Source organism: Athene noctua, unplaced genomic scaffold (assembly GCF_965140245.1).
Source record: "Athene noctua unplaced genomic scaffold, bAthNoc1.hap1.1 HAP1_HAP1_scaffold_45, whole genome shotgun sequence".
Taxonomy (NCBI): Eukaryota; Metazoa; Chordata; class Aves; order Strigiformes; family Strigidae; genus Athene; species Athene noctua.
The window spans coordinates 347,282-413,921 of record NW_027437541.1 but is presented as its reverse complement, the minus strand read 5'-3'; the positions used below and the strand labels follow the sequence as shown (position 1 = coordinate 413,921).

Sequence of the window (66,640 nt, the reverse complement as noted above, 5' to 3'; positions counted from 1 at the left end):
TTCAGGGCCGCTGGCGTTGCCCTGGCGACGTGCCGGCCCCGGGTGGTGAGATGTTCCGGTTCGCTGGCCGTGCCGTGGCGACGTTCCGGCCCCGGGTGGTGAGATGTTCCGGTCCGCTGGCCGTGCCGTGGCGACGTGCCGGTCCCGGGTGGTCAGATGTTCCGGGCCGCTGGCGTTGCCGTGGCGACGTGCCGGCCCCGGGTGGTGAGATGTTCCGGTCCGCTGGCCATGCCGTGGCGACGTGCCGGTCCCGGGTGGTGAGATGCTCCGGGCCATTGGCCGTGCTGTGGCGACATGACGGGCCAGGGTGTTGAGATGTTCCAGTCCGCTGGCCGTGCCGTGGCGACGTGCCGGTCCCGGGAGGTGAGATGTTCCGGGCCGCTGGCCGTGCCGTGGCGACGTGCCGGTCCCGGGCGGTGAGATGTTCCGGTCCGCTGGCCGTGCCGTGGCGACGTGCCGGTCCCGGGCGGTGAGATGTTCCGGGCCGCTGGCCGTGCCGTGGCCACGTGCCGGCCCCGGATGGTGGATGTTCCGGTCCGCTGGCCGTGCCGTGGCGACGTGCCGGCCCCGGGTGGTGAGATGTTCCGGTCCGCTGGCCGTGCCGTGGCGACGTGCCGGCCCCGGGTGGTGAGATGTTCCGGTCCGCTGGCCGTGCCGTGGCGACGTGCCGGCCCCGGGTGGTGAGATGTTCCGGTCCGCTGGCCGTGCCGTGGCGACGTGCCGGTCCAGGGTGGTGAGATGTTCGGGGCCGCTGGCCGTGCCGTGGCAACGTGCCGGTCCCGGGTGGTGAGATGTTCCGGGCCACTGGCCGTGCTGTGGCAACGTGCCGGTCCCGGGTGGTGAGATGTTCCGGGCCGCTGGCCGTGCCGTGGCGACGTGATGGCCCAGGGTATGAGATGTTCCGGGCCGCTGGCCTTGCCGTGGCGACGTGCCGGTCCCGGGTGTTGAGATATTCCTGTTCGCTGGCCGTGCCGTGGCGACGTTCCGGCCCCGGGTGGTGAGATGTTCCGGTCCGCTGGCCGTGCCGTGGCGACGTGCCGGTCCCGGGTGGTGAGATGTTCCGGGCCGCTGGCGTTGCCGTGGCGACGTGCCGGCCCCGGGTGGTGAGATGTTCCGGTCCGCTGGCCATGCCGTGGCGACGTGCCGGTCCCGGGTGGTGAGATGCTCCGGGCCGCTGGCCGTGCTGTGGCGACATGACGGGCCAGAGTGTTGAGATGTTCCGGTCCGCTGGCCGTGCCGTGGCGACGTGCCGGTCCCGGGCGGTGAGATGTTCCGGGCCGCTGGCCGTGCCGTGGCGACGTGCCGGTCCCGGGCGGTGAGATGTTCCGGGCCGCTGGCCGTGCCGTGGCGACGTGATGGCCCAGGGTATGAGATGTTCCGGGCCGCTGGCCTTGCCGTGGCGACGTGCCGGTCCCGGGTGTTTAGATATTCCGGTTCGCTGGCCGTGCCGTGGCGACGTGCCGGCCCCGGCTGGTGAGATGTTCCGGTCCACTGGCCGTGTCGTGGCGACGTGCTCGCCTCGGGTGGCGAGATGTTCCGGGCCGCTGGCCGTGCCGTGGCGACGTGCCGGTCCCGGGTGGTGAGATGCTCCGGGCCGCTGGCCGTGCTGTGGCGACATGACGGGCCAGGGTGTTGAGATGTTCCGGTCCGCTGGCCGTGTCGTGGCGACGTGCTCGCCTCGGGTGGCGAGATGTTCCGGGCCGCTGGCCGTGCCATGGCGACGTGCCGGCCCCGGGTGGTGGACGTTTCGTTCCGCTGGCCGTGCCGTGGCGACGTGCCGGCCCCGGGTGGTGAGATGTTCCTGTCCGCTGGCTGTGCCGTGGCGACGTGCCGGCCCCGGGTGGTGAGATGTTCCGGGCCGCTGGCCGTGCCGTGGCAACGTGCCGGCCACGGGTGGTGAGATGTTCCGGTCCGCTGGCCGTGCCGTGGCGACGTGCCGGTTCCGGGTAGTGAGATGTTCCGGTCCGCTGGCCTTGCCGTGGCGACGTGCCGGAACCGGGTGGTGAGATGTTCTGGTCCGCTAGCCGTGCCGTGGCGACGTGCCGGTCCCGGGTGGTGAGATGTTCCGGGCCGCTGGCCGTGCCGTGGCGACGTGATGGCCCAGGGTATGAGATGTTCCGGTCCGCTGGCCGTGCCGTGGCGATGTACCGGCCCCGGTGGTGAGATGTTCCGGGCCGCTGGCCGTGCCGTGGCGACGTGCCGGTCCCGGGTAATGAGATGTCCACGGCCGCTGGCCGTGCCGTGGCGACGTGCCGGTCCCGGGCGGTGGTGAGATATTCCGGGCCGCTGGCCGTGCTGCGGCAACGTGCCGGTCCCGGGTGGTGAGATGTTCCGTGCCGCTGGCCTTGCCGTTGCGACGTGACGGTCCCGGGTGGTGAGATATTCCGGTTCGCTGGCCGTGCCGTGGCGACGTGCCGGCCCCGGGTGGTGAGATGTTTCGGTCCGCTGGCCGTGCCGTTGCGACGTGCCGGTCCCGGGTGGTGAGATGTTCCGGGCCGCTGGCGTTGCCGTGGCGACGTGCCGGCCCCGGGTGGTGAGATGTTCCGGGCCGCTGGCCGTGCCGTGGCGACGTGACGGGCCAGGGTGGTGAGATGTTCCGGTTCGCTGGCCGTGCCGTGGCGACGTGCCGGCCCCGGGTGGTGAGATGTTCCGGTCCGCTAGCCGTGCCGTGGCAACGTGCCGGCCCCGGGTGGTGAGATGTTCCGGTCCGCTGGCCGTGCCGTGGCGACGTGCCGGTCCCGGGTGGTGAGATGTTCCGGGCCGCTGGCCGTGCTGTGGCGACATGACGGGCCAGGGTGTTGAGATGTTCCGGTCCGCTGGCCGTGCCGTGGCGATGTACCGGTCCCGGGTGGTGAGATGTTCCGGGCCGCTGGCCGTGCCGTGGCGACGTGATGGCCCAGGGTATGAGATGTTCAGGGCCGCTGGCGTTGCCATGGCGACGTGCCGGCCCCGGGTGGTGAGATGTTCCGGTTCGCTGGCCGTGCCGTGGCGAAGTTGCGGCCCCGGGTGGTGAGATGTTCCGGTCCGCTGGCCGTGCCGTGGCGACGTGCCGGCCCCGGGTTGTGGATGTTCCGGTCCGCTGGCCGTGCCGTGACGACGTGCCGGCCCCGGGTGGCGAGATGTTCCTGTCCGCTGGCTGTGCCGTGGCGACGTGCCGGCCCCGGGTGGTGAGATGTTCCGGTCCGCTGGCCGTGCCGTGGCAATGTGCCGGCCACGGGTGGTGAGATGTTCCGGTCCGCTGGCCGTGCCGTGGCGACGTGCCGATTCCGGGTAGTGAGATGTTCCAATCCGCTGGCCTTGCCGTGGCGACGTGCCGGTCCCGGGTGGTGAGATATTCCGGTTCGCTGGCCGTGCCGTGGCGACGTGCCGGCCCCGGGTGGTGAGATGTTCCGGTCCGCTAGCCGTGCCGTGGCGACGTGCCGGTCCTGGGTGCTGAGATGTTCCGGGCCGCTGGCGTTGCCATGGCGACGTGCCGGCCCCGGGTGGTGAGATGTTCCGGTTCGCTGGCCGTGCCGTGGCGACGTTCCGGCCCCGGGTGGTGAGATATTCCGGTCCGCTGGCCGTGCCGTGGCGACGTGCCGGTCCCGGGTGGTGAGATGTTCCGGGCCGCTGGCGTTGCCGTGGCGACGTGCCGGCCCCGGGTGGTGAGATGTTCCGGTCCGCTAGCCGTGCCGTGGCTACGTGCCGGTCCCGGGCGGTGAGATGTTCCGGGCCGCTGGCCGTGCTGTGGCGACATGACGGGCCAGGGTGTTGAGATGTTCCGGGCCGCTGGCCGTGCCGTGGCGACGTGCCGGTCCCGGGCGGTGAGATGTTCCGGGCCGCTGGCGTTGCCGTGGCAACGTGCCGGCCCCGGGTCTGAGATGTTCTGGTCCGCTGGCCGTGCCGTGGCGACGTGCCGGTCCTGGGTGGTGAGATGTTCCGGGCCGCAGGCCGTGCTGTGGCGACATGACGGGCAAGGGTGTTGAGATTTTCCGGGCCGCTGGCCGTGCCGTGGCGACGTGCCGGTCCCGGGTGGTGAGATGTTCCGGGCCGCTGGCCGTGCCGTGGCGACGTGCCGGTCCCGGGTGGTGAGATGCTCCGGGCCGCTGGCCGTGCTGTGGCGACATGACGGGCCAGGGTGTTGAGATGTTCCGGTCCGCTGGCCGTGCCGTGGCGACGTGCCGGTCTCGGGCGGTGAGATGTTCCGGGCCGCTGGCCGTGCCGTGGCGACGTGCCAGCCCCGGCTGGTGAGATGTTCCAGTCCGCTGGCCGTGTCGTGGCGACGTGCTCGCCTCGGGTGGCGAGATGTTCCGGGCCGCTGGCCGTGCCATGGCGACGTGCCGGCCCCGGGTGGTGGATGTTCCGGTCCGCTGGCCGTGCCGTGGTGACGTGCCGGCCCCGGGTGGTGAGATGTTCCTGTCCGCTGGCTGTGCCGTGGCGACGTGCCGGCCCCGGGTGGTGAGATGTTCCGGGCCGCTGGCCGTGCCGTGGCAACGTGCCGGCCACGGGTGGTGAGATGTTCCGGTCCGCTGGCCTTGCCGTGGCGACGTGCCGGAACCGGGTGGTGAGATGTTCCGGTCCGCTAGCCGTGCCGTGGCGCCGTGCCGGTCCTGGGTGGTGAGATGTTCCGGGCCGCTGGCGTTGCCATGGCGACGTGCCGGCCCCGGGTGGTGAGATGTTCCGGTTCGCTGGCCGTGCCGTGGCGACGTGCCGGTCCCGGGTGGTGAGATGTTCCGGGCCGCTGGCCGTGCCGTGGCGACGTGATGGCCCAGGGTATGAGATGTTCCGGTCCGCTGGCCGTGCCGTGGCGATGTACCGGCCCCGGTGGTGAGATGTTCCGGGCCGCTGGCCGTGACGTGGCGACGTGCCCGTCCCGGGTAGTGAGATGTCCCCGGCCGCTGGCCGTGCCGTGGCGACGTGCCGGTCCCGGGCGGTGGTGAGATATTCCGGGCCGCTGGCCGTGCTGCGGCAACGTGCCGGTCCCGGGTGGTGAGATGTTCCGGGCCGCTGGCCTTGCCGTTGCGACGTGACGGTCCCGGGTGGTGAGATATTCCGGTTCGCTGGCCGTGCCGTGGCGACGTGCCGGCCCCGGGTGGTGAGATGTTCCGGTCCGCTAGCCGTGCCGTGGCGACGTGCCGGTCCTGGGTGGTGAGATATTCCGGGCCGCTGGCGTTGCCATGGCGACGTGCCGGCCCCGGGTGGTGAGATGTTCCGGTTCGCTGGCCGTGCCGTGGCGACGTGCCGGCCCGGGGTGGTGAGATGTTCCGGTCCGCTGGCCGTGCCGTGGCGACGTGCCGGCCCCGGGTGGTGAGATGTTCCGGGCCGCTGGCGTTGCCGTGGCGACGTGCCGGCCCCGGGTGCTGAGATGTTCCGGTCCGCTCGCCGTGCCGTGGCTACGTGCCGGTCCCGGGTGGTGAGATGTTCCGGGCCGCTGGCGTTGCCGTGGCGACGTGCCGGCCCCAGGTAGTGAGATGTTCCGGTCCGCTGGCCGTGCCGTGGCGACGTGCTGGCCCCGGGAGGTGGGATGTTCCGGTCCGCTGGCCGTGCCGTGGCGACGTGCTGGCCCCGGGAGGTGGGATGTTCCGGTCCGCTGGCCGTGACGTGGCGACGTGCTAGCCCAGGGTGTTGAGATGTTCCGGGCCACTGGCTGTGCCGTGGCGACGTGCCGGTCCCGGATGGTGAGATGTTCCGGGCCGCTGGCCGTGCTGTGGTGATATGACGGGCCAGGGTGGTGAGATGTTCCGGGCCGCTGGCCGTGCTGTGGTGATATGACGGGCCAGGGTGGTGAGATGCTCCGGTCCGCTGGCCGTGCCGTGGCGATGTACCGGCCCCGGTGGTGAGATGTTCCGGGCCGCTGGCCGTGCCGTGGCGACGTGCCGGTCCCGCGTAGTGAGATGTTCCGGTCCGCTGGCCGTGCCGTGGCGACGTGCCGGTCCCGGGTGGTGAGATGTTCCGGGCCGCTGGCCGTGCCGTGGCGACGTGCCCGTCCCGGGTAGTGAGATGTCCCCGGCCGCTGGCCGTGCCGTGGCGACGTGCCGGTCCCGGGCGGTGGTGAGATATTCCGGGCCGCTGGCCGTGCTGCGGCAACGTGCCGGTCCCGGGTGGTGAGATGTTCCGGGCCGCTGGCCGTGCCGAGGCGACGTGCCGTTTCCGGGTAGTGAGATGTTCCGGGCCGCTGGCCGTGCCGTGGCGACGTGCCGGTCCCGGGTGTGGTGAGATATTCCGGTCCGCTGGCCGTGCCGTGGCGACGTGCTGGCCCCGGGAGGTGGGATGTTCCGGTCCGCTGGCCGTGCCGTGGCTACGTGCTGGCCCAGGGTGTTGAGATGTTCTGGGCCACTGGCCGTGCCGTGGCGATGTGCTTGTCCCGCGTGGTGAGATGTTCCGGGCCGCTGGCCGTGTCGTGGCGACGTGCTCGCCTCGGGTGGCGAGATGTTCCGGGCCGCTGGCCGTGCCGTGGCGACGTGCCGGCCACGGGTGGTGGATGTTCCGGTCCGCTGGCCGTGCCGTGGCGACGTGCCGGTGCCGGGTGGTGAGATGTTCCGGGCCGCTGGCCGTGCCGTGGCGACGTGCCGGTCCCCGGCGGTGAGATGTTCCGGTCCGCTGGCCGTGCCGTGGCGACGTGCCGGCCCCGGGTGGTGAGATGTTCCGGGCCGCTGGCCGTGCCGAGGCGACGTGCCAGTTCCGGGTAGTGAGATGTCCCGGGCCGCTGGCCGTGCCGTGGCGACGTGCCGGTCCAGGGTGGTGAGATGTTCGGGGCCGCTGGCCGTGCCGTGGCGACGTGATGTCCCAGGGTATGAGATGTTCCGGGCCGCTGGCCGTGCCGTGGCGACGTGCCGGTCCCGGGTGGTGAGATATTCCGGGCCGCTGGCCGTGCCGTGGCGACGTGTCGCCCCAGGGGGCTGAGATATTCCGGGATGCTGGCCGTGCCATGGCGACGTGCCGGCCCAGGATGGTGAGATGCTCCGGTCCGCTGGCTGTGCCGTTGCGACGTGCCGGACCCGGGTGCTGAGATATTCCGGTCCACTGGCCGTGCCGTGGCGACGTGCCGGTCCTGGGTGGTGAGATGTTCCGGGCCGCTGGCGTTGCCATGGCGATGTGCCGGCCCCGGGTGGTGAGATATTCCGGTCCGCTGGCGGTGCCGTGGCGACCTGCCGGCCCCGGGTAGTGAGATGTTCCGGTCTGCTGGCCGTGCCGGGGCGACGTGTCGTCCCAGGGGGCTGAGATATTCCGGGTCGCTGGCCGTGCCGTGGCGACGTGCCGGCCTAGGGTGGTGAGATGCTCCGGTCCTCTGGCTGTGCCATGGCGACGTGCCGGCCCCAAGTGCTGAGATGTTCCGGGCCGCTGGCCGTGCCGTGGCAACGTGCTGGTCCCGGTTGGTGAGATATTGCGGGCCGCTGGCCGTTCCGTGGCGACGCTCCAGCCCGGAATGGTGAGATGTTCCGGGCCTCTGGCCGTGCCGTGGCGACGTACCGGACCCGGGTGGTGAGATGTTCCGGTCCGCTGGCCGTGCCGTGGCGACGTGCCGGTCCCGGGCGGTGAGATATTCCGGTCCGCTGGCCGTGCCGTGGCGACGTGACGGGCCAGGGGGGTGAGATGTTCCGGGCCGCTGGCCGTGCCGTGGCGACGTGCCGGCCCCGGGTGGTGAGATGTTCCGGTCCGCTGGCTGTGCCGTGGCGACATGCCGGCCCCGGGTGGTGAGATGTTCCGGTCCGCTGGCCGTACCGTGGGGACACAATGACCTGTGGCAATGGGGTGGCCTGGGGCTGTGGTCCCATCACTCGAGGACACTGTGACCAGCGCCGAGGATGTCCCCTCACCCTCCCTGTGACACGAGTGCCCTGATGCAACCGGGGCGTGTCTGTGTCCCCCCTGTGTCCTGCCACAGCCACCCCGTCCCCACGCAGAGCCCCTTGCCCACCCCGGGCACCGCAGCGCAGCGCTGGCGGGTGACTCACGCAGCCCGTGACCTCGGCGAGGCGTATTTTTAGGCTCTCGTTAAAAAAGAAAGATAACGAGGAGTCGGGGGGGGACACGCACACGATGGAGAGAAGAACCAGGAAGGAGCCAATGACATGACAGGACAGCTTGGGGGGGGTCACGGGGCTGACAGCACTCCCACCCCAAAATACTCTCCCCCCCCCCAAGCCTCGTTAAGGCCCGGGAATAATTGCCTCCTTAAAGCTGGCTAATTGATTTTTGCACACTGATTAAATTAAAGGCTCTGCGGGAGCTGGGGTGGGATGCAGGGGTGATCGATGGGCTGCCAAGTGTCCCCTTGGTCCCCCCCCTTTTGGGTTGGTGGGCTGGGGTCTGTCCCCCGCTTGTCCCCTGGAGTCTGGAGACACCGCGCGGGTGTGACACAGGAAGGGGACGTGCCCCCAGGGTGGGATTGGGGGGTTGGGCGATGACCTCATGGACCCCATAAGTGCCACCAGGGTTGACACCACCTTGGTGTTGTCACCTGGGGCCACCAAAGCCCCGGCTGCGTGTGTGTGTGTGTGTGTGTGTGTGTGTGTGTGTGTCCCACCCTGTCCCCCCACGTGTCCCCCTCCCGTCCCTGTGTCCTTCGCTCACCCCCGGCGCTGGCGGCAGCTGTCACTTGCCATCGCGTCCTGCTGTCCCCGCCGAGGCTGATGGAGATGGCAGGCGGCGGAGCTGGCGCAGCCATGTGTCCCCGTGTCACGAGCCCGCCGGTGCTCAGCCCCCCGGGGACGGCTCATTTGTGTGGCTGTCACCCCTTAGCGTGGCCCGGCCGTCCCCGCGGTGGCACCCGTGGGTGCCCCATTGTCACCATGGCCTTTGCCACCGGCGGTGACATCCTGTCCTGCAACCCCGCGGTTGACCCCGATGGGTGCTCCTGGGGGGTGGGTGCTTGGCCACGCAAGTGTCACCCGGGCTGTCCCGAGGCGTGGGCGCCCGCAGAGCCCGACCCTCCGGGCGGGGAAACTGAGGCGGGTGGGAGGGAAGGGCCCTGGGTGTGCTCTGGGGACTGTCCCCCGTGGGGACACAGGTGACGGGTCCCAAGGGTGTCCCCAGCCGCCGGCTGCCGGGCTCGGAGGTGACGGAGCTCCGGCCCCCGTGGGTGCGGGGCCGGCGGCTGCTCGGGGCCGGGGGTGGCACCGCTTGGGCCCGTGGGGACAGGGCGTGGCTCGGGGTGACCGCGCGGGGACGGCCCACGCGGGTCGGGGGGGGGGACGGGACGGGGCCACGGAGGGATCCCCAGCGGTGGGGGGGTTCAGGGGGGCAGCCGGGGGCGGGGGGACCGGGGCCCCACGGAGACCCCGGGTCACGGGCGGGTGCGGGCGCGAGTGGCTGCGGGGGGGCGGGGGGCGCGGCAGAGGGGGCGTGTCCCCGCGCGGGGCGTGGGCGTGTCGGAGGGCGCGGTCGGGGCGGGAGGGGGCGTGGCCCGGTGACAGTGGGCGTGGCCTGGGCTGGAGCGGGGCGCACCGGAGCCAGCGGAGCGCAGCGGAGCGGCCACCGCCGCCGCCACCCCTGAGCCCCCCCGCGCCGCCGCCGCCCTGCTCCCCCCCACCGCCACCATTCCCGCCCCCGGCCGACAACGCGCCCCGGCCGGGCGGCGGCTCAGCCTGGGCCGCAAAACTTTACTGGCGGCCGCGGCGGGGGTGGTGATGGTGCTGGTGCTGGTGGTGCTCATCCCGGTGCTGGTGAGCTCCGCCGGTACCGACGGACGCTACGAGATGCTGGGGACATGCCGGATGGTCTGCGAGCCCTACGGCCCCGCCGCCGCACCCGCTCCGCAACCGGCCGAACGCGGACCCCTCCCGCCGCCTTCCACCCTGGTGCAGGGTCCCCAGGGCAAGCCGGGGCGACCGGGGAAACCGGGGCCGCCGGGACCACCGGGAGAACCGGGACCACCGGGACCGGTGGGGGCACGGGGTGAAGTGGGACGACCAGGACCACCGGGATTACCGGGACCAGGGGCTACGGGTGCCGTGAGTGCGGCAACCTACAGCACGGTGCCGCGCGTCGCATTCTACGCCGGCCTCAAGAACCCCCACGAGGGCTACGAGGTCCTCAAGTTCGACGATGTGGTCACCAACCTGGGCAACAGCTACGACGCTGCCTCCGGCAAGTTCACCTGCGCCATCCCCGGCACCTGCTTCTTCACCTAGCACGTCCTCATGCGCGGCGGCGACGGCACCAGCATGTGGGCCGACCTCTGCAAGAACGGCCAGGTAAGGGCTGGCCATCCCAGCTACCAGCCCCCCCGAGGGGACGGGAGATGTCACTGCCCCCCCAGCACCAGAGAAGGGCGCTGGGTGCTTCCTCAGGGTGCCCCGTCCTTTTCCCAGCCCCAGGGATGCACCCCCTGGGTGCTCCATCCTTCTCCTGGCCCCAGAGGTGAACCCTCAGTATGCCACATCCTTCTCCCAGTGCTGATGATGAGCTCTGGGTGCTTCCCCCGGGGAGCCCCGTCCTTTTCCCAGCCCCAGGGATGCACCCCAGGGTGCCACATCCTTCTCCAGTGGCAGTGATGGGCTCCGGGTGCATCTCTGGGGTGCCACGTCCTTCTCCCAGCTGCAGAGATGCACCTGCGGCGTGCCCTGTCCTTCTCCTGGCCCCATAGATGCATCCCTGGGGTGCTCCATCCTTCTCTCAGTGACAAGGATGGGCTCTGGGAGCTTCCACTGGTGTGCCCCATCCTTTTCCCGGCCCCAGAGATGTACCCCAGGATGCTCTGTCCCTCTCCCAGTGGCAATGATGAGCTCTGGGTGCATCCCCAGGGCGCCATATCCTTCTCCTGGCCATGGAGATGCACCCCAGGATGCCACATCCTTCTCCAGTGGCAGTGATGAGCGCTGGGTGCATCCCCAGGGTGCCCTGTCCTGCTCCCAGCTCCAGAGATGCATCCACGGCATGGCCCATCCTTCTGCCAGCCCTGGAGATTTGCCCCCAAGAGGCTCTGTGTTTTTCCCAGTAGCGATGATGGGCCCTGAGTGTGTTCCTGGGGTGCCCCATCCAACTCCCAGCCCCAAAGATGCACCCCAGGGGTGCCCCATCCTTCCTCCAGTAGCAGTTTTGGGCTCCGGGTGCACCCCCGGGGTGCCCCATCCTGCTCCCATGCCCAGAGATGCTCCCCCGGGTACCCTGTCCCTCTCCCAGCACTGGGGGCACACGCTGCCACCACAGCCAGGCTGCCCTGCCATGTCCCCAAGGGTCCCCTTGGTCCTTTCCTTGGCCCCACAGACGTGCCCTGTCATGCCTCTGGGGTGCCTTGGGGTGTCCCCACAGTGTCCCCAGGGTGTCCTGCCCTCCCCGGCGGGGACAAGGCTCCTCCACAGGGGACAGTCCCTGGAGGGGGCAGCTTCTGCCCCAATTGTGGGGTGCAGCCCCCCCGGCCCAGAGCCAGTCCTGCTGCCGCTGGGTGAGGAGACATGTCCTCATCCCGTCCGGGCTGCGAGGGGACACCATGGGGGGACACCCCGAGGCTGGCTCCGTCCCTGTCCCCCGCCCCACTCCGGCATCCCCCCCAGACCCCGTCCATCTGAAAATCCTCCCAATCCCGAGACCCTCCATCCCCGCTGTTTTCGGGTGATGTCCATAGCGCTGCCCCTTTCTCACACTGTGTCCCCCCCAGCCATGACCTGAGGCCCAAGACGTGGTCGTGACCCCCAAAACGTCACCTGAGCTCAGTTCCCTTGGGTGTCACCACAACCGGCATCCTCACCGGGATTCATCCCACCCCGCTCCCACTTCCCGTCTTCTCCCAGCATCCAGCCCTGTGGTGCATCCTTATCCTGAGGATGTACGACACCAAATGAACCCAAACTTGCGTTATCAACCCCCAAAAACAACTGGGGGGGGCGGGAATTGGGAGTCCTGTCACGGCCACAGCACTTCACCCCTCGGCTCTTAAAACCCCTGAGCCGGGAGGGCAGCAGAGGCAGAAGCCGCTCAGCTTTTTTTCTCCATCCAAACAGTTTAATTTTTTTTTTTTTTTGTGTGTGTCCCCCACTCCAGTCCCAAATTTTGGAGGGTCCTGGCGACGCTTGGCACCCCTGGCTCTTTCTCCCAAGCAGCATCTGTGTAACTCCGGACTGAGCATCCCCAAAAAAACACCTCAACCCCTTATTCCTCCACAAAAGTATTTTTGGGGACACCCCCAAACCTTCCTGCCTTCTCCTGCCCTCCACTGAGCTCTGACCCCCCCAGCCTGGTGGGGGATTGATGCACCCGGACGCTCCTGGATGAATTTCCAGAAGCTACGGAGCCCCTCGACAAGAGGAACTGCACTTGGTCGGGCGCGCGATGCAGCTTAATTAACTGGTTGTTAATTACTAACGAGGTATCGCCGCTCCAATATTTATAAAGAAGCGGCTCGGGAGGCAGGGGAGCGTTTCAGCGGGCTGGCTCCAGCGGGAGAGTTTCAAAAAGGTACCCCAAAAATACCCCCAAAAATGAGAAAATTGGGTTAATTAGGGATTTGTTACCAAAAATGCTCCATCCCTGGCAAAGCTGGGGGGTCGGGGGTTGCCGGGGTGTTTCCTGGTAGACAGGGGTCGATGCCAGCCTCCTCCTAGGGAATTATAACTCGGGGGTGTCCGTCTGACCCCCCCACTTTCCTCTGGGCGCTGCTGGTTCTGGGCACAGCCCCTCACCCTGCATCGGGGCTGGAGTTAATGAGAGCCAGGGGAGCCCCGGCGCTGGGAGGGAGCTGCTCCTGGTGGTTAATTAGCATTAATTATTCTTATTTGTATTAGCCCATAGACAGGCGAGTGGGGCAGTGGGGTGGGGGCGGGTGCTGGACGGTTGGACGGACGGACGGACGGGGTCGGAACGGGGCGGTTCTGGGGTCCCCGTGGTGGGGGTGACTGTGGCCCCGGCTGCCTCGTGTAGCCAAAGGCCTGGGGAGGGGCACAGCCCCGGGGGGGTCCCTGTGGTTGGGGGCCTGGGGACAGTCCCCAGGGGGGACCCCCTTGCTGGGGGGGGATTCTGGGGGCACCCAGTGTTGTGCCTGGGAGCCCAGGGGGCCACCTGCTACTGCCCCCAAGGGTGCTGGGGGGCACCCACCGCCATGCCCAGAGGGGTCCGAAGGGGGGCACCCACTGCTGCGCCTGGGGGTGCTGGGAGGGCACCCGGCATATGTCTGGGGGTGCTGGGGGGCGCCCGCCACTACACTTGGGGGTGCTGGGGAGCGCCCACAGCCACACATTGGGGTCCTGGGCCACGGTGGCCGTGGCACGTGGGGCACATGGTGTCCCCGAGGCACCGAGCGTCACCGCGAGCAGCTCAGCCCCGCTGCCCCCTGTCCCCCTGCCAGCCCAGGGCCCTGGGGCGCAGCCGGCCACGTCGGGGACCATCCCAGTGACCCCAGGGCTGGTGACACCCCCCAGCAGTGTCACCGGGGTCAGTGACAGCGGCTGCAGCAGAGCCAGCTGCGGGGGCTGGGGGCCATGTCCCCCCCATGGTTCCCACCCCCCGGGGCTGCGCCAGGCTGTGGCACGGAGAAACTGAGGCACAGAGCAGCACGAGGGGGATGAGACCATCCGAGGGGGGGACTTGGTGGCAGCCCCCACTTCCTCTGCCACCGTGGTGCCGGGAGCGGCTCAGGCCAGCCTGGCGCTGCCATTTGTCTTCCCTGGTTAGCGCGAAGGGCTGGCGGGCACGTGGTGACGAGGCAGCTCCTTAACGAGGGAAGATGGATGGCACTGGGCGGCTCTGGCTGCAGGGGGAGGGACACGATGGCAGCAGAGCCCGGCACCAAAAAGCTTCCCCTCGTTCTCCCTCCCCCCTGCTTCTTCCTCCCTCCTCTTCCTCAGCATGACCCTCTGTGAGGCAACACCCCCCGGAGATTGGGACACTGTGACCCCCTGAGATTCACCGGGTGTCCTCCCCCAGGGATGGGGACCCTCGTGGTGGCGGGTTATACACAGGGTGAATATTAACAGGGTGATAGTGTTGGTGATGGCACGAGGGATACGGCTGCGTGGGTGAGAGCACGGGACCACCTGCTGGGACATCGGTAGGTTCCAGAGTTAACAGTGTCTGAGCACGCCATCGCAGGCTGCCTGTCGGCTCGGGGAGATGAGGAGAGGACCCTCCCCACCCAGCGTGAGCCAATTAAGAGCCCATTGTTGTCGGTTGTAATTAGGAGCATCTTCTCCCCAGCGCGTCGCTTTTGCATTTATTTCATTTGGGATTTTACCTGCCGGCTTGTCGCTGTCACCCAGCGCTGCGCGATCTCCCGGCAAGGCGCCGGCGGAGATTTGATTACCCAAATAATTCTGGAGTGGCAGCAGGCTCCAGCCACGGAACTTCTTTGCCAGGCAGTTACGGCACCTCCGGCTCTGCCGGCACCTCCCGGCCTTGTCCTCTGGCACGGAGGAAATATTTCTCGGGGGGAGCATCCCGCCCCCCAGCAGGCTGGGATCAGGGTGAAGAGCGAGGCTTGTTTTGGGGGGATTTGAGCTCAGCCTCGCTACACGCTCATGGCCCACAGGGAGCTCATGGGAAGATGTGCAGGAGAATCAGGTTGGTTGGGGCCGGGCTGGGCTTGGAGACGCAGTCCTGTGTCCGAGCCGGGGTCCCACATCTGAGCCACGGTCCTGTGTCCGAGTCCAGAGTCGGGGTCCCAGCTCTGAGCCACGGTCCCGCAGCTGCACTAGGTCAGGGTCCCGTGTCCGAGCCGGGGTCCCACATCCAAACCCGGAGATGGGGTCCCGTGTCTCAGCCGTGGTGCTGCATCCGAACCCAGGGTCGGGGTCCCGTGTCAGAGCTGTGGACTCACATCCAAACCCGAGACGGGGTCCCGTGTCTGAGCTGTGGGCCCGTGGCTGAATCTGAAACCGCGGCTCCATGTCTGAGCTGGGTCCCACATCCCCATCGGGAGACGGGATCCCGTGCCTGAGCTGTGGTGCTGCACCCCAGTCCGGAGCCCTGGTTCCGTGTCCGTGCCGGGGTCCCCCCCGTGCAGACCCAGGGCTGGGGCCCCGCCTCCGAGTCGTGGTGCCACACCCGAGCCTGGGCCTGTGGCCCCAAACCCAGCGCCAGGGCCCCAGCTCGGAGCCTGCCCGGTCAGGGAGAGGCTCCGGGCGGTGCTGGGGGCAGCCCCCTCCATCCGTGGTGCGTCACCCGTGGGGGGGGTCAGGGCACCCCACGCTGCCCCGGAGCTGGCGGGCGCTCTCCCTGGCTGCGGCTGAGCCGGGACCCCGGGTGTCCCGTGGGACCCGGGGTAGAGCCGTGCCCTGAGCCGGGTAACGCGGGTGTCCCCTGCGCAGGTGCGGGCCAGCGCCATCGCGCAGGACGCCGACCAGAACTACGACTACGCCAGCAACAGCGTCATCCTGCACCTGGACGCGGGGGACGAGGTCTTCATCAAGCTGGACGGGGGCAAAGCCCACGGCGGCAACAACAACAAGTACAGCACCTTCTCCGGCTTCATCATCTACTCGGACTGAACCCGCACCCACAGCGTCGCCCCACGGCCCCCCGGCCCCACGGCATCGCCCCATAGACCTCCAGCCCCACGGTATCCCCCAAAGACCGCCCAGCCCCACAGCGTCCCCCCACTGCCGCCCAGCCCTAGAGCCTCCCCTTTGCTACTGTCCAGCCCCACGGCATCCCCCCACAGCGATCCAGGCCATGTGCGGTGCCCCAAACCCCCCCTTTCCCATTAGCTCACCCCACAGCTGCTAATTCAAGGCTGGGGGCCCGCAGGGGGCTGGGGACCAGCAAGAGGCTGGGGGACCCCCCTGCGCTGCCCCACTGTGCCCCCATCCCCTGGCTGTGCTCCCCGCTTGGCCCCGTGGTGCCCCACTCCTCGCTGCCTCCCCACGCTCGGGGCAGTGCCGGGGCCGGGGGTCCCTGCTGGCGTGTATATATGTACAGGACGCGCAGATGTCTATACGGGTGCCCCCCCTGTCCAGCCCCGTGCTGGGGGGCTGCGCTGGGGCAGGGGGGAGATGCCTTGCTGCCTGACCCCAGGGCTACCCCATGGTAAAGCAGAGCTGTGACCTCTCCCCGTCTGCTGTCTGTGTCCCCGCGTGGGGCAGAGCCAACATCCCCCAGCCCAGGGACAGGGTCCACCTGCCACCCCCCCAGTCGACCCCGCTTGGCTTCCTGAACTGGCCCGGCCGGGGGTGCCGGGAGAGGCTCCCCTGTCCCCAAGCGCTGGCGTCTTCTCTGCCACCTCCAGTGCAGACAGTGGGGGTGCCACCGCCACCATGTCCCTGACCCAGAGCCCAGGTGGCCCCATGAGGGGTGTCCCCTCAGGTACATGCGTCCTCACTGCAGGGGGGAGGACGTGGTCCAGCCCTGCAGAGCCATGAGGACCCTCTGACACGGTCACCTGTCAACGCTGCTTCGGTGCAGGCAGCGATTCATAGAAACAGACTCTACAACTGGAGTAGAGTTACACAGCAGGTATGTTTGTATGTTTACTCCGGCCGGGGTGCAAGGGGATTTCTCTGCAAAGCTTTCACCCCCACAGCACATTTTACCAAAAACTTACCAAGTGTGGATATCCATATTCATTGGATTACACAATACAAATATCCATGTGCATGAGTGAGGCTGGGTTGGCTCTAGATGCTGGTGTCAGCAGTTGATGTTCTCTGCCCATTGCCTCCTGGTGGGTGTCTCTGGGGTCTGTTGGAGGAAGGCTCACAGTCCTCCTCACCTTGTACTTTTCCTTGGAGCATATGCAGATTCTCTCAGGCAATATCTTGAACAACAAGAGTGGTTTTCAGCTGGTTTACCAACTCTATCTTACCTAAAAGCACCAGTAGATCAGTTTCTACTGCCGATACGTGGCTGTCTACCCACTACAAAGACTCAACTTGTCAGAACCCATCTGCTTTCCAAGGACATGGCTCCTATTTTTGCCAAACATAGTAGTTCTTGGTAAGTTTCCACAGAAAATGCTTTGTTTAGATGCACACAGTAGCCTTTGGTAAGCTTCAACAGAACAGTCAGGGCAAGCAGGATTCTTAAGCAATATTCAGAAATTATTTTAAGTTGCTCTAAGCTGTTATAAGTAAATCAGTTTCAAAGCACGGGATCATTTCCTTGTATCAGCAGGACGCCGCCCAATTCGATGAGCCCCTGCGGTGGGGTCAGAGGACAGGAGACGCTGGGGCCCCCTGGGTGGCCCTGGGGACAGGGTGCACGGGTGGGTGGGTGTCCCCCGGCGGTACCGGGGCTCGTTTCTCAGCACCAATTCCCCGGGAGCAGCAGCGGCCGGGCAGCGGGAGCTGCTCAGGGCCGGGGCTGTCAGCTCGGAGCTGGGAGGAGAAGGCTGCCGCTGCGGCTCGCTGTGGCAGGCAGCAGGCGGCGACCCCGCGCCCCTCAGCCCTGCCGGGCCCTTGGCTGGGCTCTCTCCGCTGGACAGCGCTCGGGCCGCCGGTTCTCCCGGCCGCAGGGGGCCGCCACGGCCGGGACGGCGACGGGGAGGGGGGAAAGATGGCGGCCAGGTCGGGGCCGCGGGACTACCGCTCCCATGGTGCAGCGCGCCGGGCGGACAGCCAATGGGAGGGCGAGGCGGGAAGAGCGGCCAATGAGGAGCGAGGACGTGAAGAGCGGCCAATGAGGAGCGAGGGCGTGAGGAGCGGCCAATGAGGAGCGAGGGCGGGGCCTGCGCGGCCGTTGGCAGCGGAGCGGCGGGAGGGTCCGTTGAGGCGTTGGGTGCACGGGGGGGAGGAGCGGGAGCGCGGGGGGCAGGTCTGGGGCCCTGGGGGCAGGTCTGGGGCCCTGGGGGCAGGTCTGGGGCCCTGGGGGCGGGTCTGGGGCCCTGGGGTGGGCGGGCCGGGGCTCGGAGGGGTGGGGAGGGCTGGGAGTGCCTGCGGGGCCGGGGGAGGCGGTGTGGGGGGCCGGGGGCCTTAGGAAGGGCCTTGGGTGGGCAGAACGAGGGGCCCGAGGGAGGCTGGGGGGGCTCGAAGGTGGCAGCGTGGAGGGGGGGGCGGGCTACAGAGGCCCGAAGGGGAGGGGGTGGGACGGCGTCCCTGGAGGGGGCGGGCAGGGCTGTGGGAGGGGGTTGTGGGGGCCTGAAGGGGGTGTGGGGCCGTGAGAGGGGCTGCAGGGACCAGAGGGGGGTGTAGGCCGGGGGGGACGGGGCTGAAGGGGTCGGGCCGTGGGCGGGTGTTAACGGCAGCTCTGGGGGCACCAGCGGGGGTCAGGACAGGGAGGGGGTGCGAGGCCTTGCCCAGCTGTGGGCTCCCCTCCACCCCCTCAGCCTCAGCTGACCCATTCCCCCCCACCCCCCACAGTGCGTGAGGCCCTTGGGACGTTGGAGCCCGGTGCTGTTGTTCTCCAGGCAGTGCCGCGCCCCCATCGCAGCACCCCCCTGTCACCATGATGCTGGGGCCCCCGCCCCAGGAGGGCTCTGTGGCTGTTGTGGTGCGTGTGCGGCCCCGCGCTTCCTGTGAGCGAGAGCGGGCCGCACGCCCCGTCCTGCATGTCGTTGACCAGCACATCCTCGTCTTCAACCCTGAAGAGCACAGTGGCCCCCCCAGCAGTGTGCTGCCCACTCACGGGCCCAAGCACCACAGCAAGGACCTGAAGTTTGTCTTTGACCGTGTTTTTGGGGAGGGGGCCACGCAGGAGGAGGTGTTCCAGCACACCACCCACGCGTTGTTGGACAGCGTCCTCAATGGCTACAACTGCTCCGGTAAGACCCGGAGGGTCCTCCTTTGATCAGAAACCCAGAATAATCCAGGATAATAAAGATCTTGAAGCTCCTCCTGTCCAACCACAAACTTCACACTGACCGTTCCCGACTCCACCAGATCCCTCAGTGCTGGCTCAGCCCGACTCTTCAACCCCTCTAGGGATAGGGACTCCCCCCCTGCCCTGGGCAGCCCATTCCAACGCCCAACAGCCCCTTCTGCAAAGAAAAACGTCTAAAATCCTTGCAGGAGCTCCTGTCCCATCTGCTCCCAGGCAGGGTGGACTCAGTGGAGCTGTTCATTTATTGTGGAAGCCCTAAGCAGCTGGGGATATGAGGGTACACAACAGCAACACGCAAACATGCAGCCTGAAACTTGGTGCTGGCACCAAGCTGGTGTGACTGTGAGTGTGATCGGGACAGGGACGATCCTGACATGGAAATGTCGAATCTCCCCCTGGGGAGCAATGAGGAGAAGCAAAACCTGAATAAGAGCAACTTCTGGAGTCACAGGATGGTTTGGGTTGGAAGGAACCTTGAAAGATAATCCAGTCCAACCCTCCTGCGATGGGCAGGGACATGTGTCACTAAATCTGGTTGTCCAAAGCCCCGTCCAACCTGGCCTTGAACCCTGCTGGGGGGGGGCAGCCACAGCTTCTCTGGGCAGCCTGTGCCAGGGCCTCACCCCCCTCACAGGGAAGAATTCCTGCCTTACGTCCAGTCTAAACCTGCCCTCTGTCAGTTAAAAGCCGTCGCCCCTTGTCCTGTCACTGCAGGCCCTGGTAAAAAGTCTTTCTCCGACTTTCCTACAAGCCTCTTTCTATACATTGAGAGGCCTCAGTAAGGTCTCCCCGAGCCTCCTCCTCTCCAGGCTGAGCACCCCCAGCTCTCAGCCTCTCCCCGCAGCAGCGCTGTCCCAGCCCTCAGACCGTTCCCGTGGCCTCTGGCCCCGCTCCCACAGGTCCATGTCTGTCCTGTGCTGGGGACCCCAGAGCTGGACGCAGGGCTCCAGGGGGAAAAGGATTTGTGGAGAGGAAATGGTGAGGAGGGACCTGGCTGGGCTGGAAAAGCAGGAACAGTGGGAGGATGAAGACAGAGGAGTGCAAAGTCTCCCAAGTTGGGTCTGGGGCTGCATCTGCAGGGACATTTCTAGCTCAGACAGAGATGTAGGTAGACTGGATGCAGGTAGAGTTGAGGATTTCCAAAGGAGGGCTCCAGAGATGAGCCAAGGGCTGGACAGAGAGGGGAGACTGAAGGAGATGGGTCTCTTCTCCCTGGAGAGGAGAAGAGTCCGGGGCGAACCTCATCAGTTTTTGAGGACTTAAAGGGCAGCTTTGGAGAGGATGGGGGCTCTCTGGTCACAAGTTGAAGACAAGGGGCAGCAGGGACATGTTGAACCAGGAGAGGTTTCATCTCAGTAGAAGACATTTTTTACAGTGAGGACATTCACTGGCACAGCCTCCCCAGGGGCATAGTGGAGTCCCAAGGGCTGGGGGTGTTCAAGATGCCATTGGACAGGGTGCACGATGATCTCATCTGGGCTCCCCTTCCCACAAAAGCTCAGACCAGACGATCTCTCCAGGTTCCTCACAGCCTGGGTGTGCTGTGGTTCTGTGATGCTGGGGGCCACAGCGGTGCTGGAGGGGATGGAGGTGGGCGTTGGGGCAGAAATGAGGCTGGGCAGGTGCTTTCCAGGCATTCTGAGGGACAAGGATGACATGCTCTCCGCTCTGCTAGGGTGGGAAGGATGGCGAGAAATCAGGTGGATCTGTGGCGCAAAGAGCCCCTTGCTTTTGCCATCCCTTCGCAGCCTGAATCGCGGTGAGGGGCAGAGCTTTGGGAGGATGCTGGGTTTGGGAGCGGGATCTGGGGTGAAGCAGACACATCTTGGGGTGCTTTGGGGTTTGCCGTGCCCCTTGTGAGCATGCCGCAGGCTGGCAGCTCTGTAAAGCCAGGTCTGAAAGCTCCTTGCTGGGTCTGAAAGCTCCTCGCCTGCCGCCGCAGCCCCCCGTGCTGTTGGCAGGCTGTCAGCAGACGAGCGGCTTAACGAGCACATCACTTGTGTGAGGCAGCACCGTGCGGGAGAGGCTGCTCTCCTGTCTAATCATGTGCCGGGCCGGGCACTGGGACCGGAGGATGCTATTCCTGGCTCTCCGGCATGCTCTGCGAGCTGCTGAAGGCTGCCTCTGTCACTGTGCCCACCTGGCAGGCACGTCTCGTGTCTCTATCTGCATAAAATAACTCCAGGATCCTCAAACGAGAGTTGCCAAGCCCCGAGTGCTGCTATTGGGGGGATGGGCTGAGGCTCTCTGGGTTAGTGTGTCCTGCTCTGATGGTGATGCTTCAAAGAGTGTTGAAAGGGGGGGTGGGGGGGTGAGATGAATTACCAGGTCTGGAAGAAGAAACGCCTTCTGGGGAGAGGTGGGGGAATGGGGCTGCTCGGCTTGTTAAAAAGAAGGTTCAGGGGTGACTGGAGCATCCAAGCACGTGATGGTTTGGGGACTCGTTCTGTCTCTGCTAAATGAGAGAGGCTGCAGTGAGAAAAAAAACTGCACTGAGGGGTCGAGTGGCAAACGCGGAGGGGAATTGGCTTTGGCTTCTCTCTGCAAAGGCTGTGAGCAGCCCCCGCCGCAGGGGTTGCTGCGGGAAGCTCTCCTCTCCGGCAAGGAGTGCACTTACCGCAGCTCCTGTTAATTAACGATCGTTGCAACCCTCCACCCTTTCTCTTCCCAGTGTTTGCCTACGGTGCGACAGGAGCAGGGAAAACCTACACCATGCTGGGCTCGGAGGAAAGCCCTGGCATCATGTACCTCACCATGGTGGAGCTGTACAAGAGGATCGAGGCCAGGAAAGAGGAGAAGAGCTGTGAGGTGCTCGTCTCCTACCAGGAGGTACGCCGCGTCCGAGCCGGGTCCCCTCCTGCCTCCGGGTCACCGTGACTGGGACCTGGGGTTGATCCAGACCCTGCAGTGCCACACTCAGGGTACCCGCTGCACTGACAGCTGTGCCCGGTGTCCCCAGGGCAGCCTTAGAGCTTGGCTGGAAGCAGGCTCACCCACCCAGTTTGGAGAACTGGTGCTGCTGGTTTCTCCCACCTGGAGCCTGGGGCATTTTCTGCTCCTTGCCGTGGTCCCCGAGCGACGAGGGCTTCCTGGCTTTGGAGGAGTGGTGGCGCGGTGACTTGCCAGTGAAGCCCTCCCAAGCTCTCCTCTGCATTGAGAGCCCCCTCAGCTGCTCTTGGTGTAACGAGGCCCCAGAGGTGGCATCGGGGGGACACCAGGTTGTGCGTGACACTGGGGCACAAAGTTCCTCTCCCTGCTCCCCGTTGGGTAACCAAACCTCAGCCTTCCGTGGCGTTCCCTGCTCCAGGTGTACAACGAACAGATTCATGACCTGCTGGAGCCCAAGGGCCCTCTGGCCATCCGGGAGGATCCTGAGAAAGGAGTCGTGGTTCAGGGTCTCTCCTTCCACCAGGTGGGTAGAGAAATGGGCACAAGGTCTGGGCACCGCTGCGCCTGCACCAGTTCTGACAGCGGATGCGTGTCCCGGGGCCGTGGGGGGTGTGAGGGCGCGGGGGTGCCATCTGCGCGGCTCCTGGCGGACAGCAAACGCCACCCTGAGCTGAGACGAGCCCCGCGGAGCTGCAGGATGCCTCAGCCTACGCCGCCGTGGCTGCTGGGTGCTGGGTTGTCTCGGTGCTTGCGTACGGGCTGCGCTGACGCCCGCCCTCTGCCCGTTCTCTCCCAGCCCGCGTCGGCAGAGCAGCTGCTGGAGATGTTGGCCAACGGCAACAGGAACCGGACGCACCATCCCACCAACGCCAACAGCACCTCCTCCCGCTCGCACGCCATCTTCCAGGTGAGGGCTGCGGGTTGCAGTGTCGCTCGGGATTTGTGCTGAGAAGGGGGCGAGGGAGCCAGCCTGTGCCAGGACCCGGGGTTCCTGCCCCTGCTCCTGCTGTGCCACAGGAAAAATCGGTGGGTCCTGGCCCTGAGAAGAGAGGTGTGGGTCTGGGCAGGCCAGTAGCCAGCACTGCAGCAGGACAGCACACACTGGTCACGCTGGTGGCCACGTCTCCCAGACAGCCCCAGACTCCCAGCTTGGTGTTAGGGGTCCCAAGGGCTGAAATTTCCCTTTGTGCTTTTGTCTCTTGTCAACTCAGCGTGTGGGAGCTGCACCTAAAACCTTCCTCAGAGCAAAGGGGCCGCGTATCGCTGGCTCCTGCTTGTGCCTCCCCCCAGGTGCCGCAGGCAGGCAGTCTGCTCCGTCGTGTCTCCCCCGGCTCTGAGCCGGGAATTCCGCTCCCCCGGGGCTCTGTGAATTTGCTCCCCGGTTTCTCGGTGCTCTCCTACACAAACCTGCCAGTTGATTTCAATTCCAGCCAGGCCCTTCCCCGAATTAGCAGGGCCGTCACGGCTGCGTGGGGAGACAGAGGGCTCTGACTGCAATTTCATTCTGAACCTGGTGCCTTGCCCGTTGCTGCTTGCAGGGGGAAGTCCAGGTGTCTGGATGCTTTCCCAGCCGGGCTTGTCACTGGGTGCTGGATTCCCGCCTGCCGTGAATCCATGAGCTGTGCTGGAACTCTGCCCTGCCCGGCAGGCAAACCACAGTCTGGTGAGGATGCAGGATCGGTTACCAGCCTCCAGCATCTATCTCTGTGGCACCTCCAGGCCATGCAGGAGCCGCTCCTGGGGGGCTGAGGGGGTTCCAGGGCGGTGGGGGAAGTGTTTGCTCCTCCTGGGAGATCTTGAGAGATGCTGAAGGGGAAGTTACGGAGCAGTGCTGTGGGTGACTCTCAGTGGCTGTGTCCCTCCTCGCCTGCACCAGCTGGGAACTGGGCTGGGCACCGCCAGCCCTGCTTGGATGCCTCCCTGGGGCACTGCGAGGCTGTGTCTGGGGGCTTGCAGCCCCCACTGGCATCTGAGATTTCTGGAAAAACCCACAGTCGGAGTCAGGGCTGGGGCTGCCACCGTGCATGAGCACATCCTGGATGATGCCAGGGCTTTGGGTTGGGGTGTTGCCCTTTGGGGACGCGACCAGCTGTACCCCACTCGCTCACCAAGTGCAGGAGACGCTGATTATTTTCCGCAGCTCTGTCCCATCTTGCGAGATCCCTTCCGTGGCTTTGCTGCTCAAGTCATCGCCGAGTTTTTGCTTGTCTTCTCAGCATGCCGGGCCCCTCCTTTCCTGCCGCTCAATCTCACGCCTGCGTGATCCGCTCCGCCATCGTTTCACAAACATTGAAACCGGTGATGCTGGCTCCAACCAGCAGCCCCACGAGCCTGGTGGAGCTGCAGCCTCACCCACCTCTGTCCTCGCAGATCTACGTGAAGCAGCAGGACTGCACTGGCGGCCTCACTGGCGACCTGCGAGTGGCCAAGATGAGCCTGATCGACCTGGCAGGCTCGGAGCGAGCTTCGGTCGCCAACACCAAGGGAGAGCGGCTCCGGGAGGGCGCCAACATCAACCGCTCGCTGCTGGCCCTCATCAACGTCATCAACGCCTTGGCTGAGGCAAAGGTAACGCTGCTCCTCGCGTGGCCCCGCCGGGGTGGGCGGGTGAGCGCGGTGTCCTCCGGGGATGGTTCTGCCCGCGCGGTGAGGGTGGCAGCCTGGGCTGGGCTCCGAGAGGTGCCGTGGGATGAGGGTGGCCGCGCCCTTGCGGCACAGATTTGGAGCTGAGCAGAGCCTTGATCTCTCGGTACAGAGCAGGAAAAGCCACATCCCGTACCGGGACAGCAAGCTCACACGCCTGCTGAAGGACTCCATCGGCGGCCACTGCCGCACCATCATGATCGCCGCCGTGAGTCCCTCCGTCCTGGCCTACGAGGACACCTACAACACCCTCAAGTACGCCGGCCGGGCCAAGGAGATCAAGGTGTCGGTGAGGATCTGGCGTTGCGGCGGTGATCTGCTCTGTGTTTGGGAGCGGCTGGGGATGGCTGGGAAGGAGCCTGGTTTGTGGGGGGGGAGGTTAGTGGGTGCCTCCCTTATCCAGCTTGAGTTTTCCAGCCCTGGGGGTGCCGCTCTGGGCAGACAGCAGCGGATGAAGCTGCAGACAGTGTGTGCCCTGTCTTCGTGTAAAGCTCCTCAGCCCAGCACCCAGAAAGGCTTGTGACTGCGGCAGCAGGTCCCTGAGCGCAGCTCCTGTCCACTGCAGCCACCCTGGGGCTCCCTGGGGAGCCTGGAGGAGGCTGAGCAGCTCCAGCACTGGGAGAGAGGTACGTGCAGCCCCAGTGCTGCTTTAACCTCTGCCTTGGCCCTGTCTCTGCAGCTGAAGAGCAACGTGACCAGCTCTGACGGCCACGTTAGTAAATACGCCGTCACCTGCGAGCGGCTGAGAGCGGAGGTGAGATGCTGGCGGGGAGGGGAGGGCTCTCGCTTTAGCTGTGGTTTGCTGGGGACGTGGAGCTCTGAGCTCCTGGGCTCGTGAAACCATCTGAGCAAGAGCTGATCCTTCCTCGCAGGTGGCAGATCTGCGGGCGAAGCTCCGGGTCTATGAGGACGCTGCCCGGGAGTCACAGAACCAGGCTCTGGCGCCGCTGGCTCCCTCCGGCTTCCCAGAGGGGCTGCCCAGGTGAGGCTGGTGGGGAGCAGGGACAGAGCTTGGTGGGACCTCCTGGTGTGCCCCGAGCCTGTGGGGTTTTAGTGCTGGTCAGAGCCCAGGTGTCCATTAGAAAGCAGAGGAGCTTCTTTACTGGTGTGCACGTCACCTCGACTGGGCTCGGGGGCAGTTATGAGCGTGGCAGAGCACAGTGCACAAAGCTGGGCTGCAAAGGCCTAATCCTCTTCTCCTTGATCCATCCCAAAACTTCTTGGGCAAAGTGACAGCTTCCCCAGAGGATCTTCTCTGGCTCAGTGGCTGCTTCTCTGCCTTCTGCAGGTTGGAGGAAGCTGTCCCACAGACCAGCGTGGCTCAGAGGAGTGATGGAGAGCAGCAGGAGCTGGGAGCTGGACAGTCTGTTGGGATGCCAATGGAGCTGGAGGAGGAGGTGAGAGAAGGGGTGCTGTGATGAGTGGGGCCTGGTGGGGGGCTCACATACCCTCGTGGGGTACCCTGGGCGCGCTGGGAGAGGGCAGGAACTCACCCGGTCCACGGGCTCCTGGCTCAGCGTGTGGGGGGCTGTGGACTGCTGGCAAAACCCCTTAACTTCCCAGCTAACGGGGAATTTGGGGAACAAACTCAGCTCGGAGATGGGCTAATGCTGCGCTTTTGGGTGATTGCTCCAGGCTCCAGAGGAAAGGCCTCCCAGCAGCCCCAGAGCAGCCCACCAGACAGACGTCCAGCTGGAAGGGAAGACACCAAGGTGCCTTCTGCAGGGGTTGTCTGGCAGCCGGGCAGAGACGTGAGTGTCCTCGTGTCGTTCCCACATGTTGCTTCCTCATGTTTTGCCTGCCCACCCTCCTGTTGCATCCTGTAGCCATCCTAAGGGCTGTCCAGAAGGACGTGGGACCAGGTCTTTGTCTGCAGATGACAGCCGGCCCTGTAAAATAAGGGATTTGGCTCCTGGAGATCTAATCCCATGGGATAGTCTCTCCTGGAAATGCAGCAGTGAAGGTTTCCAGGCACAGCCACCGTGTGAGCCTTAAGTGCGCGTTGTTAGTCCTGAAATTACCTCTGCGAAGTCTTTCCTCTTGACGCTGCTCCCCCGGGCCCTGCCCTGGCAGGGCTCCCGTGGCACCATCTGCTGATGTCTCTGCCCCAAGCATCTTGGCAGAATGAACCTCTTTGGAAAGGCCTCTTGAGGGAGGCTGGCCTTGACGTGTGCCTGGATCTGTCTGCCTCTGCCGGAGCTGACAAGTGTCTGAAGCCCGGCAGAGCCTGCAGGTGCCGTTTTGTCCCTGTAACTAACAGGTAAACACACAACTCACAGCTCGGGTTGTCCAGGAAGAGATTTACAACTTGGGTATCTCTCGACTTCAGTTTGCCTCTCTTGCCCCAAAACTCTGCTAACAGGCTCTGCCCCGCCCAAGGAGGTGTCTCAGAGGTGACGCTGGTGCTGCTGGGCCTCCGTTACTGGTGACGCTGGCTCACGCTCGCCTGCTAACTGGTTCTTGGGTCTGTCTCTCTCTGTCCCAGGCTCCTGGCTGCCGTCCTGAACGTTGCCCGAAAGCAATACGCCCTCCTGAAGGCTGCCGCCCTCCTCACTCCTGCCATGGTCTCCGAATTTGAGGACCTGGAGCGCCTGGTCAGTCAGGAGGCTGGTGTAAGCGGGGAGCAAGCCACGTCTGCAAAGGGAGCCACAGAGATCGGCGGGGCCAGCCCTGCCCAGAGGATGCAGCAGGGCTGTGAGGGTGAGAAGCTGGGGCCGTCGGTGCTGCCCCCTCTCTTTTGTCTCGGTGTGCGCTGGAGGAGCCGGTGGCGGGGGGGCAGCTCCCAGCTGTGGGCACAGGGCAGGGAGATGAGTTTCTCCTGACTCCTCCTGACGTGGCACCCAGCGGGTTCTGCCCAGAGCGGCTGCAGCCTCGCTTTGTAGAGCGACTGGGGCTGGCCAGCACCGCCGGGAGCCCGGGGCACGGCCGGAGCCAGGAGCAGCCCTTGTCTCCGGGGAGCTCAGCATGTGTGTGCGAGTCAGCATAAACGTGAGGGATATTTCTGCTCCTGGAGACCAAAACAGCAGTTCTGATCCTCATTTGTCCTCCTCTTGTTTACTCCTCCATGGAACATTTGTCCCAGCCAGCCTGGCTGTAGCCTCCCAGCCGGCAGCCTGCATCTGACCAGGGCTGAGCTCTCCCTCCTCATCCTCAGGGCCGATGCACGATGCCCATAGCGAAGCCGTGGGCTCTGCAGACCCTGTGTTCCGGGCACAGACCGGGCGTTGCCGCAGGGCACTTGCTTTGGGCCCAGCCTGATGCCTTTAGGATTAGTTGTGCTGGCTCTTTTCCTCTCGGTTTAAGGTGGTTTGATGGAAACACCCGCTGGCAAACGGCTGCTGTAGGGCTCGCTGGGCTGACCTCCGCCGAGCTGTGACGGGGGGCTGTGAGGGGGATGCCCCGGGCTTTGCGGGTGCCTGGGAACTGCAGACAAGGAGGTGACTCTGTTTCTTCTCTGCTCCTTCAGCCCAGGTGTCTGTCGCCGTGCCCAGCACCCCCGGGATGAGTGGCACCGTGCAGCGCTTGCAGGACCTCGCTGCCCCCTGCAGCCCCACGTCGGTGGCTCCTGGCCCGATTAAGAGGAGGGGGACTACAACAAGTCACATGTCCCCGGTGTCATCGGCTGCCCAAAACCGCCGCACGCTGCCTGCTGTGCCCGTTCACAACCTGAACGAGACTTTTGAGGTCTCCAACAGCAGTGGTTCACCCAGCGTGGCCGAGGCAGCTGCCTCCAGCCTGCCAGAATTCTCCATCTGGGAGAGCGTCCAGAGCCACCTAAACAAGCAGGACGGCCCCGTCGTGCCCCAGTAAGTGCTGGCCTGGGGGGGTTAACTGTGGTTTTGGGGCTCCCCCCTCCACGATCTTGCTGTCTGGGTGAATCCTCCGTGGATCGCTGCAGCTCTGCTAAGGGGGGAGACTGGGCAGAAAACACTCAGCCTGCAGACAGGCAGCCAGCGGTCCGAGCTCGTGTGTGAATCGCTGTCAAAGATATAAAAAACATTCCAAGGAAATCTATTTCTCCCTTTGGGGCCCTTCTGGAGCCCCGCGTGCTGGCTGGGAAGCAGGTGGGGCCTCACCTCTGCTCCCAGAGAGGTTGGAGCGAGGGTTGGGACTGCACACTCTGGGGTTTTGCGTTTTATTGTTTAGTTGGTAGTTTGGGGTTTTTTATTGCCGGTGCTTCAAAGGGGCTCTGGATTTTCCAAAGCTCTGTGAATCTGTGAGAGCATCCAAAGGCAGAGATGGGCATGGCCTTGGTAACGCAGGACACCCCGAGGTCTCCCCGTCTCCTCCTGCAGCTCTAGGAAATGGTTCCTACCGAGGGAACTGGGGACACTGAGGTCCAGGGGAACAGCCCGAGCACCTCAGGGAGCAGCAGTAGCCAGGCGGCTGACGCCTCCTGTGCCGCTCTCCTGAGGATTTACCCCTCTTGGAACGGTTTTCCCCTACAAAACCGGGCAGGTTTCCTGTGACTCCTGTTCCCTGCGGGCGGATGGTGTTGGCCTGGCTGCCTCGCAGCCTCACGAGAGCGGGCACTAACTCCCTTCTCCTTGGCCGCAGAGCCTGTGCCCCGGTGTCTGCCGTGAAGGGTTCCTCCATCCCCAGGCCCTCCGTGGTCTCCAAAGCCCCTGCGCAGAAGCGGAGGCGAGTGGAGAGGTGAGGCAGCCGCCGGCCCCCCGTGCCCCAGAGCGCCCCGCGCAGGCAGCAAGGGCTGGCAGCTGCCTGGGGCTCGAGCCCCCGTCCCTGCCTGCGTCGGCCCCACCTCACCTGTGACACGTGGGGACGCGGGGGGGCTCCGCCCTGAGCCTCGCGGGTTTAAAACGGCCCCTTTCTCTCCACAGCGCTGCTCCCCCCACCCTGGGTGGGCTCCAGAGCTGCAGCACCCCGAGATCTGCGCAGCCCTCCCGCGCCCCTCCGCTCCCGGGCAGGCGCCTGGGGAAACCCTCTGCCCGCAGCACCACGGGCTGCAAGAGCGTTCCCTGCGGCAGGGCAGGCACCAAGCGGGCGCTGGACCAGCCCCCTTCCGGGTCAGGTGAGGAAAATACCTCGAACTGGGAGGTTTGCTGCTGGTGGAAGATGCTCTTTGGGGTTTGCTGCTTCCTGGCTGTAGCCAGAGCCTCGGGGAAGGCTGGTGGGTGCTTGGGGAGGGGCAGAAAGGAGGAGGGGGCTGGCAGCACCTGGATCTCTGTCGGGGCGGGGGGGGACGGGACCTGGGTTTGCTGCTTTTACCCAGCAGCTGCCTAATGCACTTCCCTCCTCTTTCCATCCTCAGAGCATCCTGCGGGCCCTCTCTCCTGGAAGGGCAGCAGAAGGACCACCAAAGAGCTCGTGGCCCTGGGCAGTGCCCCCCCTGCTCCCACCCCCCAGCCAATGAAGCTCTTATGCTGATGGCTCCTGCACCCAGGATCCCCGGCAGTGTCCCAACCCAGGTGCCAAACTTCTTCCTTTCTCTCGTAGCCCTGTCCCACCCTTCCTGCAGCCACACAACAATTCCTGCAGCCCTTCTTGTACCCCTGCAGTCACCCCCAGCCCCCTCCTGTTCACCGTCCCAGTTACGTCCCCTGTCGTATCATACTAAGAAATAACATGTATTTTTAATAAACCTTTTTCGTTTCCAACCAGAGGGGAGAGGGGAGACGTGCGGCTGTTTCTTCTCGCCTCCCCCTCGCCCAGGGAGCTGGGATGGGGAAGCAGCTCCCGTCTGAGCGGGCCTGGAAAAGGCCCTTGCTCGTGGGGGTGGGCTCTGTCGGGGCTTCCCCCATCTCCCATCATCCCCGGGACCCCGTGGGTGCCTTCTGCCCCCTCTGCTGTGCCCGGGGGGCTCTGGGGCGCTCGCTCCGTGTCCCAGAGTGCCGGCAAGCACCGGCTGCTGCTGCTTTGCGGGGCGAAAAGTGTTTCTGCTACAACCCCATGGCCACCATCCCTGTCTCCGTGTGACGCTGGGGGCTCCTGGCTCCAGCCGCCTGCACAGCAGAGAGCTCCCCGCATCCCTACCTGGGGACCACACCTGTCCCCCGACACCCCTGCGACCCCCTTTCCTGCCGTGCCAGGGCACGTCTGGCCACGGGCACATCTGCTTGCCTGCCCCAGCTCCTCGTAGCCACCCCCAGAGGTGACCAAGCGTGGTGGGAGCAGGACGGGGAGGGAGGACCCAGCTGCGGGTGTGCTGCTGTCCCACAGGGACCGGGGTCACCGGCTCCTTCTGCACTACTTCCCTGCCTGGCAGCGGCTGATCTCGCCTTTGTCTTCTCAGAGCGTGGAAGCTTCTAATTAACACTTGCAGCCCGCTCCCAATTCGTTTGTCTCATTAAGGGGGGCCGGGGAGGAGGAGGGGGAGAGCCCAGCTCTGCCTGCTGGCAGGGACAGCTTTCTGTGCTTTGATCCCGGCCGGCAGGAGCTGGGAGAAAATCAACCTCTGGGGAGCGGCGCGGGGGCTGGCGAGGACCCCGCCGCGCCCCCAGCCCCGTCCTGCCCCGCCAGGACTGTGCACGCCAGGGGACTTCAGAGAGTCCCGGGGGACGGAGGAGCCCTGTCACCAGGGGCTGTCACCCAGCACACGTTCCCAGGGCTGCCACTCTTCCGGGAGGCCAAGTGTCACTTGCGGGGTACATCGGGGCCCCAAGCCGGGCGTTTCTGTGGGCAAACCCCTGCCCGCCGCTGGTGACAGCGGCCCAGGACAGCTGGGGGACACGGGCCTGCCTGGGGGCGAGGAGCTTCTGGGGATTCGAGGGGGATGTGGCAGCAAGCGGTTGTCTCGGAGCGCCGCCCGAGTGCCCCCAGTCGCACCAGTATGAGCCCGCCCTGGCCCTGGGTGCCCACAGGTCACACCCGTGGGGCCACGGCTGTTGCCACGACACTTTCCAAGTGGCCGCGGTCGGTGGCCCGGCGACGGTGGCCGCGGCCCAGCGGGGCCTGGCGGCGTGTCCCCGTCCCCGAGCGGGCGGGGAGCCTTTCCCGGCCATCGGCTGCCATCTAGCTGCCAGCCGGCGGGAGCTGTCCCCCGCCCTGGCCCCGCTCCAGCCCCTCCTGGGACCCCCCCGGCTTCATCCAGCCGCCTCTTGGGGCCCCCACCCCGATGCCCCCACGAGTCCCTCGCGGTCCCCAAGCCCCCCGGCCCCCGCCGGCGCTGTCCCCGAGGCCTGGCCATGTCCCGCTGTGTGGCTCAGGGCTGGCGGTGGCCCCGTGCCCCTGGCTCTGTCCCCCCGCGTTTCCCGGCAGCGCCGGGCCCCGGCACAAAGAGACCCCGCGGGGGGGCCGGGCCCGCCGGCTCCGGCCCCGCACGAAGCCCCTTTCAGCCGCCCGGGGAGGGGTCCCGGCCCTCCCTCCTCCCCCCGCCGCCCCCGGCGGGCAAAAGCCCCCCCAAACTCAGCGCACAGGTGACGGGGACGCGGCCGCGCACCCACAGCAGCGGCTGGGGCAGGATCCGGCCCCCCCGAGCTGGGAAGGGGGGACCCGGCGCCCTGAGCCCCGGCCGGGCTCCGGCAGGACCAGGCGGCGCTTGACAGAGCCAGCGGGGGGGAAGGACTTGGGAGGCGTCAGGCTCTAATTAGCAGCCGGCCTTAATGAGCAGCCGGCCTTAATGAGCCGCCTGCCCGCGCTGCCAGACGGCCCGCACAGAGCCTCCGCCCAGGGGAGCCGGGGCCGGGCGGCGGGTGCGGAGCCGCTTGTGCCGGGGCTGGGCCCGGGGGGGCGACACGGGGAGCGGGCGGGGTGTGAGTCGTGAGAGAGACAGAGAGTGTGTGTGTGTGTGCGCGTGTGTGTGCGTGTGTGTGTCTGTGTGTGTGTGTGTGTGTGCGCACATGGGCATGGGGGGATGGAGACGTGTGTGCGTGTGGACGTGTGTGTGCACCCAGCACCCACAGCGCCCTGGGCCCCCGCACCCAGCACCCCTGGGCCCCCACGGCCGTGCCCCCAGCACCCACGCCGCCCCAGGGGAATGTATCCCGCGCCCACGGAGCCCTGCAGCGCTGCCCCCAGCTCCCGCGGTGCCCACGGCCTCGCACCCCGCCTCGCACCCAGCACCCACCCGCCGGCTGCCCCACGGGTGCACCACTGGGCTCTGCAGGCACCAGAACTAACCCAGGCACCGCGTCCTCGGCGGGGACAGCAGGAGCCCGCGCACGGGGCCAGCAGTGCCAGCGCCGGGCAGGGACAACGCACACCCCAGCTCGCTCACCAAAAATGAGGTTTGCTGCGGCGGGCGGAGGAAGCAAGCAGCTGATTCAATGTGAATGATAGAGCAAGCTTCAACTTTATTGAAAGAAATCACCCCTTATATAAGCACTCTACAATAATTGTGCATACTACTCACAAATCTATTGGATACATGTAAAAGGCTACATTATAATGTCCCAGCCCCCTGTGGCGTCTCAGACATGTCACAACATCTTCCCTCTTCTGGCCTGCCTCCTTTCCCAAGGTTGTTTTTACCGTCAAGGCCATTGTGTACCTCAGTTTCTCTCTTTGTTAACATAACAGTCTGTTGTTTGGCATAACTGTACCCTGGGTTTATTCCTTTGTTTACCTCAGATGGCTGCAATCAGCTTCTGCAGAGACCCATGGCCTTGCTCTCTGCAAGCCGTTCTCCAGCAGTTTGGGACACGGCCGGGGAAGGGGCAGGGGCAGGACGAAGCCCCCGCTCTGCCATCACCTGCTCTCCTCGCCCTCCAGCAGTTTGCGGTACGTGGCGATCTCGATGTCGAGGGCCAGCTTGACGCTGAGCAGCTCCTGGTAGTCCTGCAGGTGCCGGGCCATCTCCTCCTTGAGGCTGCGGGTGTCCTCCTCCAGCCGTGCCACCGTGTCCTGGTAGCCGGCCGTCTCCAGGGCGTAGCGCTCCTCCAGCTCCCGCAGCTGCCTCTCCAGGGACTCGTTCTGGGGGACCCCGAGGGGACAGGACACCCTCCACCGCCGCCTTCTCCCGGGAGCTGGTGGCTCTCTGCGGTGCCCATCCACCTCCCACCCCTGGGGACCAGCCGTTCCCCCAGCAGCGGGTGGGGGTCCCCAGCGCCGTGCCAGGGAGCCCGGTGGCGGTGGCAGCCCCCCGATGCCGTGTCCCCCGCCCGCTCCCCGCAGCTGTCACCTACCGCACCCCGCAGAGCCTCCAGGTCGCAGGTGAGGGCCTGGAGCTGGCGCCGGTACTCGTTGGCCTCCTGCTTGGCGGCGCGCAGGGCCTCTGCGTGCCGGGCGGCCGCGGCCGTCAGGTCTGTGAACTGGGGGGGGACACGTGCCGTGGGATGTGTCCCGGTGGCACATGGCGTGGGGACACAGCCCTGCTCTGCTCCACTGCAGGGACGTGGCCCCACCAGCACGTGGCACACAGACACATCCCCGACCCGGCAGGGTGGTGGGACGGTGCTCACGGGACGTGTCCCCAGAGCCCCGTGTCACTGGGGACGTGTCCCTGCTGCTGGGGCAGGAGGAGACAGTGCACACGGGACACGCCCTTGGTGTGGGCCTGGGGACATGTCCCTGTTCCTGCAGCCGTTGGGGACAGGCGGGACATCCCCAAAGGCGCGTGTCCCAGGGACATCCCAGCTCCCGGGAGGCCGTGGCCCCAGCAGCGCCTGTGGTGGGGACACATCCCTGCTGCCATGGGAGGAAGGGACGGCGCACGTGGGGCACGTGGCTGATGGCACGTGTCGTGGAGACGTGTCCCTGCTCCCTTGAGGTGACGGGACAGCGGACATTGGACACGTCCCTGACGGCAGGTGCTGCTGGGGACACGTCCCCGCCGTGCAGGTGGGAGGGATGGTGCCTGTGGAAGCCACCGGGAACGTGTCCCTGCTCCTGCGGGACAGTGCCTGTGGGCCCCGTCACTGGGAACACGCCTCAGGGACCGTGCCCGTGTCACTCCGCAGGGGGACACGTCCCCGCTCCCCGCGGGGACCAGGCCCGGACACGGGACACGGGCGGGGGCAGCGGGGATCCCAAACCCCACGCGCCACCCCCAGGCGGCGCCGCCCAGCCCCGAGGAGGTGACGCTCGGGAGGGGACAGCCAGGCCCCCCCGCCGGGCGACCGGCTCCGCCTCACCTTGGACTTGTACCACTCCTCGGCCTCCCGGACGTTGCTGGCGGCCGCGGCCTCGTAGCGGCTGCGGATGTCGCGCAGGGCGGCCGTCAGGTCCGGCTTGCTCGCGTCCACCTCGACGTGCACCCGCTGCCGGGCCAGCTGCTCCTGCAGCTCCCGCAGCTCCTGGGGGGACAGCGGGGCTCAGCCCGGCCCCGGCGAGCCCCGGGACTCCCCCCCAGCCCCCCGCGCGGGGTTACCTCCTCGTGGGCCTTGCGGAGGAAGGCGATCTCGTCCTGCAGCGTCCCCACCCGCTGCTCCAGGGCCAGGCGAGCCAAGGCAGCGGCGTCCACGTCCTGCCGCCGCGGGGGGAGAGGAGGGACCGTCCCCAGGGCCTGCTCCCTCCCGAGCTGCCCGGCCCTGCCCCGTGCTGCCCCGTTCTGCCCACCCCAAGGCACCCCAGCCCCCCACTGCCCGCTCCTGCCCACCCCTGCCCGTCCCCGCGGGAGGCTGAGCTGGGGGCTGAGCCCCTGGGCTGCAGGACGGGGGACGCAGGGTCCAGCCCCTGCCCTCACCTGCCTGTAGGCAGCCAGGTCGCTCTCGGCCTCCAGCCGCAGGGTCGCCTCGTCCTGCAGCCTGCGCCGGAGCAGAGGCACCGTTACTCACTCAGCACCGTTCCCCTCAGCATCGCTCCTCGTTAGGCGCAGTACTCGTTGGGCGCTGCTACTCGGTATTGCTGCTACTCATTAGGCGCTGCTCCTCGTCACCCTGAGCCCCAGGGATGGACCCCCCGGGCCGACACGGCCCTGCGCTCCCAGCACCCACACCCTGTGTCGGAGCACGTGCCCATCCCACACCCCCCGCCACCGTCCTGCGCTGTTCCCGGGGTCACCCTGGTCCCTGTTGCCACCCGCGGCCCCGTCACCACCCTGGTGCCCACCACTGCCCGGTCCCCAGGGCTACCCTGGTCCTGGTGGCCACCCTGGTCTCTGTCTCAGTGGCCAACCTGGGGATACCTGCTGTCACCCTGGTCCTTGCCACCGCCCTGGTCCCCAGATGACTGTGATCACCATCCTGGGGGCCACCTTGGTCCCTGAGGCCATCGTGCTGCTGGTGGCCCCCTTGCTCCCCATCCCCACCCCGCTCCCCATCCCCACCCTGGTCATGGTCGCCACCTTGGGCCCCAGGGCTACCCCAAGCGGGGCAGAGCCTTACTTCTGCTGGAGGCTGCCGAGGTCCTCGGCGAGGTTCTCCTTCTCGATCTCCAGACGGGCCTTGGCGGTGGCCAACTGCTCCACGTGGCGCCGCAGGTCACGCAGCTCCCCCTGGTAGACGTCGGGCAGACGCGAGGGCTCCTGCTCCCGCGCCTGGTGCAGCTCCACCACCAGCACCTTGTTCTGCTGCTCCAGCAGCCGGACCTTCTCGATGTAGCTGGCAAAGCGGTCGTTGAGCTCCATCATCTCCACCTTCTCGTTGGTGCGCGTCTCCCTGAACTCCGAGTTGAGCGCTGCGGCCAGCGAGAAGTCCATCCTGCCCAGCCCCAGGCGGGCACCCGTGCGGGGACCAGGCTGGGCGCTGCGGGGAGCCCGGAGCCGGGCGGGGGGGCTGGCGGGAAGCCCCCGGTAGCCCGGGGCGGCGGGGCCGATGCGGCGGCCGTAGGAGGAGAGCCGCTGGCTCTCCATGCCGGAGGGGGGGGCGTGATGGGCCCGGCCCGGGGGTTTTGTGCAGCCCGGGGGCCCCCCCGTCACTGGCCACCGGGCAGGGAGCCCAAGTCCCGGCACAGCAGCAGGGGGGGGCTGTGCCCTGGCAGCCAGCCCGGGCACCGCAGCACGGCCCCCTGCCCCCGCGGCGGGCACTGGGGGGGCTGGGGCACACGCCAGGCTGGGAGGCAGAGCCGTGGCCGTGGGCACCCGTGGGGCAGCCGGCGGGTGGGTGCTGGGTGCGAGGCGGGGTGCGAGGCCGTGGGCACCGCGGGAGCTGGGGGCAGTGCTGCAGGGCTCCATGGGCGCGGGATACATTCCCCTGGGGCGGCGTGGGTGCTGGGGGCACGGCCGTGGGGGCCCAGGGGTGCTGGGTGCGGGGGCCCAGGGCGCTGTGGGTGCTGGGTGCACACACACGTCCACACGCACACACGTCTCCATCCCCCCATGCCCATGTGCGCACACACACACACACAGACACACACACGCACACACACACACACACACACACGCACACACACTCTCTGTCTCTCTCACGACTCACACCCCGCCCGCTCCCCGTGTCGCCCCCCCCGGGCCCATCCCCGGCACAAGCGGCTCCGCACCCGCCGCCCGGCCCCGGCTCCCCTGGGCGGAGGCTCTGTGCGGGCCGTCTGGCAGCGCGGGCAGGCGGCTCATTAAGGCCGGCTGCTCATTAAGGCCGGCTGCTAATTAGAGCCTGACGCCTCCCAAGTCCTTCCCCCCCGCTGGCTCTGTCAAGCGCCGCCTGGTCCTGCCGGAGCCCGGCCGGGGCTCAGGGCGCCGGGTCCCCCCTTCCCAGCTCGGGGGGGCCGGATCCTGCCCCAGCCGCTGCTGTGGGTGCGCGGCCGCGTCCCCGTCACCTGTGCGCTGAGTTTGGGGGGGCTTTTGCCCGCCGGGGGCGGCGGGGGGAGGAGGGAGGGCCGGGACCCCTCCCCGGGCGGCTGAAAGGGGCTTCGTGCGGGGCCGGAGCCGGCGGGCCCGGCCCCCCCGCGGGGTCTCTTTGTGCCGGGGCCCGGCGCTGCCGGGAAACGCGGGGGGACAGAGCCAGGGGCACGGGGCCACCGCCAGCCCTGAGCCACACAGCGGGACATGGCCAGGCCTCGGGGACAGCGCCGGCGGGGGCCGGGGGGCTTGGGGACCGCGAGGGACTCGTGGGGGCATCGGGGTGGGGGCCCCAAGAGGCGGCTGGATGAAGCCGGGGGGGTCCCAGGAGGGGCTGGAGCGGGGCCAGGGCGGGGGACAGCTCCCGCCGGCTGGCAGCTAGATGGCAGCCGATGGCCGGGAAAGGCTCCCCGCCCGCTCGGGGACGGGGACACGCCGCCAGGCCCCGCTGGGCCGCGGCCACCGTCGCCGGGCCACCGACCGCGGCCACTTGGAAAGTGTCGTGGCAACAGCCGTGGCCCCACGGGTGTGACCTGTGGGCACCCAGGGCCAGGGCGGGCTCATACTGGTGCGACTGGGGGCACTCGGGCGGCGCTCCGAGACAACCGCTTGCTGCCACATCCCCCTCGAATCCCCAGAAGCTCCTCGCCCCCAGGCAGGCCCGTGTCCCCCAGCTGTCCTGGGCCGCTGTCACCAGCGGCGGGCAGGGGTTTGCCCACAGAAACGCCCGGCTTGGGGCCCCGATGTACCCCGCAAGTGACACTTGGCCTCCCGGAAGAGTGGCAGCCCTGGGAACGTGTGCTGGGTGACAGCCCCTGGTGACAGGGCTCCTCCGTCCCCCGGGACTCTCTGAAGTCCCCTGGCGTGCACAGTCCTGGCGGGGCAGGACGGGGCTGGGGGCGCGGCGGGGTCCTCGCCAGCCCCCGCGCCGCTCCCCAGAGGTTGATTTTCTCCCAGCTCCTGCCGGCCGGGATCAAAGCACAGAAAGCTGTCCCTGCCAGCAGGCAGAGCTGGGCTCTCCCCCTCCTCCTCCCCGGCCCCCCTTAATGAGACAAACGAATTGGGAGCGGGCTGCAAGTGTTAATTAGAAGCTTCCACGCTCTGAGAAGACAAAGGCGAGATCAGCCGCTGCCAGGCAGGGAAGTAGTGCAGAAGGAGCCGGTGACCCCGGTCCCTGTGGGACAGCAGCACACCCGCAGCTGGGTCCTCCCTCCCCGTCCTGCTCCCACCACGCTTGGTCACCTCTGGGGGTGGCTACGAGGAGCTGGGGCAGGCAAGCAGATGTGCCCGTGGCCAGACGTGCCCTGGCACGGCAGGAAAGGGGGTCGCAGGGGTGTCGGGGGACAGGTGTGGTCCCCAGGTAGGGATGCGGGGAGCTCTCTGCTGTGCAGGCGGCTGGAGCCAGGAGCCCCCAGCGTCACACGGAGACAGGGATGGTGGCCATGGGGTTGTAGCAGAAACACTTTTCGCCCCGCAAAGCAGCAGCAGCCGGTGCTTGCCGGCACTCTGGGACACGGAGCGAGCGCCCCAGAGCCCCCCGGGCACAGCAGAGGGGGCAGAAGGCACCCACGGGGTCCCGGGGATGATGGGAGATGGGGGAAGCCCCGACAGAGCCCACCCCCACGAGCAAGGGCCTTTTCCAGGCCCGCTCAGACGGGAGCTGCTTCCCCATCCCAGCTCCCTGGGCGAGGGGGAGGCGAGAAGAAACAGCCGCACGTCTCCCCTCTCCCCTCTGGTTGGAAACGAAAAAGGTTTATTAAAAATACATGTTATTTCTTAGTATGATACGACAGGGGACGTAACTGGGACGGTGAACAGGAGGGGGCTGGGGGTGACTGCAGGGGTACAAGAAGGGCTGCAGGAATTGTTGTGTGGCTGCAGGAAGGGTGGGACAGGGCTACGAGAGAAAGGAAGAAGTTTGGCACCTGGGTTGGGACACTGCCGGGGATCCTGGGTGCAGGAGCCATCAGCATAAGAGCTTCATTGGCTGGGGGGTGGGAGCAGGGGGGGCACTGCCCAGGGCCACGAGCTCTTTGGTGGTCCTTCTGCTGCCCTTCCAGGAGAGAGGGCCCGCAGGATGCTCTGAGGATGGAAAGAGGAGGGAAGTGCATTAGGCAGCTGCTGGGTAAAAGCAGCAAACCCAGGTCCCGTCCCCCCCCGCCCCGACAGAGATCCAGGTGCTGCCAGCCCCCTCCTCCTTTCTGCCCCTCCCCAAGCACCCACCAGCCTTCCCCGAGGCTCTGGCTACAGCCAGGAAGCAGCAAACCCCAAAGAGCATCTTCCACCAGCAGCAAACCTCCCAGTTCGAGGTATTTTCCTCACCTGACCCGGAAGGGGGCTGGTCCAGCGCCCGCTTGGTGCCTGCCCTGCCGCAGGGAACGCTCTTGCAGCCCGTGGTGCTGCGGGCAGAGGGTTTCCCCAGGCGCCTGCCCGGGAGCGGAGGGGCGCGGGAGGGCTGCGCAGATCTCGGGGTGCTGCAGCTCTGGAGCCCACCCAGGGTGGGGGGAGCAGCGCTGTGGAGAGAAAGGGGCCGTTTTAAACCCGCGAGGCTCAGGGCGGAGCCCCCCCGCGTCCCCACGTGTCACAGGTGAGGTGGGGCCGACGCAGGCAGGGACGGGGGCTCGAGCCCCAGGCAGCTGCCAGCCCTTGCTGCCTGCGCGGGGCGCTCTGGGGCACGGGGGGCCGGCGGCTGCCTCACCTCTCCACTCGCCTCCGCTTCTGCGCAGGGGCTTTGGAGACCACGGAGGGCCTGGGGATGGAGGAACCCTTCACGGCAGACACCGGGGCACAGGCTCTGCGGCCAAGGAGAAGGGAGTTAGTGCCCGCTCTCGTGAGGCTGCGAGGCAGCCAGGCCAACACCATCCGCCCGCAGGGAACAGGAGTCACAGGAAACCTGCCCGGTTTTGTAGGGGAAAACCGTTCCAAGAGGGGTAAATCCTCAGGAGAGCGGCACAGGAGGCGTCAGCCGCCTGGCTACTGCTGCTCCCTGAGGTGCTCGGGCTGTTCCCCTGGACCTCAGTGTCCCCAGTTCCCTCGGTAGGAACCATTTCCTAGAGCTGCAGGAGGAGACGGGGAGACCTCGGGGTGTCCTGCGTTACCAAGGCCATGCCCATCTCTGCCTTTGGATGCTCTCACAGATTCACAGAGCTTTGGAAAATCCAGAGCCCCTTTGAAGCACCGGCAATAAAAAACCCCAAACTACCAACTAAACAATAAAACGCAAAACCCCAGAGTGTGCAGTCCCAACCCTCGCTCCAACCTCTCTGGGAGCAGAGGTGAGGCCCCACCTGCTTCCCAGCCAGCACGCGGGGCTCCAGAAGGGCCCCAAAGGGAGAAATAGATTTCCTTGGAATGTTTTTTATATCTTTGACAGCGATTCACACACGAGCTCGGACCGCTGGCTGCCTGTCTGCAGGCTGAGTGTTTTCTGCCCAGTCTCCCCCCTTAGCAGAGCTGCAGCGATCCACGGAGGATTCACCCAGACAGCAAGATCGTGGAGGGGGGAGCCCCAAAACCACAGTTAACCCCCCCAGGCCAGCACTTACTGGGGCACGACGGGGCCGTCCTGCTTGTTTAGGTGGCTCTGGACGCTCTCCCAGATGGAGAATTCTGGCAGGCTGGAGGCAGCTGCCTCGGCCACGCTGGGTGAACCACTGCTGTTGGAGACCTCAAAAGTCTCGTTCAGGTTGTGAACGGGCACAGCAGGCAGCGTGCGGCGGTTTTGGGCAGCCGATGACACCGGGGACATGTGACTTGTTGTAGTCCCCCTCCTCTTAATCGGGCCAGGAGCCACCGACGTGGGGCTGCAGGGGGCAGCGAGGTCCTGCAAGCGCTGCACGGTGCCACTCATCCCGGGGGTGCTGGGCACGGCGACAGACACCTGGGCTGAAGGAGCAGAGAAGAAACAGAGTCACCTCCTTGTCTGCAGTTCCCAGGCACCCGCAAAGCCCGGGGCATCCCCCTCACAGCCCCCCGTCACAGCTCGGCGGAGGTCAGCCCAGCGAGCCCTACAGCAGCCGTTTGCCAGCGGGTGTTTCCATCAAACCACCTTAAACCGAGAGGAAAAGAGCCAGCACAACTAATCCTAAAGGCATCAGGCTGGGCCCAAAGCAAGTGCCCTGCGGCAACGCCCGGTCTGTGCCCGGAACACAGGGTCTGCAGAGCCCACGGCTTCGCTATGGGCATCGTGCATCGGCCCTGAGGATGAGGAGGGAGAGCTCAGCCCTGGTCAGATGCAGGCTGCCGGCTGGGAGGCTACAGCCAGGCTGGCTGGGACAAATGTTCCATGGAGGAGTAAACAAGAGGAGGACAAATGAGGATCAGAACTGCTGTTTTGGTCTCCAGGAGCAGAAATATCCCTCACGTTTATGCTGACTCGCACACACATGCTGAGCTCCCCGGAGACAAGGGCTGCTCCTGGCTCCGGCCGTGCCCCGGGCTCCCGGCGGTGCTGGCCAGCCCCAGTCGCTCTACAAAGCGAGGCTGCAGCCGCTCTGGGCAGAACCCGCTGGGTGCCACGTCAGGAGGAGTCAGGAGAAACTCATCTCCCTGCCCTGTGCCCACAGCTGGGAGCTGCCCCCCCGCCACCGGCTCCTCCAGCGCACACCGAGACAAAAGAGAGGGGGCAGCACCGACGGCCCCAGCTTCTCACCCTCACAGCCCTGCTGCATCCTCTGGGCAGGGCTGGCCCCGCCGATCTCTGCGGCTCCCTTTGCAGACGTGGCTTGCTCCCCGCTTACACCAGCCTCCTGACTGACCAGGCGCTCCAGGTCCTCAAATTCGGAGACCATGGCAGGAGTGAGGAGGGCGGCAGCCTTCAGGAGGGCGTATTGCTTTCGGGCAACGTTCAGGACGGCAGCCAGGAGCCTGGGACAGAGAGAGACAGACCCAAGAACCAGTTAGCAGGCGAGCGTGAGCCAGCGTCACCAGTAACAGAGGCCCAGCAGCACCAGCATCACCTCTGAGACACCTCCTTGGGCGGGGCAGAGCCTGTTAGCAGAGTTTTGGGGCAAGAGAGGCAAACTGAAGTCGAGAGATACCCAAGTTGTAAATCTCTTCCTGGACAACCCGAGCTGTGAGTTGTGTGTTTACCTGTTAGTTACAGGGACAAAACGGCACCTGCAGGCTCTGCCGGGCTTCAGACACTTGTCAGCTCCGGCAGAGGCAGACAGATCCAGGCACACGTCAAGGCCAGCCTCCCTCAAGAGGCCTTTCCAAAGAGGTTCATTCTGCCAAGATGCTTGGGGCAGAGACATCAGCAGATGGTGCCACGGGAGCCCTGCCAGGGCAGGGCCCGGGGGAGCAGCGGCAAGAGGAAAGACTTCGCAGAGGTAATTTCAGGACTAACAACGCGCACTGACGGCTCACACGGTGGCTGTGCCTGGAAACCTTCACTGCTGCATTTCCAGGAGAGACTATCCCATGGGATTAGATCTCCAGGAGCCAAATCCCTTATTTTACAGGGCCGGCTGTCATCTGCAGACAAAGACCTGGTCCCACGTCCTTCTGGACAGCCCTTAGGATGGCTACAGGATGCAACAGGAGGGTGGGCAGCCCGTCCTCCGCAGGCAAACATGAGGAAGCAACATGTGGGAACGACACGAGGACACTCACGTCTCTGCCCGGCTGCCAGACAACCCCTGCAGAAGGCACCTTGGTGTCTTCCCTTCCAGCTGGACGTCTGCCTGGTGGGCTGCTCTGGGGCTGCTGGGAGGCCTTTCCTCTGGAGCCTGGAGCAATCACCCAAAAGCGCAGCATTAGCCCATCTCCGAGCTGAGTTTGTTCCCCAAATTCCCCGTTAGCTGGGAAGTTAAGGGGTTTTGCCAGCAGTCCACAGCCCCCCACATGCTGAGCCAGGAGCCCGTGGACCGGGTGAGTTCCCGCCCTCTCCCAGCGTGCCCAGGGTACCCCACGAGGGTATGTGAGCCCCCCACCAGGCCCCACTCATCACAGCACCCCTTCTCTCACCTCCTCCTCCAGCTCCATTGGCATCCCAACAGACTGTCCAGCTCCCAGCTCCTGCTGCTCTCCATCACTCCTCTGAGCCACGCTGGTCTGTGGGACAGCTTCCTCCAACCTGCAGAAGGCAGAGAAGCAGCCACTGAGCCAGAGAAGATCCTCTGGGGAAGCTGTCACTTTGCCCAAGAAGTTTTGGGATGGATCAAGGAGAAGAGGATTAGGCCTTTGCAGCCCAGCTTTGTGCACTGTGCTCTGCCACGCTCATAACTGCCCCCGAGCCCAGTCGAGGTGACGTGCACACCAGTAAAGAAGCTCCTCTGCTTTCTAATGGACACCTGGGCTCTGACCAGCACTAAAACCCCACAGGCTCGGGGCACACCAGGAGGTCCCACCAAGCTCTGTCCCTGCTCCCCACCAGCCTCACCTGGGCAGCCCCTCTGGGAAGCCGGAGGGAGCCAGCGGCGCCAGAGCCTGGTTCTGTGACTCCCGGGCAGCGTCCTCATAGACCCGGAGCTTCGCCCGCAGATCTGCCACCTGCGAGGAAGGATCAGCTCTTGCTCAGATGGTTTCACGAGCCCAGGAGCTCAGAGCTCCACGTCCCCAGCAAACCACAGCTAAAGCGAGAGCCCTCCCCTCCCCGCCAGCATCTCACCTCCGCTCTCAGCCGCTCGCAGGTGACGGCGTATTTACTAACGTGGCCGTCAGAGCTGGTCACGTTGCTCTTCAGCTGCAGAGACAGGGCCAAGGCAGAGGTTAAAGCAGCACTGGGGCTGCACGTACCTCTCTCCCAGTGCTGGAGCTGCTCAGCCTCCTCCAGGCTCCCCAGGGAGCCCCAGGGTGGCTGCAGTGGACAGGAGCTGCGCTCAGGGACCTGCTGCCGCAGTCACAAGCCTTTCTGGGTGCTGGGCTGAGGAGCTTTACACGAAGACAGGGCACACACTGTCTGCAGCTTCATCCGCTGCTGTCTGCCCAGAGCGGCACCCCCAGGGCTGGAAAACTCAAGCTGGATAAGGGAGGCACCCACTAACCTCCCCCACCACAAACCAGGCTCCTTCCCAGCCATCCCCAGCCGCTCCCAAACACAGAGCAGATCACCGCCGCAACGCCAGATCCTCACCGACACCTTGATCTCCTTGGCCCGGCCGGCGTACTTGAGGGTGTTGTAGGTGTCCTCGTAGGCCAGGACGGAGGGACTCACGGCGGCGATCATGATGGTGCGGCAGTGGCCACCGATGGAGTCCTTCAGCAGGCGTGTGAGCTTGCTGTCCCGGTACGGGATGTGGCTTTTCCTGCTCTGTACCGAGAGATCAAGGCTCTGCTCAGCTCCAAATCTGTGCCGCAAGGGCGCGGCCACCCTCATCCCACGGCACCTCTCGGAGCCCAGCCCAGGCTGCCACCCTCACCGCGCGGGCAGAACCATCCCCGGAGGACACCGCGCTCACCCGCCCACCCCGGCGGGGCCACGCGAGGAGCAGCGTTACCTTTGCCTCAGCCAAGGCGTTGATGACGTTGATGAGGGCCAGCAGCGAGCGGTTGATGTTGGCGCCCTCCCGGAGCCGCTCTCCCTTGGTGTTGGCGACCGAAGCTCGCTCCGAGCCTGCCAGGTCGATCAGGCTCATCTTGGCCACTCGCAGGTCGCCAGCGAGGCCGCCAGTGCAGTCCTGCTGCTTCACGTAGATCTGCGAGGACAGAGGTGGGTGAGGCTGCAGCTCCACCAGGCTCGTGGGGCTGCTGGTTGGAGCCAGCATCACCGGTTTCAATGTTTGTGAAACGATGGCGGAGCGGATCACGCAGGCGTGAGATCGAGCGGCAGGAAAGGAGGGGCCCGGCATGCTGAGAAGACAAGCAAAAACTCGGCGATGACTTGAGCAGCAAAGCCACGGAAGGGATCTCGCAAGACGGGACAGAGCTGCGGAAAATAATCTGGTCGTGTCCCCGAAGGGCAACACCCCAACCCAAAGCCCTGGCATCATCCAGGATGTGCTCATGCACGGTGGCAGCCCCAGCCCTGACTCCGACTGTGGGTTTTTCCAGAAATCTCAGATGCCAGTGGGGGCTGCAAGCCCCCAGACACAGCCTCGCAGTGCCCCAGGGAGGCATCCAAGCAGGGCTGGCGGTGCCCAGCCCAGTTCCCAGCTGGTGCAGGCGAGGAGGGACACAGCCACTGAGAGTCACCCACAGCACTGCTCCGTAACTTCCCCTTCAGCATCTCTCAAGATCTCCCAGGAGGAGCAAACACTTCCCCTACCGCCCTGGAACCCCCTCAGCCCCCCAGGAGCGGCTCCTGCATGGCCTGGAGGTGCCACAGAGATAGATGCTGGAGGCTGGTAACCGATCCTGCATCCTCACCAGACTGTGGTTTGCCTGCCGGGCAGGGCAGAGTTCCAGCACAGCTCATGGATTCACGGCAGGCGGGAATCCAGCACCCAGTGACAAGCCCGGCTGGGAAAGCATCCAGACACCTGGACTTCCCCCTGCAAGCAGCAACGGGCAAGGCACCAGGTTCAGAATGAAATTGCAGTCAGAGCCCTCTGTCTCCCCACGCAGCCGTGACGGCCCTGCTAATTCGGGGAAGGGCCTGGCTGGAATTGAAATCAACTGGCAGGTTTGTGTAGGAGAGCACCGAGAAACCGGGGAGCAAATTCACAGAGCCCCGGGGGAGCGGAATTCCCGGCTCAGAGCCGGGGGAGACACGACGGAGCACACTGCCTGCCTGCGGCACCTGGGGGGAGGCACAAGCAGGAGCCAGCGATACGCGGCCCCTTTGCTCTGAGGAAGGTTTTAGGTGCAGCTCCCACACGCTGAGTTGACAAGAGACAAAAGCACAAAGGGAAATTTCAGCCCTTGGGACCCCTAACACCAAGCTGGGAGTCTGGGGCTGTCTGGGAGACGTGGCCACCAGCGTGACCAGTGTGTGCTGTCCTGCTGCAGCGCTGGCTACTGGCCTGCCCAGACCCACACCTCTCTTCTCAGGGCCAGGACCCACCGATTTTTCCTGTGGCACAGCAGGAGCAGGGGCAGGAACCCCGGGTCCTGGCACAGGCTGGCTCCCTCGCCCCCTTCTCAGCACAAATCCCGAGCGACACTGCAACCCCCAGCCCTCACCTGGAAGATGGCGTGCGAGCGGGAGGAGGTGCTGTTGGCGTCGGTGGGATGCTGCGTCCGGTTCCTGTTGCCGTTGGCCAACATCTCCAGCAGCTGCTCTGCCGACGCGGGCTGGGAGAGAACGGGCAGAGGGCGGGCGTCAGCGCAGCCCGTACGCAAGCACCGAGACAACCCAGCACCCAGCAGCCACGGCGGCGTAGGCTGAGGCATCCTGCAGCTCCGCGGGGCTCGTCTCAGCTCAGGGTGGCGTTTGCTGTCCGCCAGGAGCCGCGCAGATGGCACCCCCGCGCCCTCACACCCCCCACGGCCCCGGGACACGCATCCGCTGTCAGAACTGGTGCAGGCGCAGCGGTGCCCAGACCTTGTGCCCATTTCTCTACCCACCTGGTGGAAGGAGAGACCCTGAACCACGACTCCTTTCTCAGGATCCTCCCGGATGGCCAGAGGGCCCTTGGGCTCCAGCAGGTCATGAATCTGTTCGTTGTACACCTGGAGCAGGGAACGCCACGGAAGGCTGAGGTTTGGTTACCCAACGGGGAGCAGGGAGAGGAACTTTGTGCCCCAGTGTCACGCACAACCTGGTGTCCCCCCGATGCCACCTCTGGGGCCTCGTTACACCAAGAGCAGCTGAGGGGGCTCTCAATGCAGAGGAGAGCTTGGGAGGGCTTCACTGGCAAGTCACCGCGCCACCACTCCTCCAAAGCCAGGAAGCCCTCGTCGCTCGGGGACCACGGCAAGGAGCAGAAAATGCCCCAGGGTCCAGGTGGGAGAAACCAGCAGCACCAGTTCTCCAAACTGGGTGGGTGAGCCTGCTTCCAGCCAGGCTCTAAGGCTGCCCTGGGGACACCGGGCACAGCTGTCAGTGCAGCGGGTACCCTGAGTGTGGCACTGCAGGGTCTGGATCAACCCCAGGTCCCAGTCACGGTGACCCGGAGGCAGGAGGGGACCCGGCTCGGACGCGGCGTACCTCCTGGTAGGAGACGAGCACCTCACAGCTCTTCTCCTCTTGCCTGGCCTCGATCCTCTTGTACAGCTCCACCATGGTGAGGTACATGATGCCAGGGCTTTCCTCCGAGCCCAGCATGGTGTAGGTTTTCCCTGCTCCTGTCGCACCGTAGGCAAACACTGGGAAGAGAAAGGGTGGAGGGTTGCAACGATCGTTAATTAACAGGAGCGGCGGAAAGTGCACTCCTTGCCGGAGAGGAGAGCTTCCCGCAGCAACCCCTGCGGCGGGGGCTGCTCGCAGCCTTTGCAGAGAGAAGCCAAAGCCAATTCCCCTCCACGTTTGCCACTCGACCCCTCAGTGCAGTTTTTTTTCTCACTGCAGCCTCTCTCATTTAGCAGAGACAGAACGAGTCCCCAAACCATCACGTGCTTGGATGCTCCAGTCACCCCTGAACCTTCTTTTTAACAAGCCGAGCAGCCCCATTCCCCCACCTCTCCCCAGAAGGCGTTTCTTCTTCCAGACCTGGTAATTCATCTCACCCCCCCACCCCCCCTTTCAACACTCTTTGAAGCGTCACCATCAGAGCAGGACACACTAACCCAGAGAGCCTCAGCCCGTCCCCCCAATAGCAGCACTCGGGGCTTGGCAACTCTCGTTTGAGGATCCTGGAGTTATTTTATGCAGATAGAGACACGAGACGTGCCTGCCAGGTGGGCACAGTGACAGAGGCAGCCTTCAGCAGCTCGCAGAGCATGCCGGAGAGCCAGGAATAGCATCCTCCGGTCCCAGTGCCCGGCCCGGCACATGATTAGACAGGAGAGCAGCCTCTCCCGCACGGTGCTGCCTCACACAAGTGATGTGCTCGTTAAGCTGCTCGTCTGCTGACAGCCTGCCAACAGCACGGGGGGCTGCGGCGGCAGGCGAGGAGCTTTCAGACCCAGCAAGGAGCTTTCAGACCTGGCTTTACAGAGCTGCCAGCCTGCGGCATGCTCACAAGGGGCACGGCAAACCCCAAAGCACCCCAAGATGTGTCTGCTTCACCCCAGATCCCGCTCCCAAACCCAGCATCCTCCCAAAGCTCTGCCCCTCACCGCGATTCGGGCTGCGAAGGGATGGCAAAAGCAAGGGGCTCTTTGCGCCACAGATCCACCTGATTTCTCGCCATCCTTCCCACCCTAGCAGAGCGGAGAGCATGTCATCCTTGTCCCTCAGAATGCCTGGAAAGCACCTGCCCAGCCTCATTTCTGCCCCAATGCCCACCTCCATCCCCTCCAGCACCGCTGTGGCCCCCAGCATCACAGAACCACAGCACACCCAGGCTGTGAGGAACCTGGAGAGATCGTCTGGTCTGAGCTTTTGTGGGAAGGGGAGCCCAGATGAGATCATCGTGCACCCTGTCCAATGGCATCTTGAACACCCCCAGCCCTTGGGACTCCACTATGCCCCTGGGGAGGCTGTGCCAGTGAATGTCCTCACTGTAAAAAATGTCTTCTACTGAGATGAAACCTCTCCTGGTTCAACATGTCCCTGCTGCCCCTTGTCTTCAACTTGTGACCAGAGAGCCCCCATCCTCTCCAAAGCTGCCCTTTAAGTCCTCAAAAACGGATGAGGTTCGCCCCGGACTCTTCTCCTCTCCAGGGAGAAGAGACCCATCTCCTTCAGTCTCCCCTCTCTGTCCAGCCCTTGGCTCATCTCTGGGGCCCTCCTTTGGAAATCCTCAACTCTACCTGCATCCAGTCTACCTACATCTCTGTCTGAGCTAGAAATGTCCCTGCAGATGCAGCCCCAGACCCAACTTGGGAGACTTTGCACTCCTCTGTCTTCATCCTCCCACTGTTCCTGCTTTTCCAGCCCAGCCAGGTCCCTCCTCACCATTTCCTCCCCACAAATCCTTTTCCCCCTGGAGCCCTGCGTCCAGCTCTGGGGTCCCCAGCACAGGACAGACATGGACCTGTGGGAGCGGGGCCAGAGGCCACGGGAACGGTCTGAGGGCTGGGACAGCGCTGCTGCGGGGAGAGGCTGAGAGCTGGGGGTGCTCAGCCTGGAGAGGAGGAGGCTCGGGGAGACCTTACTGAGGCCTCTCAATGTATAGAAAGAGGCTTGTAGGAAAGTCGGAGAAAGACTTTTTACCAGGGCCTGCAGTGACAGGACAAGGGGCAACGGCTTTTAACTGACAGAGGGCAGGTTTAGACTGGACGTAAGGCAGGAATTCTTCCCTGTGAGGGGGGTGAGGCCCTGGCACAGGCTGCCCAGAGCAGCTGTGGCTGCCCCCCCCCGGCAGGGTTCAAGGCCAGGTTGGACGGGGCTTTGGGCAACCAGATTTAGTGACACATGTCCCTGCCCATCGCAGGAGGGTTGGACTGGATTATCTTTCAAGGTTCCTTCCAACCCAAACCATCCTGTGACTCCAGAAGTTGCTCTTATTCAGGTTTTGCTTCTCCTCATTGCTCCCCAGGGGGAGATTCGACATTTCCATGTCAGGATCGTCCCTGTCCCGATCACACTCACAGTCACACCAGCTTGGTGCCAGCACCAAGTTTCAGGCTGCATGTTTGCGTGTTGCTGTTGTGTACCCTCATATCCCCAGCTGCTTAGGGCTTCCACAATAAATGAACAGCTCCACTGAGTCCACCCTGCCTGGGAGCAGATGGGACAGGAGCTCCTGCAAGGATTTTAGACGTTTTTCTTTGCAGAAGGGGCTGTTGGGCGTTGGAATGGGCTGCCCAGGGCAGGGGGGGAGTCCCTATCCCTAGAGGGGTTGAAGAGTCGGGCTGAGCCAGCACTGAGGGATCTGGTGGAGTCGGGAACGGTCAGTGTGAAGTTTGTGGTTGGACAGGAGGAGCTTCAAGATCTTTATTATCCTGGATTATTCTGGGTTTCTGATCAAAGGAGGACCCTCCGGGTCTTACCGGAGCAGTTGTAGCCATTGAGGACGCTGTCCAACAACGCGTGGGTGGTGTGCTGGAACACCTCCTCCTGCGTGGCCCCCTCCCCAAAAACTCGGTCAAAGACAAACTTCAGGTCCTTGCTGTGGTGCTTGGGCCCGTGAGTGGGCAGCACACTGCTGGGGGGGCCACTGTGCTCTTCAGGGTTGAAGACGAGGATGTGCTGGTCAACGACATGCAGGACGGGGCGTGCGGCCCGCTCTCGCTCACAGGAAGCGCGGGGCCGCACACGCACCACAACAGCCACAGAGCCCTCCTGGGGCGGGGGCCCCAGCATCATGGTGACAGGGGGGTGCTGCGATGGGGGCGCGGCACTGCCTGGAGAACAACGGCACCGGGCTCCAACGTCCCAAGGGCCTCACGCACTGTGGGGGGTGGGGGGGAATGGGTCAGCTGAGGCTGAGGGGGTGGAGGGGAGCCCACAGCTGGGCAAGGCCTCGCACCCCCTCCCTGTCCTGATCCCCGTTGGTGCCCCCAGAGCTGCCGTTAACACCCGCCCACGGCCCGACCCCTTCAGCCCCGTCCCCCCCGGCCTACACCCCCCTCTGGTCCCTGCAGCCCCTCTCACGGCCCCACACCCCCTTCAGGCCCCCACAACCCCCTCCCACAGCCCTGCCCGCCCCCTCCAGGGACGCCGTCCCACCCCCTCCCCTTCGGGCCTCTGTAGCCCGCCCCCCCCTCCACGCTGCCACCTTCGAGCCCCCCCAGCCTCCCTCGGGCCCCTCGTTCTGCCCACCCAAGGCCCTTCCTAAGGCCCCCGGCCCCCCACACCGCCTCCCCCGGCCCCGCAGGCACTCCCAGCCCTCCCCACCCCTCCGAGCCCCGGCCCGCCCACCCCAGGGCCCCAGACCCGCCCCCAGGGCCCCAGACCTGCCCCCAGGGCCCCCGACCTGCCCCCAGGGCCCCAGACCTGCCCCCCGCGCTCCCGCTCCTCCCCCCCGCGCACCCAACGCCTCAACGGACCCTCCCGCCGCTCCGCTGCCAACGGCCGCGCAGGCCCCGCCCTCGCTCCTCATTGGCCGCTCTTCCCGCCCTCGCTCCTCATTGGCCGATCTTCCCGCCCTCGCTCCTCATTGGCCGCTCTTCCCGCCTCGCCCTCCCATTGGCTGTCCGCCCGGCGCGCTGCACCATGGGAGCGGTAGTCCCGCGGCCCCGACCTGGCCGCCATCTTTCCCCCCTCCCCGTCGCCGTCCCGGCCGTGGTGGCCCCCTGCGGCCGGGAGAACCGGCGGCCCGAGCGCTGTCCAGCGGAGAGAGCCCAGCCAAGGGCCCGGCAGGGCTGAGGGGCGCGGGGTCGCCGCCTGCTGCCTGCCACAGCGAGCCGCAGCGGCAGCCTTCTCCTCCCAGCTCCGAGCTGACAGCCCCGGCCCTGAGCAGCTCCCGCTGCCCGGCCGCTGCTGCTCCCGGGGAATTGGTGCTGAGAAACGAGCCCCGGTACCGCCGGGGGACACCCACCCACCCGTGCACCCTGTCCCCAGGGCCACCCAGGGGGCCCCAGCGGCTCCTGTCCTCTGACCCCACCGCAGGGGCTCATCGAATTGGGCGGCGTCCTGCTGATACAAGGAAATGATCCCGTGCTTTGAAACTGATTTACTTATAACAGCTTAGAGCAACTTAAAATAATTTCTGAATATTGCTTAAGAATCCTGCTTGCCCTGACTGTTCTGTTGAAGCTTACCAAGGGCTACTGTGTGCATCTAAACAAAGCATTTTCTGTGGAAACTTACCAAGAACTACTATGTTTGGCAAAAATAGGAGCCATGTCCTTGGAAAGCAGATGGGTTCTGACAAGTTGAGTCTTTGTAGTGGGTAGACAGCCACGTATCGGCAGTAGAAACTGATCTACTGGTGCTTTTAGGTAAGATAGAGTTGGTAAACCAGCTGAAAACCACTCTTGTTGTTCAAGATATTGCCCGAGAGAATCTGCATATGCTCCAAGGAAAAGTACAAGGTGAGGAGGACTGTGAGCCTTCCTCCAACAGACCCCAGAGACACCCACCAGGAGGCAATGGGCAGAGAACATCAACTGCTGACACCAGCATCTAGAGCCAACCCAGCCTCACTCATGCACATGGATATTTGTATTGTGTAATCCAATGAATATGGATATCCACACTTGGTAAGTTTTTGGTAAAATGTGCTGTTGGGGTGCAAGCTTTGCAGAGAAATCCCCTTGCACCCCGGCCGGAGTAAACATACAAACATACCTGCTGTGTAACTCTACTCCAGTTGTAGAGTCTGTTTCTATGAATCGCTGCCTGCACCGAAGCAGCGGTGACAGGTGACCGTGTCAGAGGGTCCTCATGGCTCTGCAGGGCTGGACCACGTCCCCCCCCCCTGCAGTCTGGACGCATGTACCTGAGGGGACACCCCTCATGGCGCCACCTGGGCTCTGGGTCAGGGACATGGTGGCGGTGGCACCCCCACTGTCTGCACTGGAGGTGGCAGAGAAGACGCCAGCGCTTGGGGACAGGGGAGCCTCTCCCGGCACCCCCGGCCGGGCCAGTTCAGGAAGTCAAGCGGGGTCGACTGGGGGGGTGGCAGGTGGACCCTGTCCCTGGGCTGGGGGATGTTGGCTCTGCCCCACGCGGGGACACAGACAGCAGACGGGGAGAGGTCACAGCTCTGCTTTACCATGGGGTAGCCCTGGGGTCAGGCAGCAAGGCATCTCCCCCCTGCCCCAGCGCAGCCCCCCAGCACGGGGCTGGACAGGGGGGGCACCCGTATAGACATCTGCGCGTCCTGTACATATATACACGCCAGCAGGGACCCCCGGCCCCGGCACTGCCCCGAGCGTGGGGAGGCAGCGAGGAGTGGGGCACCACAGGGCCAAGCGGGGAGCACAGCCAGGGGATGGGGGCGCAGTGGGGCAGCGCAGAGGGGTCCCCCAGCCTCTTGCTGGTCCCCAGCCCCCTGCGGGCCCCCAGCCTTGAATTAGCAGCTGTGGGGTGAGCTAATGGGAAAGGGGGTTTTGAGGCACCGCACATGGCCTGGATCGCTGTGGGGGGATGCCGTGGGGCTGGACAGTAGCAAAGGGGAGGCTCTAGGGCTGGGCGGCAGTGGGGGGACGCTGTGGGGCTGGGCGGTCTTTGGGGGATACCGTGGGGCTGGAGGTCTATGGGGCGATGCCGTGGGGCCGGGGGGCCGTGGGGCGACGCAGAAGGTGCTGTACTTGTTGTTGTTGCCGCCGTGGGCTTTGCCCCCGTCCAGCTTGATGAAGACCTCGTCCCCCGCGTCCAGGTGCAGGATGACGCTGTTGCTGGCGTAGTCGTAGTTCTGGTCGGCGTCCTGCGCGATGGCGCTGGCCCGCACCTGCGCAGGGGACACCCGCGTTACCCGGCTCAGGGCACGGCTCTGCCCCGGGTCCCACGGGACACCCGGGGTCCCGGCTCAGCCGCAGCCAGGGAGAGCGCCCGCCAGCTCCGGGGCAGCGTGGGGTGCCCTGACCCCCCCCACGGGTGACGCACCACGGATGGAGGGGGCTGCCCCCAGCACCGCCCGGAGCCTCTCCCTGACCGGGCAGGCTCCGAGCTGGGGCCCTGGCGCTGGGTTTGGGGCCACAGGCCCAGGCTCGGGTGTAGCACCACGACTCGGAGGCGGGGCCCCAGCCCTGGGTCTGCACGGGGGGGACCCCGGCACGGACACGGAACCACGGCTCCGGACTGGGGTGCAGCACCACAGCTCAGGCACGGGATCCCGTCTCCCGATGGGGATGTGGGACCCAGCTCAGACATGGAGCCGCGGTTTCAGATTCAGCCACGGGCCCACAGCTCAGGCACGGGACCCCGTCTCGGGTTTGGATGTGAGTCCACAGCTCTGACACGGGACCCCGACCCTGGGTTCGGATGCAGCACCACGGCTGAGACACGGGACCCCATCTCCGGGTTTGGATGTGGGACCCCGGCTCGGACACGGGACCCTGACCTAGTGCAGCTGCGGGACCGTGGCTCAGAGCTGGGACCCCGACTCTGGACTCGGACACAGGACCGTGGCTCAGATGTGGGACCCCGGCTCGGACACAGGACTGCGTCTCCAAGCCCAGCCCGGCCCCAACCAACCTGATTCTCCTGCACATCTTCCCATGAGCTCCCTGTGGGCCATGAGCGTGTAGCGAGGCTGAGCTCAAATCCCCCCAAAACAAGCCTCGCTCTTCACCCTGATCCCAGCCTGCTGGGGGGCGGGATGCTCCCCCCGAGAAATATTTCCTCCGTGCCAGAGGACAAGGCCGGGAGGTGCCGGCAGAGCCGGAGGTGCCGTAACTGCCTGGCAAAGAAGTTCCGTGGCTGGAGCCTGCTGCCACTGCAGAATTATTTGGGTAATCAAATCTCCGCCGGCGCCTTGCCGGGAGATCGCGCAGCGCTGGGTGACAGCGACAAGCCGGCAGGTAAAATCCCAAATGAAATAAATGCAAAAGCGACTCGCTGGGGAGAAGATGCTCCTAATTACAACCGACAACAATGGGCTCTTAATTGGCTCACGCTGGGTGGAGAGGGTCCTCTCCTCATCTCCCCGAGCCGACAGGCAGCCTGCGATGGCGTGCTCAGACACTGTTAACTCTGGAACCTACCGATGTCCCAGCAGGTGGTCCCGTGCTCTCACCCACGCAGCCGTATCCCTCGTGCCATCACCAACACTATCACCCTGTTAATATTCACCCTGTGTATAACCCGCCACCACGAGGGTCCCCATCCCTGGGGGAGGACACCCGGTGAATCTCAGGGGGTCACAGTGTCCCAGTCTCCAGGGGGTGTTGCCTCACAGAGGGTCATGCTGAGGAAGAGGAGGGAGGAAGAAGCAGGGGGGAGGGAGAACGAGGGGAAGCTTTTTGGTGCCGGGCTCTGCTGCCATCGTGTCCCTCCCCCTGCAGCCAGAGCCGCCCAGTGCCATCCATCTTCCCTCGTTAAGGAGCTGCCTCGTCACCACGTGCCCGCCAGCCCTTCGCGCTAACCAGGGAAGACAAATGGCAGCGCCAGGCTGGCCTGAGCCGCTCCCGGCACCACGGTGGCAGAGGAAGTGGGGGCTGCCACCAAGTCCCCCCCTCGGATGGTCTCATCCCCCTCGTGCTGCTCTGTGCCTCAGTTTCTCCGTGCCACAGCCCGGCGCAGCCCCGGGGGGTGGGAACCATGGGGGGGACATGGCCCCCAGCCCCCGCAGCTGGCTCTGCTGCAGCCGCTGTCACTGACCCCGGTGACACTGCTGGGGGGTGTCACCAGCCCTGGGGTCACTGGGATGGTCCCCGACGTGGCCGGCTGCGCCCCAGGGCCCTGGGCTGGCAGGGGGACGGGGGGCAGCGGGGCTGAGCTGCTCGCGGTGACGCTCGGTGCCTCGGGGACACCATGTGCCCCACGTGCCACGGCCACCGTGGCCCAGGACCCCAATGTGTGGCTGTGGGCGCTCCCCAGCACCCCCAAGTGTAGTGGCGGGCGCCCCCCAGCACCCCCAGACATATGCCGGGTGCCCTCCCAGCACCCCCAGGCGCAGCAGTGGGTGCCCCCCTTCGGACCCCTCTGGGCATGGCGGTGGGTGCCCCCCAGCACCCTTGGGGGCAGTAGCAGGTGGCCCCCTGGGCCCCCAGGCACAACACTGGGTGCCCCCAGAATCCCCCCAAAGCAAGGGGGTCCCCCCTGGGGACTGTCCCCAGGCCCCCAACCACAGGGACCCCCCCGGGGCTGTGCCCCTCCCCAGGCCTTTGGCTACACGAGGCAGCCGGGGCCACAGTCACCCCCACCACGGGGACCCCAGAACCGCCCCGTTCCGACCCCGTCCGTCCATCCGTCCAACCGTCCAGCACCCGCCCCCACCCCGCTGCCCCACTCGCCTGTCTATGGGCTAATACAAATAAGAATAATTAATGCTAATTAACCACCAGGAGCAGCTCCCTCCCAGCGCCGGGGCTCCCCTGGCTCTCATTAACTCCAGCCCCGATGCATGGTGAGGGGCTGTGCCCAGAACCAGCAGCGCCCAGAGGAAAGTGGGGGGGTCAGACGGACACCCCTGAGTTATAATTCCCTAGGAGGAGGCTGGCATCGACCCCTGTCTACCAGGAAACACCCCGGCAACCCCCGACCCCCCAGCTTTGCCAGGGATGGAGCATTTTTGGTAACAAATCCCTAATTAACCCAATTTTCTCATTTTTGGGGGTATTTTTGGGGTACCTTTTTGAAACTCTCCCGCTGGAGCCAGCCCGCTGAAACGCTCCCCTGCCTCCCGAGCCGCTTCTTTATAAATACTGGAGCGGCGATACCTCGTTAGTAATTAACAACCAGTTAATTAAGCTGCATCGCGCGCCCGACCAAGTGCAGTTCCTCTTGTCGAGGGGCTCCGTAGCTTCTGGAAATTCATCCAGGAGCGTCCGGGTGCATCAATCCCCCACCAGGCTGGCGGGGTCAGAGCTCAGTGGAGGGCAGGAGAAGGCAGGAAGGTTTGGGGGGGGTCCCCAAAAATACTTTTGTGGAGGAATAAGGGGTTGAGGTGTTTTTTTGGGGATGCTCAGTCTGGAGTTACACAGATGCTGCTTGGGAGAAAGAGCCAGGGGTGCCAAGCGTCGCCAGGACCCTCCAAAATTTGGGACTGGAGTGGGGGACACACAAAAAAAAAAAAAAAAAATTAAACTGTTTGGATGGAGAAAAAAAGCTGAGCGGCTTCTGCCTCTGCTGCCCTCCCGGCTCAGGGGTTTTAAGAGCCGAGGGGTGAAGTGCTGTGGCCGTGACAGGACTCCCAATTCCCGCCCCCCCCCAGCTGTTTTTGGGGGTTGATAACGCAAGTTTGGGTTCATTTGGTGTCGTACATCCTCAGGATAAGGATGCACCACAGGGCTGGATGCTGGGAGAAGACGGGAAGTGGGAGCGGGGTGGGATGAATCCCGGTGAGGATGCCGGTTGTGGTGACACCCAAGGGAACTGAGCTCAGGTGACGTTTTGGGGGTCACGACCACGTCTTGGGCCTCAGGTCACGGCTGGGGGGGACACAGTGTGAGAAAGGGGCAGCGCTATGGACATCACCCGAAAACAGCGGGGATGGAGGGTCTCGGGATTGGGAGGATTTTCAGATGGACGGGGTCTGGGGGGGGATGCCGGAGTGGGGCGGGGGACAGGGACGGAGCCAGCCTCGGGGTGTCCCCCCATGGTGTCCCCTCGCAGCCCGGACGGGATGAGGACATGTCTCCTCACCCAGCGGCAGCAGGACTGGCTCTGGGCCGGGGGGGCTGCACCCCACAATTGGGGCAGAAGCTGCCCCCTCCAGGGACTGTCCCCTGTGGAGGAGCCTTGTCCCCGCCGGGGAGGGCAGGACACCCTGGGGACACTGTGGGGACACCCCAAGGCACCCCAGAGGCATGACAGGGCACGTCTGTGGGGCCAAGGAAAGGACCAAGGGGACCCTTGGGGACATGGCAGGGCAGCCTGGCTGTGGTGGCAGCGTGTGCCCCCAGTGCTGGGAGAGGGACGGGGTACCCGGGGGAGCATCTCTGGGCATGGGAGCAGGATGGGGCACCCCGGGGGTGCACCCAGAGCCCAAAACTGCTACTGGAGAAAGGATGGGGCACCCCTGGGGTGCATCTTTGGGGCTGGGAGTTGGATGGGGCACCCCAGGAACACACTCAGGGCCCATCATCGCTACTGGGAAAAACACAGAGCCTCTTGGGGGCAAATCTCCAGGGCTGGCAGAAGGATGGGCCATGCCGTGGATGCATCTCTGCAGCTGGGAGAAGGACGTGGCACCCCAGAGATGCACCCGGAGCCCATCACTGCCACTGGAGAAGGATGTGGCATCCTGGGGTGCATCCCTGGGGCTGGGAAAAGGACAGGGCTCCCCGGGGGAAGCACCCAGAGCTCATCATCAGCACTGGGAGAAGGATGTGGCATACTGAGGGTTCACCTCTGGGGCCAGGAGAAGGATGGAGCACCCAGGGGGTGCATCCCTGGGGCTGGGAAAAGGACGGGGCACCCTGAGGAAGCACCCAGCGCCCTTCTCCGGTGCTGGGGGGGCAGTGACATCTCCCGTCCCCGCGGGGGGGCTGGTAGCTGGGATGGCCAGCCCTTACCTGGCCGTTCTTGCAGAGGTCGGCCCACATGCCTGTGCCGTCGCCGCCGCGCATGAGGACGTGCTAGGTGAAGAAGTAGGTGCCAGGTGGCAAAAGATCAAGGCTAAAAGACCGAAATCCCAGCTAGCAGAGTCGATGCGACCCATGAAGCTGCAAGGGCTGAAGCCGGTTTCACCCCACAGGAAGGGTTAACCGCCAGGCCAGGTCCTGCCCGACAGCCCGCAGCCTTCCCAGCTAAATGCTTTATGCATTTTTTCCTCCCCTATCTCCTTTCCAGCCCGAGCTGCTTTGAGAGATAAAGAGGGTGGAAGAGGGCACGTTGGCTGTGCTATTCGAAACATCTTCCAATTACCCTCAGGATCACAATGGTCCGTTTTCTGACGAAGGAAAATGCTTTTCTCTTCTCCCGGGAAAGGCATCGTTGTCCGTCGCGGCCATTACCTATTGCTGCAATCCCCCTGCCCCGCTACCGGACAGCTCCTCGAGTGCGATGGAAAGGAACCAACACTAGAAATACCCATAACCTGAGCAATCTCAAAAACAGACTTTTGGAAGTACCTAAATAAACCAGATGGGCTTGTTCAAGGTGAGGCCCGCTCAGACTGACTGTCCTCCACCAGCTCAGCCCCCCTGGAGGCTGGGAAACACCAGATGTATCTCTGCAAACCCTGGCCGCTCAAAGCACTTCCCCTGCCTAATTTTGGGGGACAGTTCTGCTGGGGTAACCAGAAACACTCCCACATCCCAGTGTAAGGTGACGGTACAAAATCAAGGGAACCGATGCGCATCAGGAAAAAAAACCACCACTTTTCCTACTGCTGGGTCTTTTCTCTCCTAGTTTGATCCCCCACTAGGTTTGCGGGGGGTGGTGCAGGAGGTTTGCCAGAGAGCCCCAAACCCTCCCTGGTTTGTGCTCATTATCGCTGTGCCCATCTTCCACACTTTTAATGTTATTTCCCAAGTGATCTGAACTCTCTAAGTATATTTGTTCCTGGTCATTTCCCAGGTTGCCTGGTTATCCTGTTGCACTTCAACGCTCGCCCTAGTCAGGGCAGGTGACTTTTAGCTCCTCAGGGTTGCAGGAGATGCAATGCCCGCACTAGGATCTGAAGAGGCCTCAAGGACACACCTTTTCCTGGCAAAGGGCAGGCTGAACCCATGGGCTGGGAAATAACGGTGATTAAGCACCACATCTCCCGTCTGCTTTGCTCTGCTTTCCACAAACCTAATCATGTCAGAGGGAAAGAAAAGAAAAATCTCCCCAAGCACGGCTAAACCTATTAAAGTGAGACACGGTGCCACACCCAGGAGGCAAATAAAATATAAACAGGCATCTGTGCTGTCATAAAAAAACCCTCTGTGATATTTCTTGCATGACCTTTTATTCACTTCAATTACTGGACAGGCGGGATTGCCTACAGAGAGCTGCCGACGGACGGAGAAAAGCTCTTCAAGCCAACAGCCTTGCAGGGCTGGGAATGCAGGGTGAGGGGGAAGAGGAGCCCAGCGAGGCTCCGGTGTGTGAAGCACAAGGTGCAAAACCGCTGGAAACCTCTGGAAAGACACGACGTGGCACGAGCCACACGCTGACGTGTCCTACAGCATGCAAAGCCAGCGGGAACGAGGACAAAGCCTCTCCTGCAACCCACAGGCATGGCGAGGCAGCTCTGCGCCTTATTAATTAAGGCCGTGAGTAACGCGGGTACTACGTTAGGGACTTCAGAGCTTCCCCACCTAGACAGGGACCTGCCTCCCCGCGTGCGCTCGCTCCCAGCCCAACTGTGGCCATTTCAGCATCTCACACCTCTGGACGCCACTCTCCTCAAACCACAAGGCAGCGCCAGCTGAGCTTCCCCAAACCCGGGGCCGTGTTTAGGGAAACAACGGGACGGGTGTGAGGAACCCCGGGCTTCTCCCAGGGCGCAGGGACGGTCACCGGAGGCCACAGGCTCTGGGGAGCAGGGTAAGGCGCCCAACCGAGCCACCGCCCCGGACGCCACCGCGGTGCCGGAGATGGCACAAGGACGGGGCTGGCGCTGGAGCACGGGGGGAACGCGGGGAGACACAGCGTAACACGGGGACAATAAAAGCTGCGGATCGGGCTCATTTCGGGGGGGGGGGAAAGGCCCTGGCGGCCCCTTTCTGGCGGCCCCGCACACACCGCGGAGGCCGCTCCCCATCCGCGCCACGGACGGGCCCGACCCCGCTCCGCTCCAGGACACGCTCCCACAACTGCCGAGAAAGGCAGCCAGCGGCCCGCCCCCCGGCAGACTGACGGCCGGCTCGACCAATCGTCGCGCGGGGCGCCGCCTGCCGGCCAATCAGCGCGCACGCGGGGCGGGGCACCGCTCACTTCCCGGCCGCTGCCCTCCTCAATGGGCCCGGCCGCCGCCGCGACGGGCCGCCCCGGCCGCCGCTCACCCCCGGTTGGAGCCGCGCTCCGCCTCGTTCTCGCAGTCGCTGCAGTGCTCGTGGTCGTTCTCCTCCGCCGGCGGCCGCGGAGGCCTCGCCGGTGGCCGCCTCACTGCTGTCTCACTGTCGTCCGCCATCTTGAAACGGGGCCTCGGCGCCTGCCGCGCCCCCGCACCAAAGCGCGCCGCGATTGGGCGGCGGGCCGCGGGGCATGCCGGGACCGGTAGTCTGCGCGGGCAGGCGGGGGCCGGGCCGCGCCGCGGCCGGGACTACAGTTCCCGTCGGGCTCTGGGGGCGCCCCGGGGCGGGGCTCCGGGGGCCGGAGGGCTCGGCCGCACCGCTGCAGCCGCGCGGGGCCACCCGCCGCGCCGGAGAGCCGCGGCCCGTCTCCCCCGCCGCCCGTTCCCCTGCAGGACCGCGGTGTCGGCGCCGCCACCCGCTTCCTGCCCGAGGGGGCGGGGCGAGCCCAAGGAGGGCGGCGCCGGTTGGCTGGGAGAGGGACCCGTCTTCCCACCAGCCAATAGGCGCGCGGGACCCTGCGCCGCGCTGAAGCCGGTCGGCGGGTGAGTGGGTGAGGGCCCCGTGAGGGGACCCGCTCCGGCCCTCGCACCCCGCGGGCGGCGGCCAGGCCCGGCCCGGTGCGGGGGGTCCCTCCGGGGCCTGCCCGGCCCTGGTCCGCCGCCCGGCCCTGGTCCGCCGCCCGGCGTGGCCCGGCCTGACCCGCCCGGCCTGACCGTGTCCCAGGCCCTGGGCAGGAGCTACGGGGACCCGCCGGGTTTGGGGAGGCCGCGGGGTGGCCACGGCCGGGCCTGGGCTCGGGACCGCCAGGAAAGCGCCGTTACTCAGCCAGGGCCCAGCCCGGCAGGAACTGTCAGCACAGCCGGTACCAGCCAAAGGGCCCGGGGGCTGGGGCATGGTGGCAGTTGTGCTCGCGGGTTTTTCCCCACCAGGCTAGCGATGTATTTTATGATTATTTTTTTTTCTCATTGCAGCCCCCTCAAGCCAAACACCAGTCTGTCAGTGTGCCAGGCCCCGTCAGAGTCAAGGATGGGAGCAAGGAGCAGGACTGGGTGTGTAGCATGGCGCTGGAGGATGCCTTTTGGCCCGTGGCACACTGGGTGGGTGGCTTGAGGCGACTGACTTGTGCTGTGCCCAGAAACCGAAGGAGTCAAGATACAGGGAAAATTTGGGCACCTCAGTCTTTAAAAGCCACTTCCTCATGGCTCTGGGTTACATCTCCCAGGGCACCGTTCCTCACAGCAGGAATAACTGGAGTTTTCCAGCCTGACTAGCCTCTGTGGCTCATGTTTCAGCTTTCCCCCCTGCTTGATTTAGTTGGCACAGACCAAATACACCAACAAATGGTGTATTTGGGGAAAAACTGGTTCTGGCTCCTGCCTGTAACATCTGCAGGAACAGGCTGGACTCTCTACACTTGTGTACAGTTCAAACCCAAGCTTGTTAAATATTTATACCTTGAACTGTGGATCTTATATCTGTACAGGCCCTGTGACAGCACAAGTGTTTTCAAACCCCGTTTGGATGTGGTTTCTAGAGTAACTCTTCCAAGTGCACTTTTACCCCTGCCGTAATTCTCCCAGCAAGCTGCCTGCCTGCAGAGGTATGTACCAGAGGGACAGAAATAGCAGGTTTTTTGGGACCGAGTCCCAGCTGAGGCTGGAGGCCAGAGTGTCGGCCCTCTGCCGGTTCCCTCCCCTGCTTTTTAATGCTCCCTTAATTGCGGTGGTGGTGCCGGGAGCCCCTCGCAGCCAGCCATAAATCAGGGCTGGAGCAGGACAGCCTCAGCCCGAGATAAGCGCTGATTGCCTTCCTCCCTCCTGGCTCGCCACCGCGATAAATGGGGCTGCGATGAGGCCGGGGGGGGGAAGGAGAAAGTGAGACGGGCGCTGTAATCACGTTTGGCGCTTTGCTCCTGCCCTGCTGACGTTTGCCGGCCACTAACGAGTTTAGCAGGGCCCGGGGGGTGAGTGATTTCAGGGGGGTGGCGAGGCGCAGGGCTCCCCACAGCTCTGGCCGTGGGGCCGGTGTGGCCTTGGGGTGCCTGGTTTGGGGGTGCCCAGTGTCCTGGGCTGAGCTGGGGGTGAGCCCATGGGTGGGCTGCGTGCCTGGGTGTTGGCACCCACCCGGGAAAGGCTCCTCAGCCTGGTGCTTGGCCACCAAGTGCCTCCCGTGGGTGCCCCCTGGTACCTGGCCATGGCACCTGCAGACCTGCCTGGGTCCCGCTCCCGGGCAGTCCCCAGCCAACCCCCCTTGGGGACCCGCTGGCAGGACCCGCTGTGTCCATGCCGGTGGCCACCTGGCTCAGCCCGCAGCTGTACCCCGCCGGTGCCTGATGGCTCTGCTCCGCAGGCTGCTGGGTGGCCTCGATAGCTCAATCGATGGCCGTGGAGGGGGCCTGAAGGGCAGCGCCTGTCCGGCCCCAGCAGGGACCCCCTGGCTGAGACCCCTGCACTTGTGACACGGATGCTGCCGCCACATGGGCTCCAAGTGGCCCGTGGGTGCCAGCGGAGGCCCGAGGGCTCTGTGCCGCATCCCCTATCGCCGCTGCATCCCCCCAGCCCCATGTGCTGAGGCCGCCCCTTCTCGCTGCGCCTCCCGCCATCGATCGGGCCGTGTCTGGAGCAGCGGCTCGCCGTGGCCCATCCGTCTCCTCTCACCGAGGGCTGTTTGAGCAGGAGCCGGCCCAGCTGCGCACAACCCAAATATTTAACTGCTGCAAATTGGCGGCCGGATCAATTCCGCTGCGGCTGCTGGGGGCTCGTGACAGACGGCTGCTCCTCTCCTGTGCATCCCCTCCCCAGCGCACCCCGTTCCTGGAGCACCCCTTCCCTAGGGCATCCCTTCCCCAGTGAAGCCCCTCCCTGGAACACCCCTTCCATGGAGCACCCCACTCCTGGAGCACCCTGTCCTGCTGCACCCCGACCCTGCAGCACCCCCTTCCCAGAGCACCTCCTTCCTTGAAGCACACCCTTCCTCAGAGCCCCCCTTTCCTGGTGCCCCCCCTCCCCAGAATAACCCCTTCACCGGTGCACCCCCTTCCTGGAGCCCCCCTTCCACAGAGCACTCCCTCCTGGTGCACCCTCTCCCCAGTGTACCCCCTCCCTGGAGCACCCCTTTTCTGGTGCACCCCCTTCCCGGAGCACCCCCCCACCCCAGAGCACCCTCTTCTCCAGTGCACCCCTTTTCCTGTGCACCCCTTCCCTGGAGCACCCCCTCCTCAGTGTACACCTTCTCCTGGGCACCCCCTCCCCAGAGCACCCCTTTCCTGGTGCACCCCCTCCCCAGCACCCATCACGGGGCACCCACCGGGCAGGTGGGGGGGTGCAGGTGTCCTGGACCTGGCAGGTCCTCCCTCCGCAGGCACAGGGTGACATCCGCAGTGGGGACTGTCCCCAGGTATGGGCTGGGTGGGGGCCCCAATACCCACGAGGGAGGGACCCCCAGCAGGGACCTGCATGGCCCCTGGTGTCACAGGTGTTCCTGTCCCTGCACGGTCCCTGGGGTGTGGCACGGTGTCACTGTCACTGCACGGCCCCTGGGGTGTCACACCGTGTCATCATGGCTGCACAGTCCCATTCGTGTCACCTGGTGCTGCTGCGCAGCCCTGCGGTATCACACAGTGTCACTGTTGCTCCCTGGGGTGTCACACGGTGTCACTGTCACCGCGCAGTGCACAGGGTGTCATTGTCACCGCGGGGCCGCTGGGTGCCACACAGTGTCACTGCAGCTCCCGTGGGTTGTCACACAGAGTCACCATCAGTGCCTGGTGCACGGGATGTCACACAGCGCTGTGTCACTGCATGGCCCACGGGGTGTCGCTGTCGCCGCGTGGCCCACGGGGTGTCACCGGGTGTTATTGTCACGGCATGGCCTGGGGTGTCACACACTGTCACTGCACAGGGTACACCCCAGTGCCACCCCCTGCACATCCCGTGGGTTGTCACCCAGTGTCACTGCGCATCCCCCAGCTGTGTCACACGCCATCCCTGCCAGCCGTGGGGTGCCCTGGGGACAGCCCCGCAGGTCCCAGCAGCCCAAGTGCCCGCTAATCCCCACCCCACGTCCCCGAGCCTGTCCCCTCTGTCCAGTGGCCCCATGGCTGGACCCGGCTGCCAGGCGAGCAGCCACTTCCCATCACTCACCAGCCCACCCCATCAGCCCAGCTCTAATTAAGTAGCCGTGTTGGCAGCCCTTAATTGCTGCACGGCGGGAGGGTGGCGGCCCTGCCGTGTCCGTAATGAGAGGCAGCGTGATGGGGACAGGGACGGGGGGGATGTGCCGCCCCCACCTTGTCCCCCTGCCTGCAGCTGGGCTCCCCTCACTGGGCAAGGGATGGTGCCTGCCGTTGGGCTGGGGGTGCTGGCATGTCCCTGTCCCCGAGGCCAGGTCTAACCCAGCTGGCCAGCTAGCCAATCAGCCTGCTGCTGGCCAGCCAGCAAACCCCCTGGGTCAACTGGCCCTCCACCAGCCAACCGGTCAACTGGCCAGCCAATCAACCAGCTAGCCAAACAGCCTGTTGGTCAACTGGCCAGCCAGCCAGCCATCTAGCTAACAAGCCAGCCAGGCAATCAACCAGACAGCTGGCCAGCTAGCCAACCAACCAGCCAGCCAGTCAGTCAACCCACCACCTAGCCTTCTACCAACCAGCCAGCCAGCTGGTTGGCCAGCCAGTCAGCCAAGCAGCTGACCAGTCATCTACCTGCCAGCCAGCCAACCAGCCATCTAGCTGTGCAGCTAGCCAGGCAGGCAACTGGCCGAGGAGCTGCCCAAGCATCCAACTAGCCATCTAGCTATGTGGCTAGCCAGGCAGGCAACTGGCCGACTGGCCAATGAGCTATCCATGCGTCCAACCAGCCAGCTAGCCATCTGGCCACCAGCCAGCTACCCAAAGAGCCAGCCAGCCCACCAGCCAGTGGGCAGGCAGCCAACCAGGAGCACCATCTGCCCCTGTCGTGGCGGGTGCTGGGACCCGCCTCGCCCTTGCCTCTGTCCTGCAGCCCTGTCCCCAGGTGTCCCTCATCTCCTGGGCTGGGTGTTGAGTGGCACGTCCCTGCCACCCCGCTGAGCCCTGACACACTCATCACAGCAAGCGGGGCACCGGACACCTCCCAGCCCAGCCCTGGCCAGAGGCACCTCCAGCCCTGGAGGGTTTGACCCCTTTTCTCCCCAGCCTGGCACCAAGAGGCAGGTGTTGGCTCCTGCCGGGACCATCTCCACCTCAGGATGGGTCCATGGGGCCGCGCTGACCTGTGCTGGCGCCACCTCTCCCCGGGCACAAACAGCCTGGAAAACTCCTTGGGAATGCCTCCTTTTAATGATCTGCCTCCTGGCGAGGCAGCCGTGGTGCCCTGTCTCAGGGATGGAGGGGACGCGGGGCTGGAGGCTGTGTGGCTGGAGGGGCTGGTGTCCTCCCTTGAGAGCGGGGCACAGCCTGCACAGGAGGGGCCACCGGGTCCTGCCGGGGGGGGCTACTGGATGCAGGAATGGATGGATGGATGGATGGATGGATGGATGGATGGAAGGATGGATGGATGGATGGATGGATGGATGGATGGAATGATGGGTGGATGCCATCAAGGCAGTGGGAACCAGCAGGGGAAGCCCCAGGTGGGAGCTCAGCGGACCTGGCCGCCTTCCCAGCAATGCCCCAGCCTGTGCAGCCCAGGCTCCCATTGCCCTGGGGGGTCCTGCCCACCCCGGCCAGGGGCTGAGGGCCCAGCCCTGCCCTCACTGCCCACAGCTGGGTGTCTCCCTCCCACAGCCCCTCCTGGGCCCCACCCTGAGGACACGGCATGATTTTGCAGGACAGCACCCAAAATCATCAGGGACAGCTTGCCAACACCAGCTCCCTCCCTAAGCTCGTCCGTGTGGGCCAACGTCGGGTTCGTTAGTTATTTCAGGCTCTGAGTCCTAATTACTGTTGCTCAGCAGGGGCTGGGCAGCAGGTGCCAGGGTGCCACCCAGGCACAGTGTCCCCAAGACACCATGTCCCCCCCAGCGATGCGTGGTCCTACGGGCAGCATCTGTGGCGCAGCTGCAGAGCAGGTCCCGCCCTGCCACAGTGTTGGGATGGGAAACTGAGGCACGGAGCAGCTCTGAGCCCTACAAAAGCCCCTGGCCTGGCCTGGCTGCGCTCACCCTTTCCCAAATCCCCTTAATAAGCTCCCCAGTGAGCAGCAGGCAGGGAGGGGGGGAACATCCACCCCCCCAGGCTGAACCTGTGCCCTGCAGCATCGATCAGGGCCCCCCAGCATCGCCCACTCACCTCCCCGCGTCACACTGCCAGAGCAAACAGCCGGGGGCTCGGCTGCGCATCGATTCTGTGAGAGCTGCTGTTTGCTCAACCTTTGCAGAGGAACAACAGCGGCTGGCGTCGAGCAGAGCCGCCGCTGCAGCCGCAGCCACTGCAGT

The 66,640-nt window shown here is 65.3% G+C and overlaps 4 protein-coding genes across 5 annotated transcripts; 2 read left to right on the top strand and 2 right to left on the bottom strand.

Annotated features, from left to right (window-relative positions):
• Positions 1 to 9,488: 9,488 nt before the first annotated feature.
• On the top strand, positions 9,489 to 15,957 carry LOC141954965 (C1q-related factor). 2 transcript variants are annotated; one of them, XM_074895056.1, is made up of 2 exons: positions 9,489 to 10,175; positions 15,219 to 15,957. In XM_074895056.1, the coding sequence occupies exons 1-2, from the start codon at positions 10,122 to 10,124 to the stop codon at positions 15,396 to 15,398; spliced, it is 234 nt and encodes a 77-aa protein (XP_074751157.1). In that variant the 5' UTR covers positions 9,489 to 10,121; the 3' UTR covers positions 15,399 to 15,957. Both variants share the same exon structure in this region; 1 of them encodes a protein (XP_074751157.1).
• A 2,287-nt stretch (positions 15,958 to 18,244) lies between these two features.
• On the top strand, positions 18,245 to 29,805 carry LOC141954969 (kinesin-like protein KIF18B). Its single transcript, XM_074895059.1, has 15 exons — positions 18,245 to 18,604; positions 21,335 to 21,492; positions 21,971 to 22,075; positions 22,349 to 22,459; positions 23,923 to 24,120; positions 24,308 to 24,484; positions 24,875 to 24,949; positions 25,068 to 25,177; positions 25,484 to 25,592; positions 25,831 to 25,946; positions 26,681 to 26,895; positions 27,662 to 28,001; positions 28,753 to 28,848; positions 29,034 to 29,224; positions 29,465 to 29,805. The coding sequence occupies exons 1-15, from the start codon at positions 18,289 to 18,291 to the stop codon at positions 29,578 to 29,580; spliced, it is 2,433 nt and encodes an 810-aa protein (XP_074751160.1). The 5' UTR covers positions 18,245 to 18,288; the 3' UTR covers positions 29,581 to 29,805.
• A 3,033-nt stretch (positions 29,806 to 32,838) lies between these two features.
• On the bottom strand, positions 32,839 to 35,881 carry LOC141954971 (glial fibrillary acidic protein-like). Its single transcript, XM_074895060.1, has 6 exons — positions 35,415 to 35,881; positions 34,775 to 34,835; positions 34,460 to 34,555; positions 34,224 to 34,385; positions 33,276 to 33,401; positions 32,839 to 33,063 (listed from the first exon to the last, which is right to left on the bottom strand). The coding sequence occupies exons 1-6, from the start codon at positions 35,879 to 35,881 to the stop codon at positions 32,839 to 32,841; spliced, it is 1,137 nt and encodes a 378-aa protein (XP_074751161.1).
• Positions 35,882 to 38,543: 2,662 nt separating this feature from the next.
• LOC141954968 (kinesin-like protein KIF18B) lies at positions 38,544 to 50,818 on the bottom strand. The gene is made up of 16 exons (XM_074895058.1): positions 50,720 to 50,818; positions 49,721 to 50,121; positions 46,833 to 46,990; positions 46,250 to 46,354; positions 45,866 to 45,976; positions 44,242 to 44,439; positions 43,878 to 44,054; positions 43,413 to 43,487; positions 43,185 to 43,294; positions 42,770 to 42,878; positions 42,416 to 42,531; positions 41,454 to 41,668; positions 40,348 to 40,687; positions 39,501 to 39,596; positions 39,125 to 39,315; positions 38,544 to 38,884 (listed from the first exon to the last, which is right to left on the bottom strand). The coding sequence occupies exons 2-16, from the start codon at positions 50,034 to 50,036 to the stop codon at positions 38,769 to 38,771; spliced, it is 2,433 nt and encodes an 810-aa protein (XP_074751159.1). The 5' UTR covers positions 50,037 to 50,121; positions 50,720 to 50,818; the 3' UTR covers positions 38,544 to 38,768.
• Positions 50,819 to 66,640: the final 15,822 nt, after the last annotated feature.

Coding starts and splice junctions, on each gene's coding strand:
- LOC141954965 (XM_074895056.1), top strand. CDS start 10,122: ATGCGCGGCGGCGACGGCACCAGCATGTGGGCCGACCTCTGCAAGAAC. Junction 10,176..15,218: donor ACCTCTGCAAGAACGGCCAG/GTAAGGGCTGGC, acceptor TCCCCTGCGCAG/GTGCGGGCCAGCGCCATCGC.
- LOC141954969 (XM_074895059.1), top strand. CDS start 18,289: ATGATGCTGGGGCCCCCGCCCCAGGAGGGCTCTGTGGCTGTTGTGGTG. Junction 24,485..24,874: donor CCAAGGAGATCAAGGTGTCG/GTGAGGATCTGG, acceptor CTGTCTCTGCAG/CTGAAGAGCAACGTGACCAG. Junction 25,178..25,483: donor TTCCCAGAGGGGCTGCCCAG/GTGAGGCTGGTG, acceptor TGCCTTCTGCAG/GTTGGAGGAAGCTGTCCCAC.
- LOC141954971 (XM_074895060.1), bottom strand. CDS start 35,881: ATGGAGAGCCAGCGGCTCTCCTCCTACGGCCGCCGCATCGGCCCCGCC. Junction 33,402..34,223: donor AGGAGTGGTACAAGTCCAAG/GTGAGGCGGAGC, acceptor GTCCCCCCCCAG/TTCACAGACCTGACGGCCGC. Junction 33,064..33,275: donor TGGAGGCTCTGCGGGGTGCG/GTAGGTGACAGC, acceptor GGGGTCCCCCAG/AACGAGTCCCTGGAGAGGCA.
- LOC141954968 (XM_074895058.1), bottom strand. CDS start 50,036: ATGATGCTGGGGCCCCCGCCCCAGGAGGGCTCTGTGGCTGTTGTGGTG. Junction 46,991..49,720: donor CAATGGCTACAACTGCTCCG/GTAAGACCCGGA, acceptor TTCTCTTCCCAG/TGTTTGCCTACGGTGCGACA. Junction 42,879..43,184: donor TTCCCAGAGGGGCTGCCCAG/GTGAGGCTGGTG, acceptor TGCCTTCTGCAG/GTTGGAGGAAGCTGTCCCAC.